Raw genomic sequence first — 72,089 nt, forward strand, 5'->3', positions numbered from 1 at the left:
TTACACAAGTTTTTCAAATTGCATGATTTGATTGGAAATATTTTGTGATAAGGATACCTAAGCAAGAGAGTTTCGAGGCATAAATGGGATCAAACATGTCTAATGAATGGGATAAAGGATACCTAACCATTTATTTGTTTTGCAAATTGGATCCTAGACTTTGATGATTAATGTTTTTAGAAACTAAAAAAGTATTAATTATTGAAGATTAAATATTGAAAATACTAAATGAATTTTGTTAAAATTTTGTAGTTAAATAATCCATTCTCATTATCATGAATTGTCATTTTATTTAATGACATAATGAAACAATAACATTCACCAGATACAACTTCAATAAATGGGTTTATGTCTTAAGGTCAGTCTCATGGGAGATATGAAATTGTATACACTTAAAGGTCCTAGTTCTAAACTATTTGCTTTGAGTAATGAGCCTGAACATGATACCTAGTAAAGGCATCACTGTGATGCTAAAGATGTCTCTAACATCAAAGTATGAAAGGTACAAGTCCAAAAGGAATCACCTTGTGTGATCCATGAGGCCCATGTTTTATGTACTGAACACCTTTAAGCCCAAGAAATCTATTAAAGCCCACATATATGGATCTTGTTTCTTTTGTGGAGAAACTGGACATTGGAAGAGGATATGCTCCTCTTATCTAGAAAGAAAGTATGGAAGAGACTAGTACTTCGGGTATCTACTAGATAGAACTCATACTTTTCATATAAAACTTAGGTACTTGGTACTTAATTGTTAATCTAATATTTGTAAATGGTTTGAAGATATTTACTGAAGAGTAACCAACTGACCACAACCAAGTTAGAACTACACTCTCGGAGCTTAGTTCATTATTTATGCTTAGAACATAAAGTAATTGTAATTTAAAACAATATTTGTTTTGGAACAATGTATGTTTTAATTTAGCATGTCTAAATTTGTCTTAATCATTTTATTCAATGTTTAATCATTTACTAAATCGTTTTTCATAACGATAATATTCATATTCTGAAATGATTAACTTTTGTTTATGAGACTAGATCTCTTAATAGAATTAAAAAGTAAATATCAACATCTTATAAAAAAATTAAGTTCTATATGCAAGCACTCTTGACTTAAACTTGCTTTAAATCAAACTCATCCTTGACATTGTTATCTTTATTATATAAATGACATTTACATATTCCAACTTCAAGAAAAGGATCTTTGAAGGCAAATAATGTAGTTTATTTGACATATGTAAATCTTATTTATATATACAGGGTTCCTAATGATATTTTCACTAAAGTGTAGAGAAAATAAGTATTAAGGAATTACACACTTTGGTGTATGACTTCCTTTCTAATGAATGTTTGAGATTAAGCACAAGATACAAGCCGGTAAGAACTATCTAAGGCCTTAATGATAATAAAGGATGAATTAAATCTTACATGGTATGATTTACTTTCTAATCGGTAGAAATATCCTCCTTTTATTTCCTTGGTATAACACATATAACACTATTAATTATACCTTGAGTACAAATACCAACTAATAAGTAGATTAAACACTTTATAAGACTTAGTATGGAAAGGCTCCATCCTCATCTTACTTAATGTTTTTTTGGATTTGAAGCCGACGATAGACTAAAACTTCTAAACCCAAAATCTACTAAATACATATTTGTATATTGCTCTAAATGTGGCTTAGATTGTTATATGCAAACCCACCAAGAATAGGTTATCTTATTCTTATGAAAGCTAAGTTAGTAGAAAGAAAGCTTCTATTGACAAAGCAAGTGGGAGGTACATGGAACTTGAAGCAGCTCAAGAATCATAACCTTATGTAGTAATAGCTGGCACTAGTTTTAACAAGGATTGTTAAACTTGAATAATAGCTATTCACAAACACAAATTGTTCGCATTAATGGTAAAAATCATCTATGACTTGAGAAATGTGGAATCTCTCATTGATGAGCTTTTATTGATGGTTTCTGGAAAATCCATCAAATACAAACATGCTATGTCAGATCTCGAATCTGATAAATGACTTAGAGTCATGAACATGAGATGTAATCCATGTATGAGAATCAAGTTTGGGCTTGATAAAAATTTATTGTTATAGAAAGGCTAGAAGGAGTAAATGATTCTTCTAGAAATAATAAATTAGATGGATAACCATACACATTTAAAGCAAGACTTGTAGTAAAGGGATTTTCTCATACTCATGTCATTGACTATGGTACTCATCATACTCATGACATTGACTGTGATCAAACCTTTTTCACAAGTAGCTATGATTAGATCAACAAGGATATTATTTACTATAAATTCATATTGTTAATATGAGATATAGCAAATAGATTTCAAGAAAGACCGCTTTTCTTAATAGACATATACTAGAAGATATCTGTATAGCTTAGCCTGGAGGTTTTCTTAATCCATTTTATCCTAACAAAATGTGTAGAGCTTGAGATCCACTTGTAGATATAAAGCAAACATCTAAATATTATAATCATCATTTTATATAAAACCACAAGGTATGTTTGTTATATCAAAACGAATATAACATGTGTGTTTACTAAGAACTAATGGGAATGTATTGAAATTCCTAATCTTGTATGAATGAGACATACTTAATCATTTGAAATCACATTCTAACTAAGCAAGGTCGTTTTCACCTTGACTCGAAAAGTGTTTCTAAAATGAAAGACTTAGGAAGGAGAAGATACATTCTTGGAATGTAAAATCTATAATAGATAGATAAAATGAATGTTAAAAGCTCCATTTCCTTATACATATATTGACAATATCTTGAAAGGGATCAAGACATAAGATTCTTTTGGAGAATTCTTGACATTTTCATATGACACCATTTTGAGCTAGCCTCAAAAGTACATATCTCATAGGCTTGAACTAGAAGAAATGATTTATATTCTATTTGCTTGGCAAATGAATTCATCATTTACGCCATATTATGCATAGGACATTGTATTTGATCATGCTATAAGCATGTCATAGGATACTAACTGAATACATGGTTAAGTCACTGGATAACTAAGAGAGCCTTATAAGAGTACTTTAGAAGAACTAAGAGAATGTATATGAGACAATTAGTTTAGAAAGAATCTTTATTGAAAGAGCTACACAAGATGTTAATTTCTAAACATATATAAATAATTATGAATTATAGTTGGATTTTGACTTCATTATGGAATGAAGGGTAAGTCTTGTTGGAATGAGGTCCAAGCAAAACATAATGACACAATCAACTCCAAAATAATAATACACTACTTTAGAAGTTGAATTCAAATATGATTGGATGAATGGGGTCATTGAAAAACTATGTTTATTTCTGCCATTCAAGGATCACATAGAAATCTTTGTGACTTCGAGAGTATACTTAATCAAGCTAAGAGACTCTATGTCATGAAAGAACAACAATCATATTCTCCAAGATATTTAACTATACTTAGAGTAAAGTGAAGTATAGAGATGATAGCATTCACATAATTCACAAAAATTAAATTTTGTCAGATCCATTGATAAAGTCATTCTTTTGAGATAGTCACACTTCAGCTGAAAGACTTTATTCTTCTAGAAATGGAATTTTGATTTGGATTTAGTATTTGGATGTTGGAACATTATAACAACAACTATTAGATAATGTTATGATATATTAGGATATAGTCATCACATTAATACTTGTTGTGTTCTATATTAACATGTTTAATCCATGAATAATGTTATTATTCTAAAAGTTCATAGTCGGTTATAATTGTGGGAGCAATTATAAAGTAAGACTAATATGAATTGGATTGGTTGACTCTCACTAGATGAAAGTAGGCAAGTGGTTGTAACCAAGTTTCATAGGTACTTGTCAAAGAACTAGTATTGAACTGACCCGCATCAAGTTCATCTCATGGATCGCTATCATGAATGATACTTGATTAAAAGGTACTATCTTTGTATCCTTAAAACCTGAGATACACAGTGGGACTTAAGTGTAGGGAGTACTCTGCTCTGATATGGTTAAATATTGTTCCTTAACCGAGCAGTTATAAAAGCCATTTTCAGTTATAGTGTGAACTATGCAAGAGGCTTATGTAGTCAAGATGGTATTTGTTCCTCTTATGTGTTGAGAGTTAGACATCTAAGGGGCCTTACCAAAATTTGAGCAACTAATGAGATTGATCGCGATGCGTATCTCATGTTCAACATGATGTCTGTAGCAAAGGTATAATTGATAAATTTACCTTATACACCAATTGTAGCCTTAGACTTCAGGGAATTGGGCGTTGATAGAATGGCACAAAAGTCGTATGTTGATGGGGGCAGTGAAATGTTGCTAGATATTCACCACTGTCTATATCAGTCTAATATGAATCTTATGCAAGTGAGATATTGAAAGATCTAGTATGCTCAAGAATCTTATTAAAGTGGTATTGCTAATTAACATATGATATTGATGGGTCACACCAAAAACAACTTGATATAATTTATTATTTGTTAGAAATTGATTTTAATAAATATTCAATAAACTCTTATAATTAAATTGGAAATTATTTATTTCTAGGAAATAATAATTTTCATTAGCAAGTAACATTATATATAATTCATATGGTATGAATTAATAAGTCATGCACAACATTTTGGACTGGATAAATTCTTTTGTCTTTTACCAAAAAGTTAAAGTTTATATTTTATAAACTTGGTTTATAAAATATAAAGATTATGTATTCTTCCTTTTATTATTATTATTTTTTTAAATAAGAGTCAAAAGACAAGAGTATGACTTTCATGTTAATTTATTCAAAAGTAATAGGTATGGGAGAAAGCATGGGGGGACAAGCTTGTCTAAAGGGATTAATGGTTAAGGACCTTTAGATTAAGTCTTCACTTTAACTAGCTGAGTGGCTTTCATGTTGTGTGTCCCTTTTTACATGAAAATTTCGAAATTCCTAAGTTCTCCCTGATTATCTCTTGTTTTTTTAAGAACACTTGAAGATTACTTGCATTTATACTCACTTGAAGTTCATACTTCGGTTATAAACTTCAAGCTTAAGAGTGTAAGATTTTATGGACTAGCATCTACATCAAGATGGCTTCATGTTGGTGTATCAAAGGTTCCACATTCTTCATCAACTTCTAAGTCTTTTAAGAGGACCCAAAGAACAACAAATATGGTTATTTCTTCATCCTTTTCTTTGGTTGGTGTTTAAATCTTTCTATAACTTGTAAGAAGATCCATGGTGGGTATAAACTATTTATGTTATTTCGAAAATCATAAGTCTTCTGTTTGCCATATTTTTCTAGTTTATGAAACTATTTTTGAACTAAAACCTAACAGTACATTGACCAGGTGAATGCTACGGGCCACCCCACAGTCTTACAACACTTCTACCACTACCTGCCAACCTAGTGAATGCTACAACCACTCCCACATTCTTATAACAATTATATACTACCATGGTACCAACCCATGGTCTTACCATTCATCTACCATACCAACCATATTCATCATGAGTTGAACCCGCATCTGACTATACCCCAACTAGGTGTTTGGGTTATGCTTCAAACCCTAAAGCCTTAATCAGACAAGAACATGAAGAGATGCTCTAACACAATCCTCGACCTGAACCTAAATATATATCTGTCATGCTCCACTGCTGTTGCACAAGGTAACCTGAATCCTCATTCCTTGAGCAAACCTCAGTCCATATCGCGGCAAAAACTAGCTCTCATCTTGTCTAGGGTATGAAACTCCTCCTTGTTTCACATCTGAAATCATTCCCATTAATCCAAACGGTTCTCCCCCACTTGCATTCGACTATGCCCTACTGACCATGAAATCGATGGTTTTCCAGACCATCCCGCCACATTACTACCCGAAACTGACAACAACCTGAGCTTTTAAGAATTAGCATTCCATTACTAGTCAATCCTAGAGAATACACACCTTCCAAAATTGGATAAATTGTCCCCGAAATCTCAAGGAGCTCAATATTCCCAAGCACTTTCCACCAAGTGAATGCTACAACCACTCCCACATTCTTATAACAATTATATACTACCATGGTACCAACCCATGGTCTTACCATTCATCTACCATACCAACCATATTCATCATGAGTTGAACCCGCATCTGACTATACCCCAACTAGGTGTTTGGGTTATGCTTCAAACCCTAAAGCCTTAATCAGACAAGAACATGAAGAGATGCTCTAACACAATCCTCGACCTGAACCTAAATATATATCTGCCATGCTCCACTGATGTTGCACAAGGTAACCTGAATCCTCATTCCTTGAGCAAACCTCAGTCCATATCGCGGCAAAAACTAGCTCTCATCTTGTCTAGGGTATGAAACTCCTCCTTGTTTCACATCTGAAATCATTCCCATTAATCCAAACGGTTCTCCCCAACTTGCATTCGACTATGCCCTACTGACCATGAAATCGATGGTTTTCCAGACCATCCCGCCACATTACTACCCGAAACTGACAACAACCTGAGCTTTTAAGAATTAGCATTCCATTACTAGTCAATCCTAGAGAATACACACCTTCCAAAATTGGATAAATTGTCCCCGAAATCTCAAGGAGCTCAATATTCCCAAGCACTTTCCACCAAATCCACTATAAATAATCGACGACTTTATTGGATGACGAAGAAAAAAATCTCAACTATCGAAATGGGTACCCAACCAATTCAATGACCTACTTACACTAGAGCAATTCACATGTGAACCTGCAACTAACCGCACTTTGAAGGTATGAACTTGACAACTACCGATATTACACCCACGATCAAACCAATTCCTCACTGTCTCGTAACCTCAAAAGATCCCTACAATTACTCCATTAAAATATGGCATGCCCGCTCTGTGGATTCCATGAGTTCCTTGTTGATACCACCAAAAATCGAACCAGATGTTGGTCTTCTCCCACTTAAAGCTTGTTTTGACGATGGTAGATGCTTCCCTCATCGTAATCCAAAACTGGATTATCCGAATATCCTCTAAGCACGACTCTCGGTATGTAAAATGGCATATGAAGATTCTCAAAATACAACGTCTAGACCATCATGAAGAAAGCTCAAATTTCTAGGTGGAGACTTAAATAAACCGTACATAGCGTCTTACACACAAACATACAATCAAAAACAAAATTAATAAGAGCATGAAGGAATTGAATACAACAGATAACTGCGACTTCCACTGGTGGAAGACTCCTCACCACATGAATCTCCACTCTGCCCTCGTGACCATCAGTAATCCTCAGAGTGGCTGGAGCAGGTGCCCTCACTGCTCCCCTCATCAACTCTGGACAGTCGACCTTCTTGTGGCCCACTTGGTTGCAGTGGAAACATAATGGACTCGTTCCATGGGGAAAATCTTTGCTGACATGACCAATCATGCCACACTTATAGCAACCCGAACCCCTAGATCGACAAAATCCATCGTGTTGCTTCCCGCACGTGCTATACTGACCTCGCCCCTACTGGCCTCTCACTCATTGATCAGAAGTCTTGGGTCTCTTTGTAGGAACCACAATTGTCTACACCTGATCTGGATTCCTCTTCCCAAGGCGCTCCAAATCAATCCCCCTCTCGGGCTCTATCTATCATGTCCTCCCATGTCTAACAAGATGAAAAGCTAACAAACTCCATGATATCGTCCCACAACATATCATGGTACCGAGTCTTCTTTATCTCCTCATATGCAGCATACTGTGGAACCAAAAGATCCCTCTCCTTAAACTTGGCGATGATCACCACGGTCTCAGTCGTCTGGAAAAGGTCCTAAAACTCTCTCGCCAACTGTTGCACCTCGATAACTAGTGCAACCTCCGCCCTAAACCAGGTCACAAACTCATCCCAAGTCATCGTCTCAATGGCCTCGTCTCCTACAGTGAAGTTTACCTCCTCCCACCAATATCGCGCTCTGTCTTTCAGAAGATAGGAAGCAAATCTGACCTTCGACCCCTCGAGGCAGAAGCTCATTTGAAAAACCTTCACCATATTCGCTAACCACCTCCTACAAGAAATGGGTTCATTCTCCCCAAAGAACTCAGGAGCTCGACAAGCACGTAACTCATGGAAGGAAAGAGTGAGAGCTCCCACAATAGCCATGATCTTAATGTGGAACATGCCCAGGAACTCGTCCAACATCTCCATGATCCCTCCTTGACCGAACCTAAGATCATAAGAGTCTGCTCCAAAATGTTATGGTTGATCTCTGACGATATGAACTCCTGTATCCGCTCATCAATCGGATCAGTACCTGCACCTGAGCTTGAACCAGAACCTAAACCTCCTCCATGTGTGCTTAGCACCATTCTGCGGAGCACTCATACAAATGATTAGAACATACCCAAGGAATCCTCATCCTACAGGCTTCCTAGATTCTCTGTGACCCTTCTCGATTCGAGTATGGATCATGTGCATCCTCATCCTACAGGCTTCCTAGATTCTCCGTGACCCTTCTCGATTCGAGTATGGATCATGTGCTTTTAGTAGTACGGTCTCAATGCTACCTTCCACACATATCCATACTTTCTTCAAGAATTATCCTGAATCCTCTAAGTCACCTTCTCAAACCGGTACTCCAAGTACATGCTAAACAGCGCAACCAAACTCACTAATGTACTTCCTACGTTCTCGTAGGTTCCCGACCTCACCCTGCCATCAATTGTGGAAGAACTCCCACTAATGTCAACTAACTACTTCATGAATACAATCACATGCCATAAAGCTTAGATAATCCTTCGAGTAAAAGGCTCAAGCCTACAAAGGTTAGACTCAAACGAGAGCTACGCAATAAGGTCAAATGAATCACTTTGAGATTATTTAACCTCTGCAACATGCAACTTAACATATTCATGAAATAATTAACTCACATCATTTTGAATCCCACAAAGCACAAAGTAAGCAACATTTGGGCAGTAACACTCCAATACACAAATCAATCAAAGGACTTCTCATAATGCTTACTTGCTACTACCATTCTAGGAATGTATACTCTCATTGTCGGTTGCCTTGTGCATGCAAATTATACACAATACATGATCGAATAGACTTTCGAATAAAAGACTCTACCCTAGGACCACAACTAAACGAGGAATAGGAAATAAGGCTAAATCGGTCATTCTAGAGCTATATGATCCTAATCGAATACAATTTTCAAAGAAAACACTTAGCAATTACTGCTACCAATACATATTCTCAATCTAGCATAAAATCCAATGCTTCCTAGGCTACAAGGCATCACATATCAGGCCAATCTATCATGCAATTCCTGAAATTATCCCTAGCCTTATCCTAGCATGCAAACATCCATATCATATAACATATCAACATGTATGGGTATTCTGGGAATCATTTATTTGAGCTCGGCTGATTGCACGCATCATACCCCCTTTTTCTTTACAAAAGTCTTTTTAGAAATATGTTTTCTTTTAAAAGATTACCAACTCCTCAGTTTGAGTTCAGTAACACCTGAGAATATGCTCGAATCCCTCAAACCAAGGCTCTGATACCAACTTGTATTGTCTCAAAATCAAAGGTAAAGTTTTCATTTTTAAATAATTTATATGACAAATTGTTCTCAACACCATTCAAGATAAAAATAGCATTTAAACATCAGAGTAAAAATTATCAATGTAGAATTAAACTTTGGGGGATGTTGTGCAATCACAAAGGGCCCTTCCCTTTTGAACTGGAAGTACTTGAAACCATAAACATAAACCGTAAGCAGAAAGCTTAGTGGGTTCCTCAAAATACCACATACAATACACATACACATATAGCATCACGTGGTTGTGTCAGGTCCGTATCAACCCCATATGTCAACATGTAGTTATGTTGGGTCTGTATCAACCCCTGGGTTCGTATCAACCCATATGACAACAAGTAGCTATGGCGGGTCCGTATCAACCCCGAGTCCATAGTGACTCTATATAACAGTATGTAGTTGTGTCGAGTTCGTATCAACCCCACATACATAAAACATATAGTCATATCAACAAGAGTCATAAAGACAACAAGCACATACAGACATATCAACGAGTGTCACAATGACAACTATTATCCTACAACATAATCCAGTGGGTCGACATTTGTGCCTTCGAACCACGAGTACAGTGAAGAGACTCACCTAAATCACGATGCTGACTAAAACCTCGTGCAAAGTCACACCGATCACAACCAACAACTCTCATAGCCAAAAGATAGGTGCAAAACACCTTCTGACAATCCACATAAGGCAAACCCTAAGTCTTCCTTCTAAAAATAGAGACTAGCCAAAAATTTAACGCATGCCAAAAGTCAACGACTAACGTTGACTTTAGTCAACCGCCACGTCGTGGCCACCTATGGCCATTTCGTGACCCTCCAGCAACAATCCTTCACGATATTCCTTATCGCCACGTTGTGGCGACCTAGTGCCATGTCATGGGCACTAAGTCTTCAGCAACTTAATGGATTAAGCTGCCTTCCTCGATCCTAAGGGATCCAAAGTTCAGATTTGGTCCATACTATTGTCTAAATGGATAAAGTTTCCAACTTTATCCATTAATACACCCAAGGAGATCAAGATCTTAAAACCTAGTTCAAAATAAAGCCAAGATCCATGATGTCTTATTCATTAAACTCTTAATCCGAAAAAGTCCTTAACCCAACCACTCCAGAAGGATTTATAACGCCAAACCTATAATAAAGGTGGAAGCTTTATAGACATGTATGTCCAATACATGTCTAAGATCCATTTTAGGTCAAATTTGAGATCTAAAGACCCAAACTTAAGAAAGTTCCAAGAACTTCTACCAAAGGCTAGATCCACAATATATGATGCCTTTGGGACTCAGGAGAGTCATAAAGTTGCCAACTTTATGAGTCCCTTCCTTCCAAAATTGCTCAAACATGAGGAACATGGAATAATATTCAAGACCCAACCACCAAAATTCATAAAGCAAGGAGCTTGGACACTTACAAAGATCCAGAGACAATGAGAGATGTTGATGATGTTGCTTCCTTGCAAGATCCAACAATAGAGCACATTGATCTCGTTCTTCTCCTTTTCTCCAAGCTAAGAAAGCTCCAAAAAGCTCAAGAATCAAACAAGGGATGGAGGCTAGGGTTTTTTGAGGTGAAAGAGAGCTTGGAGGGTGATAATGAGCCCTAAAATGGGCTTAGAGAGGTTTAAATATGAAAGGAGCCCTAAAAGAATAATGGGCTTGGGCCATAACAGCTGCCACGCCGTGGCAACTCTTGGCCATGCCATGGATGCTCAATAAAATTACACGTGCCATTTATTTAATGCCACGTTGTGGGAATCCTTGTTCCATCTTTAGCCTTGAGAATAAAAGCTAAACCATACTAGAACACGGGTGTTACAATACTCATGCTTGTATGATGTTTTATTCACTTCAAACTGATATTCTTGTGTAGCTTCATGATAGATGTCGTTGAATATCAACGATTAATCAAGAACGTTGATGCCACTATTGCATATGGAAACATCAAATAATGCATGTCAAATCCATAGAGCTTGCGAAACCATTGCTTCTAGAATTACTGCCAAGTGTTCATGATCACCTCACATGTATTGACCCCGCCATGCATTAGAGCAATTTTCTTAGGGCCAATAGAGATAGTAATTGTTTTCTGGCATTTTAGGAAAGTCGTGTGTGTTTGCATACGTTGCAAATAATCTCCGTATGTATTGAACGTAGACTTATGTAATATCGTAGACCGTAAAACCTAATGACACCTTTATAAAAGTTATAAATACTTTCCTGTATGGTCTATATATACATTTTTAAATTCTCATCCTATAAATCAGATGCGGACCCGTATCCTAATTAACGAATTGTGGTTGTGTATTTTTTAGGGGAGTAAAACTCTTTTACCTCTTGCATCAAATTTTAATTGGAAAAAACAGAATCCCCAAATCAAAATCATCAACTATACGTATGAATAAATGTTTGTGCATTCGAAACCTACGTTTGAAATTGATAAACATACGATTCATAGATGACATCCTCAACAAAGTAGCCATGGACGAGAAGAGAAGAGTGTAATTCTTTTTATTGGGGGAAGGGATGTGTTCACCACAATCACATCAAGGTGGAAGTCACCACTCCCGCACCCCAAAACCTTATAAAAAATTCTTTCATTAATGTGTGATAAATGATAATGAAGTTGGAAATTGGAAAGAAACTCGTCAAATTGAAATAAGGATATCATTGTGCGTATGAAGTTTCATTTGTTGCATTTGATATATTTTGTAGTTTACTTTGATTTATAGTAATATACATCTATTAATCTCGATATTCCATTTTTTATATTCGAAACTTTTTAACTATATGTAGAAACAACTCATGTTTTGAAGTTATTACTTCACTAGCTTTAATAATTTTAATTTGCATTCAACATCACTATCACATTCAACCAATGGTGCAAGTATCGCCGATGATAATAAAAGGTTTTTTTATACTACCATGACATTTAATATAAAAATATATATATTTAAATTCCTAAATCATATAAAGTTGACTTCTCCTTTGTTTCTTTTACATTACTGTTAAATCTCATCAAATTGTCTTGTTTATATATTAAATAATTATTCTCTTGTCGTTAACGGTGGACAAATTAGCATGCTTTTAGATCCCTTTATTTTTAAATTAGTTTTACTTAATGTCTTGCACGATTTAGTATTATGTAAGTGTTTTCTTATCATAAATCAAGTCAAAAAGACGTTAGCATTTTGTTGATTAATATATAATGCATCATTTGGTAAAAGAACAATTAGGTCAAATCATGACTTTTTTGCTACCTTGTATTCATATGCAGGCTTCAAATTTAGACGAGTTCAATAAATAAAAACTAATTTCATCTTATGATAATATTTATAACCAAGGTATAAGCATCACATGTCTTTAGAAAAATATAGGTGAAATAGGATCTATTATTGATCAAATTATTTTAGGGTTTAAGTGTATATATATATATATATATATATATATATATATATATATATATATATATATATATATATATATAGAGAGAGAGAGAGAGAGAGAGAGAGAGAGAGAGAGAGAGTGTTAGGTTCAAATGTTTTCACTATCTATTGTGTGCATGTATGACTGATTTTGGACCAATCATTTTAGTTATTTTAAGAAAGTAATTAATATCCATTATATCTTCAACATGTAATATGCATTAATTACTTTATTAAAATAACTAAAATGATTGGTCCAGAATCAATCATACATGCACACAATAGATAGTGAAAGCAAAATAACCTAACCCTATATATATATATATATATATATATATATATATATATATATATAGATAGATAGTGAAAGCAAAATAACCTAACCCTATATATATATATATATATATATATATATATATATATATATATATATATATATATATATATATATATATATATATGGTGAGGTTCAATAGAGAACCATAATTAACCAAGGACCAACGAAAAATCTTTTTTTCAACTTTTAGAACTTAATTTTTATTAAAAAAAAAATACATGAATTCATTACTTTTTATCATTTTCCAATGATATAAAATTCGATTTTTTTTACGTCAAATTCACAATGTGAATCTTTGAAAATTTACAACGTGAATCCGGATTCACACGGTGAATCCGAAAAATATTTTTCACATTCACAATGTTAATATATGAATTTAGATATTTTTAGATTTTTTTTCGATAAAGAATAAGTTCTAGAAATTGAAAAAAAGATTTGATTCCTTGAAGAACTGATAATTATGGTTCTCTATTGAACTTATATATATATATATATATATATATATATATATATATATATATATATATATAGACACACACAGAGAGAGAGAGAGAGAGAGAGATAAATTGAGAAAATAAATGATGTTGAGAATGAGGGAATCATTCTCATCCACTCATTTATTTTTGCCTCAAAAACTTTCATCGTACCGGCGGAAATGGGAAAAAAAATACACATTTGTTTTCCAACAAAACATATTTCCTTAAACTATGTTAATCATTACCTTAATATATGCAAAAACATAGTTTTTTTTTTTTTGTTTTTTAAATTTTTAAGGAGCTATTTTTATCAAAAAATGATTTTAAATATATCAAAATTCATAATTTTTTTTCTCTATAAATAGACATCCATATTGCTATAGTTTTTAGATAAATTTAAAATTTTATTATTTTTTATAATTTTTGCTATGGTTATTCATAAGTGAATAAAAATGCATCAGATTTGTACTACATTACATTCGTTATTCACTTATGAATAAAAAAAATATGATTAATTTATTTTTACAGTTTAAGTATCATTTATACTACTTATTCATATACAAATAGCAAATTAATTGTAACAAAAATCTGATAAATGTTTTATTCATATATGAATATAAAATATGACAACAACTAATATACGTTTTATTCTTATATAAATATAATATATGACGAAAGATGATGTAAAAAATATATTTTAAGTAAGAATATTTTATTACGTGTTATATTTATATATGAACGATACTCAAACTATAAACAAAGTTAAACATACGTTTTATTAATAAGCGAATAACGAATTTATTGTAATAAAGATATGATGAATTTTTATTCATTTATGAATAACGAGAGTTGAAAGTCTAAAAAAAATAAATTTTTTATTTTGTCTTAAAACTATATCAATATGGATGTCTATTTATAGAAAATTAAAAATTATGAATTTTGATATATTTAAAATAATTTTTCGATAAAAATAGCTTTCTAAAAATAAAAATAAAAACAAAAACAAAATATGTTTTCGTGTATATTAAGATAATGATTAGTATAGTTTAAGGAAACATGTTTGGTTGGAAACACATGTGTATCCGTTATCAATTTCCGTCGGTACGCCTAATTGTTTTGCGGCAAAAAAATGTATGGCTGAGAATGATTCATCTCTGTGTGTGTGTGTGTGTGTGTGTGTGTGTGTGTGTGTGTGTGTGTGTGTGTATATATATACTAGTTTAGAGTCTTAGGTATTAAACAAGTTGACAACTTAGAAAATCAAACTACATTGATAAAATATAATATATATATATATATATATATATATATATATATAATAATAATAATAATAATAATACAATACTAAAATATGATAAAAATAGAAATATAGTTTATTTCAAATCAATTACCATGTACCATATTTCAAACTTTAAATTTTAAATCCAATACACATCTTGATTTATTTGAATTTTAAAATGTAACGCCAAGTTTTGAGTATGTTCTTTTTTAAGTAATTTTAATAAATTAAAGTAAGATTTCTGGTGGCCATGGGGTGGTGATGGAATCCCACAGCGTAGCCAAGGAAAGAGTTCTCATGACCCTTAAGTTGGCGCCACGACGTGGCATATATCGCCACAGTGTGGCCGTTGTTTAATGACAAACCCTAATCTGGGGTTTGAGCCCCTATTTAAGAGAATGTTATGGCTAGGGTTGCCCACCCTCAACCTCATTCACTCTCCCTCAATCTCTAAAAAGGAAGCCCTAACCTTCATTGCTAATCTTTAAGTTCTTCTGTGTTTTAGTGATATTTTGAAGAAGAATAAGACATCTTTAAGCTTGGTTCCAGCAAGCAAATCTTCTCACCAACCTTGAGCACGTTTCTTGACCATTATAAGTCCCCAAGATCCAACCTTTATGTTATTTATCTTTACATCTAGCAGTTTTGTCCCTAAATCTTCATGGTGTGAGAATTTAGATGGTTGGATCTCATAAAGTTGGCAACTTTATGTATCCATGGGATTATTCTAGTGTCATATGTTTGAGATCTAAGGATCTATGTAGTTTTTGGTTCCATGCTCAAGTTTAAGCCTTTATTTCCATGTTTTGACCTAAAATAGAAGGGACATGCATGTCCATTATGCAACGATTCCTAGGGCTTATTAGGAATAAGAAATCATTCTGGAATAATTTGATGTGAAACTATATGGATTGGGTGCTTAATGAGTGTCTTGATGTATTTAGCCATCCTTAAGGAATTAAGGTTTGGGATCTTGGTTAGTAGAGGTGTCTTGATGGATAAATTTGGAAACTTTATCCATCAAAAGCATGAGAAGGGACATATATGGGCTTTGGAGCTCTTCGAGTCATAGGAAAATGGCTTAATGGATTAATTTGCCTAGACCAGTCCCCCAGAACGTGGCGACTAGGTAGAAACCCGTCAGTTTTGTCGTTTAGCAGCCACAGTGTGGCGACCGGCTAAAGTTGACTTTTGACTTTTGACCATTGACCGTTAACTTTGACCAAGTTTGACTTTAGGTCATTTGGGATATTTTGAGTAGTAGATTAAGGCTTGGTCCATGTATGTTGTACAAGTGACTATAGAGCCAGTACTTAGAGCATCATTCAAATCAGCTGTCTTTCGGATATTGAGATGAGTTTTCCTCACTATACTTGTGGGTCGAAGACACCAATGCCGACCCACTAGGTTATGTATCATAGTATATAGGATGTTGTTGTGTTGTGGTGATATGTTAGATTTGCATGATTATTTTATTTACTGTTATATGTTTTATCTGTTCTATAACATCCATAAAAATCATGTCAAATTCGAACTTTTTAAAACATTTCAAAACCAATGATTATTACAAAACTTGTTTTCAAAATAGTATAGTGTCAGAGTATCACATAATCAAATCATGAAAAACATAAAGAGGTGTACGATCACGCCTTCACCTTCCCTCGATCATCAGAAGTACGTGAAACAAAATCAACAATTGTAAGCTCGAATCTTAGTGAGTTCCCCCAAAATACCAACGTCATACAATCATAATCACATCATATAAACAAACAGTATGCATAATGAGCCTTCAGCCTGACTAGACCGCCTTGCAGGGCCTTCAGCCTATTTGGACCACTCTTCAAGCCTTCAGCACGTCTGGATCGCCTCGTAGGGCCTTCAGCCTATCCGGACTGCTCGTCGGGCCTTCGGCCTGACTAGTATGCCCTCCCGGGCCTGTAGTCTATCCGGTCTGCCCTAGGTATGTTGGCCTTCAGCACAAAGCAGGACCGCCTCAACCCAACCCCCAAATCAAACCATCACGTGCACATAAATATCATACGCTAGCATATATAACATTCAAATCGATTTAACATATCACTAACCATAACAACATCCAATAACCAGGATATAGACCTAACCGGTCACTAACATAGCATTATCTTATATATCAGGATACCGACCTAACCAGGTCACTAAACATATCACCACCCTAACTACCATGATGTAAATCAATAAGCATATCATGCAATAAACCCGGATACAAATTCTAAAAGGGTCGGCGTTGGTTCCTTCGATCCTGTTAGTATAGTGAGGAGAACTCACCTCACAAATAGCTCGTAATGATAATGTCAAACTCCTCCAAATACCGTTCTAACTCCAACACCTACATCCACCAAGAACAACTTCCATAAATTCCCAAATTACTAAAATAACCCCAGAAGTCAAACTGGTCAACCCTTGGCCAAAGTTAAAGTCGGCGGTCAAGGTCAACTGTCCATGTTGACCCGACTTGTCGAGTCCTTCTTGAACTCAAGAAATCGTGAAAACCCTAGTTGACTCGCCGAATTTCCAGACAACCCGTCGAGTCCATGCATGTCCAAAAGTCGAGAAAACCCTAACTGACTCGTCGAGTCGTCTCACTGACTCGTCGAGTCCATGCAAAAACCAACAACGGCCAATCTTCATCGGACTCGTCAAGTTGAGCATGCAACTCGTCAAGTCCCTTCAGTCCATTTCCCATTTAGACGTTTTTAAGCTACCCCGAAGCTCCAAATTGTAGATCTAGCTTCCTAAGGCATAGATTCCACGTAAAGTTGCACACTTTACGTACATGCATGGTCCTAAGTGCCAAAACCAAGCTAAGGGAAAGGTTTAACCCAAAGAGAAGGGACAATGCTTGCTACATCTGATAACTTTATGACAATAGGGACCAAGAGGAGTCCAGATTTGAAGTTACAACTTCAGATCATGCCTAATACCTGAAATGACTCACAAATATGCTACAAATGGATCTAAACCAACGCATAAATAGATCTAGCTAAAGATAAGCCAATGTAATGACTTGTTACCTTCTAGATGATGCCAAGACGAAATAGAGTCAGATCCACGAGCTCCTCTTTGCTCCAAGCTCCTTAGATTTCAAGCCTCCTTCACAAAATGCACCGAGAGCACTCTTTAAGTCTTACAAACACTCAAGAACAAAGCTTAGACTAATTAGGGTTCCTTCTGGCCATCAAAAGTGGTAAGGGTGGCTGGTCTAACATCCTGTTTGTTAAATAAATAAATAGATAGAATTGGTGAATAAATTGTAGCCCTAAAATCCATAATATTTATCAGGGTGTTGGTTTCGGGGAGTCAAATGACATGATTTAGAGTTTCGGGGGTTAAAGTGTAATTTTGGGACTTATTTTGTAAAGATTTTCAGTACTCAGGGGGTGTTTGGTATCATTTGGACTAAATATGAAAGGATTTTGGATGGTTGGGGCTAAAAGAGTAAATTATGTACCTAAGTTGAAAAGAATTTGTCAAGCAGGGGCTGCATGGTAATTTTTAGGACTTAAGTTGAAAAGATTTCTTATGTAGAGGGACCAAACGTGTAATATATGCAAATGTTTGAAGATGGACACGGGTTGAACCCGTCACCCTCATTAGCCTCCACACACACACACACACACACACACATATATATATATATATATATATATATATATATATATATATATATATATATACACACACATCATAACCCACATGCATCCCTAACCTTAACCCTAATATCATACACCAACCACCACCTTTATGCCTCCCTCCCTCCGGCGCCGCCAACCTTGTATCTCCCATCACCGGCCGCCGCCGCCTAGTCGAGTTCGAGCACCACCACTACAACCTTGTTATCGGATGTCGTGGATAAATGGAAGATCACCAATGAAGCTGGAAACCCGAAGTCGACTTTGCACATTGTTGTATTGCTGACGTGAGTTAGCTGTGAAGATTGGAGGTGCAGGGTTGCTTATAATGTTGTTGTTCGCCAAGGTTCCTGTTCGTTCCCTTCTCCCATATCTCATGTTGATGCGTCCTAATGTTAACTTTCGCCGATAGCCCCTGCTGCTGCCAGCCATTCGCTGTCACTCAGCCGTCGCCAACCGCCATGAATCAGTTGCAGCAACTCAGTGTGTTCTGATCGTGCGTGTGTACGTGTTGTGGTTGTTGTTCGACTGTGGAAGCTTGTTTGGCCAGAAAAAAACCCGTAAAGAACCACCATGGTGGCTGCCACCGTCAACTCCACTGTTGTCTGCTCTTCCGTGCCACTGCCGCCGTCGTACACCACCAGGTGGGTGGCAAGACTCATTTACAAATAGAAGAGTGTTGGTGTGTGATGCATGACCGGAAATCGCAAGAGATCCACCACCACCACCGTGAGGTGGTGGCTAGCACCTCCGACCACCGCTTGCCACCATAGGGCGGATGTATGTGTGTCTCTGTGTGTTATTTTATGTGTGTGTTTTATTCGGATATTGCGATGTAAAATGAATTATACGACCGGAATAATCAAGGAAAACCCCATAACCACCACCGTGAGGTGATGGTTGCCGCCCTCTGCCGCCACTAGCCGTCGTGTTGGGTGGCGGTGTGCGTTGTATGTTTGGATTGTTAGTTTAGATGTTTGGACACATTTAGCCTAAAATCATAACAACCACCACGAAGCGGTGGCTGTCGCCGTTGACCGACACTACCCGAGGTGGTAGTGGTTGGTGCCCGACTTATTTAACCCTAATTGACCTAATGAATCCCTAATTGACCTTAAAACCTAACCATTTGACTAATCGACACGCGATTGGGTTGGAAACCCTAATTAGGGTTTAGAAAAACCTAATTTTTGAATTTGTTAATTTGGAATTGTCGGAACCCGCAAGTTTTGACCATTGGATTGAAATCATGAATTAATCTCGACCGTGTTGTATGTTTGACCTAGTAGAGTGATGGACTTAATGGATTAAATCCTTAATGGGTTAAGTAAGAAACACTTAACCCTAATCGTCATTTTATGTGAAAACCCTAATTTTGCTTGGGCCTTGACTTGGGCCTTTCTATTGGGATTTGGTGATTGGGCTATCCAAGAACAAGTAAATGGACTAAAAATATTTGGATGGGCTTTAGGGTAAGGCCCATGTAAGGAACTTGAGGCCAATTTGGAAAATTAGGCCATAAATGGGCCATAATTGGGCCTTGATGAGTATGAGATATTGGACCATTGGAATGCCAAGTGTTTGGACCAGAATAGATGGTTGGTCCTTAAGGTAAGGCCCATGTGAACGGTTTGGGACCAATTTGGAAAATTGGGCCATATGTTGGGCTTTGGTCCATTAATTGACTTTTAGGCCTTTGGAGTGGGAGTTTGGGCCTTTTGCTTGAATCAAGATAGGGTGGGGATAAAGTATTCTTTTACCCCAAGCATGGACTTATAGTTATGTGTTGGAACCCAATTATTAATTGGGTGTTATTTTGATGTTGACAGTTCGGGAATCTGTCATCTAACAGCTAGGGTTTTGTCTGCGGGACTTCAGCAGTGTTAGGTGAGTTCTTTTCACTATATCAATAGGGTCTAAGGCACCAAGGCCGACCCTTTTATGACTTGTATCCTGGTTATAGGATGGTTGTTGTGCTAGTGATCTGTTAGATCGGTATCCTGGTTTATATGATTATGCTATGTTAGTGATCTATTAGATCAGTATCCTGGTTATAGGATTATGCTATGTTAGTTATCTGTTAGATCAATATCCTGGTTATAGGATGATTGTTATGTTAATAATCGGTTAGATTTGTACCCTGGTTATAGGATGGTTTCCATGTTAGTGATTTGCTAGATCTATATGACTATCTGTACTTTCTAGCTAGCATATGATATTTATGTTCACATGATTGTTGGTTTGAGGGATTAGGTTGAGGTAGGTCCTGCTTTGTGTTGTAGGCCAAGATACCCAGGGCGGACCGGATAGAATGCAGACCCGATTAAGGCATACTAGTCAGGCCGAAGTCCCGGTGAGCGGTCTGGATAGGCTGAAGGCCTTGAGAGGCGGTCCAGACGTGTCGATGGCTTGGAGAGCGGTCCCGATAGACTGATGGCCTGTGGGGCGGTCCATTTAGACTGATGGCTCATTATGCATGTTTTAGTTTTTTATATGATATGGTTTTATCTGTATGTCGTTGGTATTTTGGGGGGACTCACTAAGCTTTGGGCTTACAGTTGTTGATTTTGTTTAAGGTACTTTGATGATCACGAGAAGGCGAAGGCGTGATCGTATACCTCCTTATGTTTCATGATTTGATTATGGGATAATCTGACACTAAACTATTTTGAAAACAAGTTTTGTAATAATTATTGGTTTTGAAATGTTTTAAAAAGTTTAAATTTGGTTTGATTTTTATGGATGTTACATGTTGGTATCAGAGCCTTGGTTTGAGTGGATTTGAGTAAAAACTCGTGTGTCTCCAGTCTCAAACTAAGGACAAAATTTTAAAATGATTTTTCAAATGGTTTTAAAATGTAAAGGAGGATGTAAGTGTACGATCAGCCAGAACTTGCGAATAGACCCCAAAATACCTTACGGATTATTTGATTTTGTGATATGTTAGAACAGCATGCTAGTACTAGGCTAGGGATCTTCAGGAGTTGCATGATAGAATTTCCTGATTATATGTGATAGCCTAGGGTTTTCCTTACATGAAATTGACATAATTATTGTAGTTGCTTAGTGTATGCATAATAGTTGTACATAACTAAGATTCTATAACCTAAGAATATTTGGTTTAGCTTTATTTCCTGTTCCTTGTCTGGTTTTGGGCTTAGAGTAGGACCGGGTATTCGACTGTCTATAGGATCCAGTGTTATGTATGACTAGCATACACGAGTGCTGCAGGGTTGGTAAAAGTTTCATGGGTGGGTTGTGCGAGGCTGGTAGGCCAGTTATGAGATATTTAGCATTCCTCTAGGAGTGAGGATTGAGTGCTCGCTTTGTTTATGTATATTATTAGGGCGTGGTGATGATACTTGAGACAAATATAGGTAGGTGTGGAAGGCAATATGGGCCCGTACTACTAAAAGCACATGACCCATACGCGTAGCAAGGAAGTCATAACCCCTAGGGTATAGTTGGGAAATTGGTTCCCTGTTATTATATGGATTATCCGAGATCTCTCTGGTGTATTATCAGAATGGTGGTTACGAGACGTCTTGAGACCGGATCCGGGTCAGGATTGGGAGCAGGCAGCCAGGATAAGCCAGTATTGTCAGAGGATTGTGTCAGGGAGATTGCCTGGGGTCAGATTCCAGAGATGTTTAGGTCTATTAAGGTTGTCATGGTTGAGTACTTTGACGAGCGCTATGTAGCCATTCTTGAGACGGTTGCCGCAACAGCTTCAACAACTGTAACGGTGGCAGGGGGAGGAGCTGGTCGAGCTTTCTAGTATCGGGACTTGTTACTGGGACATATTCTGATGAGCGGAGGGATGCAATTACTTGGGATTAGGGAGACGTTCCTTACTTCTTACATTCTGTGGGTTGAGCGGGAGAGGCTGGCATAAGAGTTCTGGATTTGTGGCTTGGGGTTTTTGTTCGAGGTTGAGGTGCGAGTCGTGGGGATCAGGAAGGGAGTGATGATTATGATCAGCTTGAGTTTTGCAGCTGGAAGTAGAAGGGTTGATTGATGGATTGGAATCTTGTTTTCGAGGGCAAGGGTTGTGCCCTTTCAGTTTTCTAAGTTCAAAGGAGTAAGCAGGCTTATGACCCCTAGGTTAGGTTGTATTTTCAGCTCGGGTCAGTTGGTCGCAGGGGTTGACGATAGTATTTCAGTGTTGGTGAGCACGGGTGGGTAAATGTGACATGAGTATCTTGCAAGGCGTAAGCGATTACCGTCCCTACCCATAAGAGCTAAGATCCAATTCGCCTTGGATCTCTTGTATCGGGAGGTCGGGATGGATTGAGCGATCTATTGTGCTTTCGGGATTGGAGACTATGTATTGGGAGTAGTTTGTAGCCCGGTTTAGGGCAAAGGTTGCTTCAGCTACTGCAGTTCAGTTGTGGATGACTGAGTTGGTGAGTGAGTCAGGGTGCGAGACTCTGAATGATATGATTTCTAGATCCCGAGAGTGGGAGATTTGTTTGGATCACATTGGGAAGAGGGGTATTATGTGGGAGGTCTATGGACAGGGTCCCACAGGATGGTTATTCAGCATTGTCAGGATTCATTGGTTTTAGTAACCGTTATTGATTGGCGGATGAAAGCGCCAATGGGAAGTAGCTCGTTGCTGAGGTATTAGTCGGACTATCTATCTTTAGGTTTGCGAGGTTTGAGTGTGGGATCATTCAGGCATTAGGGACTGCCGGTTTCACTGGGATTCAGGAAGTGTTCGTCTAGTTCTTAGAAGTGTGTGATCATTTGTGATTGGCTAGTAAGGGAGCACTAGTCGGAAAGAGTTGGTGGTCATCAGAAGGATCGTTGAAAAGTGAAAAGGAATGGGAATTCTCCAATTTTCATGTATTGTGAAGACTTGGTCGAATCTGTGTGGGGGAGAATTATCCCAGGATACAGAAGAATGAGCAGTTTGAAACTAGGATAAGTTTCGCATCCCCATCAGGGAGAAAGGAGGCCCAAGTGGCTGTTTGGTTTGAGGGTTGTGTGAGTTTGGATTTCGGTAAAATTTCCCAGCATGTGAATTGCATCTGCTTGGCACTTGATAGCAGAATTTGGGGAATCAAGATGGGGTTCTATTCATGAATTGAGTTCGGTTCGGGTCTTCGATCGAGTGTGTGATTGACTTTGCGGGTTTTTGGATTGATAGATTGAGGGTAAGGTATCAGACTACGTTTGTGTTATGACGAACATGTTGTAAGACTGCGGGGGTAACCGTAGCATTCACGAATTCCTTCAGATGATTAGGTTAGGGTGGGCTAGTTCGCAAGATTGTGGGTAGACCACAACATGATTGGAATCAGGAAACGGAAGGTCGTTGGAGACCGGGCATGATGTAAGACTATTGTTATTTTGGTAGCATTCAACTTTCGCATTAGATTCGGTGGTGAAAGGTTTCCAAACTATTACGGTTGGATGGACCGGTAGGATTGATGGAGCCATGAGTGGCGATATAGCTAGGGCAATTATTGCTAGTCGAAGCTTCCTTCGGGAATCGCGTGGAGCGACTGTAAGATCGCTCGTTGGTTCAGCAACCGGGCAGGAATTCAGTATCCCGGATGAGTTTTCTGCCAAATATAAGTGTACTGCAGGGAAATTTGGTTTGTGACTCTGTCTTCTAGTAAGAACCTCAAGTTATCAGAAGTTGAGTAGCCAGTTGGGAGTTAAGAGAAATAAATTCGGCAATGATTCAGTATCGACGGTCTGTCAGGGAGCCATACAATCTCGAGAGTGCAGATTTAGGATTTAGAATATGTGATAAGATTGCAAGGAATTCATTTATCTTCAGGTTTTAGAACCCTGTGAGGCTTGGTTTTGATTGCCTTGGGAAGGCTGGGATTGCACGGGATTGCACGGGATTATGGCCATGTCGTTCAAGCCATCGGTCGTGTAAGGGATGGTAAGGAATGATTTCGAGGACGAAATCTAATTTAAGTAGGGGAGAGTTGTAACATCCTGTTTGTTAAATAAATAAACAGATAAAATTAGTGAATGAATTGTAGCCCTAAAATCCATAATATTTATCTGGGTGTTGGTTTCGGGGAGTCAAATAACATGATTTAGAGTTTCGGGGGTTAAAAAGTGTAACTTTAGGACTTATTTTTTAAAGATTCTCAGTAGTCAGGGGGTGTTTGCTATCATTTGAACTTAATATGAAAGGATTTTGGATAAATCGGGCTAAAAGGGCAAATTATGTACCTAATTTGAAAAGAATTTGTTAAGCAGGGGCTGCATGGTAATTTTTAGGACTTAAGTTGAAAAGATTTCTTATGTAGAGGGACCAAACGTGTAATATATGCAAATGTTTGAAGATGGACACGTTTTGAACCCATCACCCTCATTAGCCTCCATATATATACATCATAACCCACATGCATCCCTAACCCTAATATCATACACCAACCGCCACCCTTATACCTCCCTCCCTCCGGCGCCACCAACCTTGTATCCCCCATCACTGGACGCCACTGCCTAGTCGAGTTTGAGCACCACCACTACAACCTTGTTTCCAGATGTCGTGGGTAAACGGAAGATCGCCGACGTAGCTGGAAACTCGAAGTCGAGTTTGCACGCTGCTGTACTGCCGACGTGAGTAAGCCGGGAAGATCGGAGGTGCGGGGTTGCTTATGACGTTGTTGTTCGCCATGCTTCCTGTTCGTTCCCTTCTCCAATCTCTCATATTGATGCGTCCCAACGTCAACTGCCACCGATAGCCGCTGCTGCTGCCCACCATTCGTCGTTACTCCGTCGTCGCCCACTGCCATGAATCAATTATAGCAGCTCGTTGTGTTCTGATCGTGTGTATTGTGGTTGGTGTTCGACTGTGGAAGCTCGTTTGGCCAGAAAAACCCCGTGAAGAACCACCATGGCGGCCAACCATGGTGGCTGCCGTCGTCAACTCCGTTGCTGCCCGCTCTTCCGTGTCGTTGCCACCGCCGTACGCCACCAAGTGGGTGGATGGACTCATTTAAGAATAGAAGTGTGTGGGTGTGTGATGCATGACCATAAATTCCAAGAGAGCCACCACCACCACCTTAAGGTGGTGGCTAGCACCTTCGACCACCGCCTACCGCTATAGAGCGGTTGTGTGTGTGTGTTATTTTACGTGTGTGTGTATTATTCGGATATTGCAATGTAAAATGTATTATACGGCCAAAATAATCAAGGAAAAACCCATAACCACCACCATGAGGTGGTGGCTGCTGTCACCAGCCGCCATGTTGGGTGGCGGTGTGCATTGTGTGTTTGGATTGTTAGTTTAGATGCTTGGACACATTTATCCTAAAATCATAACAACCACCACGAAGTAGTGGCCGCCGCCGCGAGCCGCCGTTGAGCGCCACTACCCGGGGTGGTAATGGGTGGTACCAAACTTATTTAACCCTAATTGACCTAATGAAGCATAATTGACGTAAAAACCTGACCATTTGACTAATGGGCACGCGATTGGGTTGGAAACCCTAATTAGGGTTTAGATAACCCTAATTTGGAGTTTGTTAATTTGGAATTGTCGGGACCCGCAAGTTTGGACCATTGGCTTGGAATCATGAATTAATCCCGACCACGTTGTATGTTTGACCTAGTATAGTGATGAAATTAATGGATTAAGTCCTTAATGGGTTAAGTAAGAAACACTTAACCCTAGTTGTCATTTTATGTGAAAACCCTAATTTTGCTTGGGCCTTGAGTTGGGCCTTTCTATTGGGCTTTGGTGATTGGGCTATTGATGGACTATCCAATAACAAGTAAATGGACAAAAATATTTGGATGGGCTTTACGCTAAGGCCTATGTGAGGGACCTGGGCCTTGATGATTATGAGATATTGGACCATTGGAATGCCAAGTGTTTGGACCGAAATAGATGGTTGGGCCTTAAGGTAAGGCCCATGTGAAGGGTTTGGGCCCAATTTGGAAAATTGGGCCATATGTTGGGCTTTGGTCCATTGATTGACTTTTGGGCCATTGGAGTATGATTTTGGGCATTGGGCTTGAATCAAGCTAGGTTGGGGGTAAAGTAGTCTTTTACCCCAAGCATGGACTTATGGTTATGTATTGGAGCCCAATTATTAATTGGGTGTTGTTTTGATGTTGACAGTTCGGGAATCTATCATCCAATAGCTAGGGTTTTGTCTGCGGGACTTTAGTAGTGTGAGGTGAGTTCTTCTCACTATATCAACAAGGTCTAAGGCACCAACGCCAGACCTTTATGACTTGTATCCTGGTTATAGGATGGTTGCTATGCTAGTGATCTGTTAGATCGGTATCCTGTTTATATGATTATGCTATGTTAGTGATCTGTTAGATCGGTATCCTGGTTATAGGATTATGATATGTTAGTGATCTGTTAGATCAGTATCCTGGTTATAGGATGGTTGATAAGTTAATAATCGGTTAGATATGTACCTTGGTTATAGGATGGTTGCCATGTTAGTGATCTGCTAGATCTATATGACTATCTGTACTTGCTAGCTAGCATATGATATTTATGTGCACATGATTGTTGGTTTGAGGGATTAGGTTGAGGCAGGTTCTGCTTTGTGCTGTAGGCCAAGATACCCAGGGCGGACCAGATAGACTGCAGACCTGGTTAGGGCATACTAGTCAGGTCAAAGGCCCGACGAGCGGTTTGGATAGACTGAAGGCCTTGAGAGGTGGTCCAGACGTGTCGATGGCTCGGAGAGCGGTCCAGATAGACTAATGGCCTGTGAGGCGATCCAGTCAGACTGATGGCTCATTATGCATGTTGTGTTTGTTTATATGATATGGTTATATATGTATGGTGTTGGTATTTTGGGGGAACTCACTAAGTTTCGGGCTTACAGTTGTTGATTTTGTTATAGGTACTTCTGATGATCGCGTGAAGGCGAAGTCGTGATCGTACACCTCCTTATGTTTCATGATTTATTTTTGGGATACTCTGACACTAAACTATTTTGAAAACAAGTTTTGTAATAATTATTGGTTTTGAAATGTTTTAAAAAGTTTAAATTTGGCTTGATTTTTATGGATGTTACAACTGGAGGAAAGGACTTAAGGTCCTTTAAATATGGTGCAAACCCTAAAAATTAGGGTTTCCATGCACAACCCCTACTCGTCGATTCGGGGTCCTCCGACTCGCCGAGTAGGAGTCATAAACCACACGTGCCAACAGGGTTCGACACGACGAGTTGGGTCCTCCAACTCGTCGAGTTCCCTCAGTAAAAAGAATATAAAGCTTTTGAAAATTATATCTTGGATTCGGGGTGTTACATGTTGCATATGTCGACATAGTGCGGTTTGAGTCGAGGCTTTATTGCTATGTGCGTAAGCCAACAGACCAGGGCATTCTAGTCCAATGACTGATTGGTCCAAGGCAATCCAGTCCGATGACTGTGGGCCAAAGGGTAATACAGTATGAGGACTGTGGACGCGAGGGTAATCAAGTCCGATGATTGTGGACCCAACATGCATGATTGTATATGTTCTGTTGTGTGGGGTATTTTGGGGAAACTCACTACGCTTTGTCTTACATTTTGATTGCTATAGTTTTAAGTGCTTAAGAGGATAAGGGCAAACCAAAAACTTGATCGTGCACATGATCCTGGATTTTTGAGATTAAGATTTTGGAAATATTCTTGTTTTATAACTTCTGCAAAAGTATGATTTTGTGCTATATTGTGGTTTTTGGATTGGTTTAAAATGAAAAATTTTCCTTGATTTTGGGATGTTATATAAAAACTGAATTATTAGAAAAAATTTTGTGAGACTGCCGCATGTCAACCTGAGAATAAAGGACAAAAATTTTAACTGATAATCTAAAAAAATGACATGTGGCATAAGTTTTTTATTTATTTATTAGGTAGTATATATATATATATATATATATATATATATATATATATATATATATATTGTAATTCTCATTATATAGGTGAAATACGAAGTAATATTGATCAAATTAGTTGATAATTGGGTAGGGTTAGGGTTTAGACATAAAACCCTTAGGCCCTGTTTGGTGGGGAGAACAAAATGGAATAGAACAAAACTATAATTTTTTAGAAGTCGTTTGGCGCAAGTAGAACCGGAACAACTTTATTTTTTACCAAGTCCAATGGGACTATTCATATAAAAATTAGTCCCACCCAAATGGGGTTAGCTACTGTATCCGAGGAAATCCAAAAAATGACTAGGGCTATTACATCTTCAACGAATGACCTCACAGAGTTAAAAACTATACATAAAGAGTTGAAGACCATGAAGTTGTCTTCTTCAATCATACGAGTTTGTTTGAAGTTTACAAAAACCCTGAATTTGTTACCGATGTGGAATAGCTTGGTAATGTTCCTCGGGTTACCATAGGGGTTACGGGGTTTCCTCCTCGATTCTTCCGCTCACATTATCTTCCTTAGCTATCTACCCTTTTCGTCCCTATCCTCTTCTGCTTCATCGGCTGCGAATAAACCGACCGCCGTTATCTTACTTCCACATCTTCTCTACTCCGATCGGTGGCTTCCAATGAAACATCGTCGTCTCAGTTTGCTCCATATCTTCTCTACTCCGATCGGTGGCTTCCAACGAAACATCGTCGTCTTAGGTTTTGCTCCATCTAACTTTCAACGACTCTCCTACCACTTATCTACATCTTCTACTCCCACCCACCGACTCATCGGTCTTCAACATCAGACTGGTCACAGTTAAGACCCAAAAACCTCTCACCACTACCGCCCTATACGCCGCTGCTCACAATCAGACTGGTCTTGATCCATCTAACTTTCACCGCCTCTCACTTCTCCCTGCTTCGCACCCTCCGTCGCGTTATCTTCCCTCCCGCTCCAATGTCTTTACTAACGCTCACCCCTGCCACTTCGCCACCGTCTCCATCGAGCCAACTCGGAGACTGCTCCACAGTTATCAATGTCGGCTTCCAGGTATGTTCTCTCTACTCTACTTTATCTCCTCAGCCATTTCTCATCTCTCGCTTCCCATCTATTTCTGTTCTTTGTAACACTATCTTAGAACCCAGATTCCTTCAAACCATTCTCTTATCAATTCCCCTTTCTGGATTCCGATAAACCGAAGAGGTAGACGCCTATTATCATCTTCACACTCACCGCTTCCAACTCCTACACAGCACCGATGTCTTCACGCATTCGAGCCCTAGATAGGACCCACGTCTACAATCGGTTCATGTAATGAACTTCAACCCTATTTTCGTTTCTTTCTATGCCATTACCTTCATATTCAGTTTTAATTTTAGATGATCAGATGAATTTTCCGTCCATTTATTGCACAATTGGTTAGATTTTGTCTATCGCCTTTGACTTCCCATCGATCCGCAACCAGCGATTTAGGGATTATTGCTCCAGGTACGTAACTGATTTGAACTATCTTTGCCACGCCCTACATCTCTACCAAGTAAATTTCCAACTCTTCTGACAATTCTGCATTTGCTTACGTAAATAACTTCATTTTGATCCCTAAGATTCGTTCGAATTTTGAAGACAGCTGATATGGTTGAGCGATACCGAGAGGACAAAAGGCTACGCTATTGATTTCTTGTCGGTGTCTCTTCATGCGGTGTCTAGGGATCCTGAGGCATTTACATCTCCCTGCATATATACACAGGTATTACACCTCTAAGACAACTGTACTTATATTGTTTTGGCGTGTATTTTATCTCGATGTGAAATGTATTATGCTTAGATTGCACTAAATGACTAAAGTATTCAGTATTTAATTGAAATGTATTGTGTTGTGTTTTAGAGTATTTGGAGATGAAGTTTATCTTTGTTGTTACAACTGTTTTGATATGAATGAAGGTTCTTTGATTCATTATTATATTAGATTAATATAGGTGATGAAGATGATGATGAATCAGAAAATCAGATTCAGAATCTAATGAGACATTTGATTTATCAAAGATCACCAAAATGAGACTAGTGCCTTCAGACCCTAATCAATGTATACTTCCAAAATCTAACTTCAGTACATACAGAATATCAAAATTCAGTTTCCATCTTCAGAATCTCAATACATGATGATGCAAAAGGTTTGTAGGTTGTAGGAGTGTGATTTATAAACTTGTATATATTAAAGATGACCATCTTTATGAATAGTGTCGGTTTATGCTATATCAAACTGGATAAATTGACACATATATATTAATACAGTCAATATATTAGATTTAACCAGGACCGGACCATTTTAAGCTTGAATTGTAAGCTTTTTTTCATAGTTACTAAAGGGTTTTATTGTTTTTCCACGACAAATGCTATATCAAACTGGATAAATTGACAGCTGTTGTGAAGTTTATGAAACAAAATTGCTTCTGCAAGGTGTTTGATGTTATGCCTGAATATGATAATTCAGATCAACATGTGTTATGGACATATTGGGGCAGAAGAAATTGTAGTTTTTTTTTTATCTTAGATACCCTATTAATCAACAGGAAATTGCAACTTAGGGATATCACAGTAATTTTTTTTGTTTATATAACTATTAAGTTGATTAGTTGATTCATTATTTTGCAATTGAGAGACCTTTAGAGAGGAGTTGATGTACTTGTGGGTACACCTGGAAGTTTATCGATTCAAGAAAAAAGCCTTGAGGGTTGGCTTGCTTTTCTCTTTCCCTTTATTTTCTTTTCGTAACAAACACACATATATTAATACAGTTAATGGGCCTGTGTTTTTTATGCTTTTTGATATACATGTGATTTTTTATTTCTTATCCAATGATGCGGTTGAAGACATCAAAGAAATGTTCAAAAAGATTGACATTGATGAAAATGACATTGTTACAATTGAAGAATTAAAAACTGTATTGCAAAAGCTGAACATACAACTTGTAGATTCGGAAATACAGTTGCTTATTGAAGTTGTGAGTCCTTAACTTTTTTGAAATGTGATTCATGTTTTTCAGGTATCAGTACATAAGTCAAAAAAATCTGTATAGTATTTTTAACGAATTTCTTATGTTTATGAAAACATCAACAAATTTTGATATGTGATTCATGTTTTTCAAGTTGCGGAGGTACTGCTAGGAACAAATTTCGTATGTCACTTGGTTTGTCAGTGGCTGCCACTGTCAATTGCGCCGAGAACACTGGTTCCACGAACCTGTACATCTGAGGGATGTGCACTCTCAAGGGAGCAGCTTGAACTACTATGCTAGGGGCCAATTTTCAATTAACAACTTCCCCCTCCCCCCCCTTTTTTTTTTTAAATATGTTCTATAATTAAATTAAAAACTAGGCATTATTATAATTAAAAATTATTGTTTTTCATTGATAATCAATTGGAAAATAAGACATGTGATCTATATTTGACACTTATATGACATTAAACTTTTCCATATTTAGTTTGTAAATGTGGTAAATAGCAACGTACTATGAAGTTACAAAGTTTTTTCCTTTTTTTTTTTAATTTCTTCTGATATTTCTTTTCCAAAAACCTAACTACATTGGCATTAGGTGCATTTTCCATTTTTAGGAGTAATATGCTCTAAATAACAATGAACTTTTCATTTATACATTTATAATTGCAAGGTTGGAACATTTTTTTATTTTTTTCTAAATTTTAAACTAATACTATCATTTTGTTTGTTATCTGCCTCCAATTACAACTACTCATTTTTTATAATTGTTTGCTTTTATATTGCATGTGACAAGGACACATTTGTATAATTGTAGTAAATAGCAACGTACTTTGACTTTTCATGTTTTTCTTCTATTTTTTTCCATTTTCTTTTGATTCTTTTTTCCAAAAACCTAACTACATTGCCATTAAGTACATTTTTTATTTTTGGTACTAAAATGCCCTAAATAACAATGTACTTTGAAGTTGTACCTATTTTTCTTTTTCTGTTTTTTGCATTGTCATTTTGATGAGTTTTCCATTTTTAGGTTATACATTCAGTGAATAGCATTGTACTTCAAATTTAAAAAATCCTTCCTATTTTGATTGAAATTTTTTGCCGTAAAACTTTTGATCGTAATAATAGGTTTTATTAAAAGATGTGCAACCTGTTTTATTAAACCAAAGCATTATTTTATTTTATGACTTTATTAATGAAGCTGCTTAAGGGATATTTTATGCATTTTTTCATAATAATAGGCTGCTATGGTCAGATGGAAAGCTGCGGCTTAAATTTTGATTATTTTGAAATCTAATTTTTTTAGTATTTTGGTCAGAAAAAATCGATTTATGTGTTCTTGATTACAGGGTATTTGGGAATTGTGTGTTTATCAATAGTTGATCAAATGACATTTATAAAAAATAAACAATGGAAAAAATTGTCGCATCCGACCCCCGCAACGCGGGGGTCCCCACCTAGTTTGGTATTAGAGCTTGTTTTAATGAGAATTTTAAATAATTTTTTTACAAAAAATGTTTATTTTGAAGTTGTGTAGGTTAAATGGAGTTATTATGAATATTTTTTTGCATAAGGGTAGAATGGTTATTTTTACATCTTGTTATGTCCAGTTCTATTGTTACCAAACAGTTTCAGATAACTTGTTCAGTTCTGTCATGTCTTACCAAAAGCCATACAAATTATTTGTCTTGTCCTATCAAGTTCTGTTCCACCCGGTTCTTCTGCCAAAAGGTACCTTAAAGTTTATGTATTCTCTTTATATTTATGTATTTATAATTCTCATTTGACAGATAAGCACATTATAATATAACATGATATCAGAACGTTAGGTTAAACCTTCTGCTGCTACTACTGACCACAATCTTTTGTTGTCAACCTCCACTTCTGACGACCTTCTTTAGTAGTCGCCAAAGATGCCTTTCATGTCCAATTGTTTTCCTTCTCAATTTTTTTTCCTTTCTCCTCCCAAATAAAATCTCTCTAATAAAATGATGTCGGAGTTTTGAATCTTGTTGGAAACCCAGCTACTTCCGATTTTAAATTTGTTGGAACCTGGCATCGTTGAAAAGCTATATCGTCCTCGTTGAAGCACCAGTTCTTGCCTCGCGACGCTAATCAATATCTAGTTGTCGCTATTGCAGTTGTCGCCACCGCATACAGATGTAGCGCCACTATCGCCACTGCCACTGCATCTGCCTCCGGATATAGCCACCGTAACATGTAAATCTAGCATTGTTGTCACACTGTTGCTGCCTCTGGACTCTGCATCTCTGATTGCCAACATGTACTTTTGTATTCTTTGAGTTTACTATATATTTATTTTTATCCGTGTCAGCTTAATAATTTAGTAGTTTTCTCTGGTCTCTTTATCTTTATCCGGGTATATTAACATGTAGGGTTAAAGTGTAGGTCGAAGGCTTTAGGATTTATAAATTCATTTTCTATAAAATTTATTTGATTATACGTGTGGGTTTACACAAATAATTTGATTGGATAATCCAATGGTTATCACGTTAGGCACAAGAACGTAAACAAATCATTGTTTTGTAGGATTGTTCGAATTATTATGAATACCAAAATATGGTGTATTGTACATATGTATACTTATATTGTCCGTACGATTATAAAACTACCATTAAATTGTTTATCAAATTCCTTTAGGCTAATAAAAAAACTTTAAGATGCTAGTTTTACTAATTCATTAATTTGGTGCGTTATAACTAGCAGATAAGCTAATTTATTTTTTGAGTTTTTTTTTAAGTTGTTATGCGTGACAATCTAAAAAGTAGTTTTTAAACTAATTTTTTTAAAAACTACTTAGACTAGCTTTTTAAAAGTTTTTTTAAACTTTTCCAAATATACCCATAAATTAATTATAGAAACATATTATTTTAAATATTTTTTATATCATTTAGTTAATTAGTTGACCAAACATTATTTTTTATCAGCTAGCTTTTCAGTTATAAGTTAACTTTTTATTTAACTGTTAGTTTTTCAGCTAACAACTAATTTTTCAGCTAGTATATCAAATATAATCTAAGTATTTTGTGATAATTTAATGTAACAAACTTGTCATATTTTATCATTTTATGTAAATCTCGAAAAACTAAATAAAATTATATATTTACTATTAAATATTTAAAAAGAATAACCGGCTAAGTTTAGGCTTTATGGTCTCATGGATTTTATGGTCCCCGATCACAACTTTTTAAGTATTTCTTGGGATATCTCCAAAAAAGTCCTAATATTTTGGGGAAATTTTTAATAAATTCCTAAATTTTATTTTTTGAATAAAAAAGTTCTGATTTTTTCATATTTTGAATAGAAAAACCCAAGAAATCGGCTAATTTATTCACTTTAGTCTTTTTTGACCTGTTCAGTAGGTCATGGGACCAAATTGTTAATTTTTCGAAAATAATGAGATTTTTTTTTTGCAGATTTTGTCAAAAAATTTATATAATGTATAAACATATTTTTTACATATCTATATCTACTTTTACGTATTTGTGTATTTTTTTTTATGTTTTTATATGTATATATTTACGTATTTTTATGTATTTTAAATGTATAAACGCATTTTTTTTACTTATTTATATGTATTTTTAACCATTTTACGTATTTTTTTTATGTATTTTTATGTGTTATTTTTTATGTATTATGTATTCATATGCATTTCTATGTATTTTTACATATTTATGTATTTTCTAAAGCTTTTTATATATATGTTTATGTATTTTAAATGTATAAACGTATTTTTTAAATATTTATATCTATTTTTAAGTATTTTACATATTTTTTTATGTATTACGTATTTATGCATTTTTTAAAATTGTTTTATATAGATGTTTTTGTATATTTATGTATTTTAAATGTATAGACGTATTGTTTTACGTATTTATATGTATTTTTTAAGTATTTTACATATCTTTGTGTGTTTTTATATGTTTTTATGTATTATGTATTTATATGTACTTTTGCGTATTTATGTATTTTTTTTAATTTTCTTATATAGATGTTTATGTATTTTTATGTATAGTAAATGTTTAATTGTATTATTTTTAGGTGTTTATATATTTTTACGTAAAAATAATACAATTAAGCATTTAATATACATAAAAATAAATAAATATCTATATAAGAAAACTAAAACTTACATAAATATGCAAAAATATATATATAAATACATAATACATAAAAAAATACATAAAAACACACAAAAAATATGTAAAATACTTAAAAAAATACATATAAATACGTAAAACAATACGTTTATACATTTAAAATACATAAAGATACAAAAACATCTATATAAAAAACTTTAAAAAATATATAAATATGTAATACATAAAAAATTTGTAAAATACTTAAAATAGATATAAATACGTGAAAAATACGTTTATACACTTAAAATACATAAAACATCTATATAAAAAGCTTTAAAAAAAATACATAAATACATAAAAATATATAAAATACATATAAATACATAAAAAAATAACACATAAAAATACATAAAAAAATGTAAATAGGTTAAAAATACATATAAATAAGTAAAAAATACGTTTATACATTTAAAATACATAAAAATATGTAAATATATACATATAAAAACATAAAAATTACAAAATACATAGAAATAGATATAGATATGTAAAAAATAAGTATATACATTATATAAAAATTTTGACAAAATTTGCAAAAAAGTCCCATTATTTTCGAAAAATTAACAATTTGGTCTAATGACCTGGTGAACAGGTCAAAAAGGGATAAAGTGAATAAATTAGCCGGTTTCTTGGGTTTTTCTATTCAAAAGGTGAAAAATTAAGGACTTTTTTATTCAACAAAATTGCAAAAGTAGTCCCTATGGTTAGCAAATTTATGTGCTTTTGGTCCAAATCAAAACGTTGGTGCACCATTGGTCCAAAATTGGATCTTTCTACCGTTTTTGGTCCCTATCTACTTAAAAAGACCATTATGCCCTTATAGTTTGTTTTTTCATTTTTTTATTTATATTAATGTGTTTAACTAAATACAAAAACGCCCTCTCTCTCTCTCTCTCTCTCGTGTGAACTGATCAGTATTCTCGTTGGTAGAAAGGAGATTAATGGGAGGAAATTCAAACAAATAAGCTCAAGAAAAGGATGTATCTGTCAACGTCCCCAAGATCAACGCCTCACCTCCGACCACTACTTCACCCCTCACCCGCCTCACATCCAACCACTACTACACCTCTCACCCCGACCGCTGATTAATGTTCTTTGAAGGCTTCACCTACAGAACTGGAATCACAATGTCCATTGCAAAATCCATCGTCGGATGCAGCCAAGAGTCGTCACCATGCTCGCCGACTTCGTATATGTTCAGCTCTGTAGCTCGATTTTTAGATATATTCATATCTATGGCTCGAGGATCTATCACCTATCTTTCTTTTCCAGTTTCCCCATTTTCCCTGGCGTCGCTGCCCTCAGATCTTGAACGAAACAGATTGATGGTTGTGGCGGGGCTAGGAGATCAAAAAATGCTTAAAAAGGTGTTGGTGGCGATTGAAAACCCTCATCACTGAAAGATGAAGGACAAGGACTAAAAACCCAAAAGCTACATCAAGCTCCACCATCCTTTAACATGGCGCAAATCCAATTTTCTGACTTTCCATTGCAAATCTCGTTTTTCCTGCGGTGACGTAGGTGGTTTGGTTTAGTAACGATTTTCGATGGTGGTGGTTTAATGACGATCGTTGTATGGCAGATGGCGGGTCCAATGACAGTGGTGGCTTGGTAGGTGTTCGTATGTGATATAGGTGGCTGTTGGTAGCGGTATAAGGGTGGTTTATGGAGGTTACTGTAAATGTATTATATTGGGTGTCAAAGGAGAACAGTGGTGTTCCGATGAGGAGGAGGGCAATCCGTCGGTGGTGGTGACCAGATGGTGGTGGTTCTAAATATTAAAAAGAAATTAGGAGGGTGGGTGGGTAATTGACATTTTTTTCTTGGTTTTTAATTGAAATAATAAGAAATTAATAGAAAGAAATTTAAAAAAGAATAAATTAAGCAATTTTTGTCATTTCAGGTAGGGTATGGATCAAAACCACACAATAATGTCAACCATAAGGACCAAAAACGATAGAAATATCCAATTTTGGACCAGTGGTGAACCAACGTTTCGTTTTGGACCAAAAACACATAAATTTGTCAACCATAGGGACCATTTTTGCAATTTTGTCTTTTTATTCAAAAAATAAAATTTAAGACTTTATTAAAAATTTGACCAAAATATTGAGATTTTTTTGGAGATATCCCTTTTTTTATAAATTTTAAGTTTTAATCAGTTATATTAATCAATTGTTTTGTTCAAATATATTTTTTTATAAAAACAAACTAATTAAAAAAACACATTTGATTTTTTAATTTTTTTAAATTTGAGTCTTTCTAACAACAATTTTTTTGTCATACTAAAATTAGTAAATAATAATATAATAATTAAATAATAAAGTTAATGAAATAATTTAATTATATTAAAATAATAACAAAAGTTACTTAACTAACTAGAACAATAGAACAAATTATAGACTATTAAATGGAATGTACAAATACAATAATAATAACAACATTTAAATAAAATTATTTAATAGGGCCAAAAACACAAAATCGTTTTACATAGTTTGTTACCTTTAACAGAAAAAGTTAAAGGTATTTGTTAAAGTGAAAACATGAAAACCATTGAATAGCTTTGGGACCATTTATGAAGTTTTCAAAAGTACCTAGAGAACTGTTCATCGCCGTTTAACGGGCAGTTCCGACAACCGCGAGGGCGGAGCGCGATGGGGAGAACCTTCAGTGACGCCGCCTCCACAGTGCCGCTGTTGAAGAGAGAGGACTGTAAGCGCACCAAACATGATTCTGCTTTCTCGCAATGGAAGGTAATCTTCTCGTTCTATTAGTTTTCTTTAGATCTGGATTACGAGCAACAATTATGAAACTGTTTTTTACTTTGAATTTCAATTTCGGATTGTAATTATTCACAATCTCAGATTGTTCTCAGCTCCGATTTAGTTTAATTCTTCAATTACTCACTTTTTTTTGTTGATTGTGGATATGAATGAACAATGGTACAGTGATTGGCATCATCGATTCTCCTACATTTGATTTCTATAATTCTCTCACTATATACTTCCATATTTATAATTTGCTTTCGAAGAAGATCGAATAACGTGCACCAATTAGGAAACTTTTTTACTTTGATTTCAATTTTTAAATTGAGTTATCCATCAGCAAACGTAGTTCTCAGCTCCATATATATGTGTGATTTTTGATACGAAGAACATGGTGTAAGTGTAACGATCTGAGTTCTAGAATTCCTGAATGAACTTTGAATTCCAATTTTGGCATACTTCCAAAACAATTTTATCATACTTATGTATTTTAATTTCCAGATCCTAATTGGGCCTCGTGATTGGGAAGATTATTTGTTGAGCAAAGAAGGCGCAGAGAGATACAGGACTCACAATCTTCCAAATTGTTCTTCTTGTCCAGGGGTTTATGAGCTTGGGATAGCTGTTTCACTCCCACAAACAGAATCAAAAACTAGTAGCCAACTTAGCTCCAAAAGGATAATTCCTGTTTATCTCGGACAAGCTGATAATGTTAGAACTAGACTTCAACAGTATGGCCGTGATGGTGCTCATTTGGAGAATGGCTGGTCAAACGGAGAGCAAACTGACCGGAAACTCCTTGGATTGTTCTCCGACATATTCTCTTACGGCTTTGCAATTGCATTTCGATGGGCTCCTGTAAATAACATCTTTTCATTCTTAATTTCCTTTTTCTTATTGTTTGATGGAGAATGTTACGTTGGCTCAATTTTTTTGTATCTTATGCATAATCATTAAAAGAAAATTTCCATGTTTGATTTGGATTTTACAGATGGATAATAAGAAGGATGCTGAGAAAACAGAAACCCAGCTTTTAAAAACCTTCGATTACGCATGGAACCGAGGGATGAATGGGGAACGCCGCCCTGTTGACATCCATCAAAAGCTTAAAACCGCTTCCAACACTAAAAGGGTTCCCATATCCCGGGTTTTCAAAAAGCTTCATCTCATTCCTCCAAAAAAGGTGGGTCTTAATATCAAACATTGCGACCCACCCGTTTTGGAAAACGGATCTAACTTCTACACCAAGCAGAATGACACAAATATCCTCACAAGAATCTTCAAATTCACCCGATCACGCCCTTCTCTAGTAGCCAACAATCATGATACAAACAACAACAGTGATGATGACCGAATATGTGGTGTGGCATTGGGTCACGGATCTATATGTACTCGGCCTCCAGTTGAGGGAAGAAAGAGGTGCGTTGACCATAAAGGGATGAAAGTCAACGCATCTGTAAAAGTAAAATCCCGTTTATTTACTGGTACTAATACAGACACAGAGGTGTGTTGTGGGGTCACCCTTGATGATGATGGTTCTATATGTACAAGAATGCCTGTTGCAGGGAGGAAACGTTGTGAGGAACACAAAGGAATGAGAATAAAAATGCAAAAGAGTTATGAAGGACACAAGGGCATAATGGTCAATGGAAAAATTGGTGTGGATTCGTTGACTTGTGTAGGGGTTACAGTGAGTGGTTCGTTTTGTAGAAGGAAAGCAGGTGAAAATAGTAAGTTTTGCTGGCAACATGATCAGGGCCGAAATTGATGGGTGATTCTCAATCAATGGATGTGAAGTGTGAAAGGTTGTATACATATAATTGATATGATTTGATTCTTTTTTATTAAAAATAATGTGTCAAGTGTGTTGTTTAGATATGAATATAAAAAGTAAAAACTATACATTATGAAAATGATCTGTTTCTTTTAATAAAATGTTTTTATGAGCTTGAGTGTCGTGTTTCAGTTTAGTTGAATTTTGTATGAAAACTTTAGGACTCTTAAAGTTGTAACATGACTAAAATATCATTAAACTTAGGATTAGGATTGCTGATACATCCTATGACCTATTCTCCATTTGATTTTATTGATTTATTAGTTTATCATAACTCCTTACGTTTAAGGGATTGCCTTGTTCGATCCATAGAGAAGCAATTTGGTTCGATACGTTTGTTTGAAGATTTTGAAGCTATTCGCTGCAAGCTGCCATCAAATTAGAGCTACATAAATGGGGGCCCAACCCAGAGGCAAAAGAACCCGGCCTAGGTCAAAGGCCGGTCAACAAATGACTTGAGCTATTGATAAGGCCCCATGCTTTTGTGAAAGCAGGCAATGGGCCAAAAGCCTGGTTTATCTTCGGCTTTTGTTTTTGTTTTCCGTTCATTTCAGTGTCATTTTGGTTTGGTTAAAGGCACACAATTAAGAACGATGCATCAATTTTATTATTAAAAAAGGTTACAAAATAAGAAATAGAAATATGTTTCTATTAAATTGTAAATAACTTGGGATGTAAGTAAAAAATATTAGAGTAAATTTCAAAAATGATCCAATGTGATTTTCAAAACAATATATGGATAAAATGCAAAATATATTCAACTTACCTAAGTAGTTTTTTTTTTTTTTCATTATTATTATTATTATTATTATTATATTTTGATTGTTGTCAAACATAAAAAAGACTATAATATCATTCTAATTTGTTCTTTTTTTTTGCTCTCTCTCTCTCTCTCTCTCTCTCTCTCTCTCTCTCTCTCTCTCTCTCTCTCTCTCTCTCTCTCAATTCCTTTTATCACGTCGCCCATCCTTCTCTCTTTTTTGTGTGGTGTAAACAAGATCTCAATTGTCTATATCTTCACCATGCACACCGAACCTAACCAACTTCGACGAAAAAGGTATTGTGCAAAGCTTGGGTTGGGCCTAGGATGGACCAAAAGCCCTGAGGAAAAAGGTATACGTGCAAAACATATAAATTTTGGCCCACTAAGGCCCGAAACCTAAGTTGGGTCCGCCGGGTTGCTATATAAAGCACGGGTCAGGCATGTAGGCTAGGCTCGGCCAAAAGTCCGGTCCTGTTCGTACATATTATTGTGTTTTTTATGTATGGTTCGGACCACCCTATAACCCGTTGGGTTAGAAATCATTATATTATATTAATTACCAAAATATGTGAGAACTGTTCATTCCCCGTAAGCATACTTATTTTTTTATTTTTATGTTTTCATACTTACGGTTCTTTTTACATTTTTCACCTTTTACTTTTATTTGCTTTTATATTTTATACCCTGAACTAATTTTGATATAACAATTTTTATCTTTATAGTTTTAAAATTTATATATATTTATATTCTTTCTCCTTAATTAATTTTTATTCTACAATTTTCACCTATTATAATTTTAAAATTAAATTATTAGTATTTTATACATTATAATTTGATTCATTACTATATTTTAAAGTTATAATTTGGCCCCTTATATAATTTTTTAATAATCATTTTTTTATTAATTTCTTAAAGATACACTTTCAAGTCAATTGTTTGTATTCATATTTTATTTTGATATTTTTCTGTTCCACTTTATATGATTTAATTATCTCAATGACATATATGGTGTCAAACTATATTTTTTAACATACCTGATCTTCCGCAGCAACGTACGGATGGTCTAAACCCTAGTTATGTATTACATCCTATTGATAATTAATGATCCATACCTCAATGAAAAAAAGAATATTCATTTTGAACTACAGTCCAAAAGTTTTCTCAAATAATGAGAACAAATAAAGTTTTATTCAATTTCAGAAATGGGCTATGCGGTCTGATTTTTTTTTTTTGGATGAAGTTTGAAAAAAAAAATCCAACCTATAAATTTAGTTATTTTGAGAGGGGTTTTGTCCTTATAGTTAATATGCGTTTGTTTCGGTGTACTAAAATGATCCTTCTCCTTTCTGTTAGTTATTAATTACCATTAGTACTATTAAAATAACCTTAAGACGCCACAAAAACACAATCGTCTCTTTAATCCCACTGCCGACAACTATCAACTGTTTCCTCTTCTTTTCCCCCTACCATTCCTTTTCGGCGAGACACCAGTCACACCACAATCTCTATACAACACCACCACTACCACCATCTATGCCCAAACCCTGATGTCACTTTCACACACACATACATATATATATATATATATATATATATATATATATATATATATATATATATATATATATATATAGTTAGGTTATTTTGTTTTCACTATCTATTGTGTGCATATATGATTGATTCTGGACCAATCATTTTAGTTATTTTAAGAAAGTAATTAATATATATTACATGTTGAAGATATAATGGATATTAATTACATCTTCAGCATTTAATATGCATTAATTACTTTCTTAAAATAACTAAAATGATTGTTCCATAATCAATCATACATGCACACATAGGGATGTTATTCGGGTCGGAACCGATCCGAACCGACCCGAACCCGAATAAACCGAAAACCGAATAAGAGTAATTGTATGAACCGAAAACCGAACCAAATAAGAAATACGGGTTCGGTTCGGTTCGGGTATTATTCGGTTCGGTTCGGTTCCGACCCGAATAACCCAAATAACATGTAGAAGATGATTAAGGAGCCAAATAACCCGAATAAACCGAATAACATCTACAAATAACATTTACAATGTGATTATAAGTATTGTATTTTGTATGACTTGAATGGAGTTTGATCATAGTAGAAACTAGAAAACAACGATGATGAAACGATTATTTTTTCCAGACGCAAGGGCCGACTTTTTTTCTTATCGTGAATGGACTTTGAAGTTTGAACTTTGAACCGGTGATGATCGATCAATGAGTCCAGGTTATCATAAGTCGCAAGGGCAGTAGCCGCAACTGTCGATCAAAGAGTAATGTCGCAAGGATGAGAAAACCTCAATCGATCAAAGAGTAATGTCGTCGACTCGTCGATTTGGTGTAATACGGATGATCGAATTCGATTGTGTTGATTTTTTTGGTGTATTACGTGGGTTTTGTTGGGTAACGATCGATAGAAAAAGAAGATCGAATAGGCAATCATGTTAGGAAAAAAATGTGACTTTTCATATTCGGTTCGGTCCTTTTGGACCGAATAAGCCCTTATTCGGGTAACCCGGACCGAATAACCCGAAAACCGAATAAGCCTTATATAGATACCCGAAAACCGAATCGAATTTGAACTTCTCTCTCTCTCTCTCTCTCTCTCTATATATATATATATATATATATATATATATATATATATATATTAGTTTATAATCCGTGGGAACCACAGTTTTAAAACTAATTAAATTTCCATAGTAAAAAAAATCAAAATTATTAATCAATTATTTTAATTAAATTGTTAATTAAGAAATTTTTTTAGTTATATAAAATTTAAAATGTTGATTTAAATAAATACGTGACCTTTAAATTTGTATTAATGTTTATTCTAATGTTATTAATTTAATGTAATTAGAATGAAAATTTTAAGTTTTGAAATTTGAAATGGAAAATAAATAAGTTGACAAGTGGCATGATATTAATTAGGGGACCTAATAGGATGACACATGTCAAAAGAAGAATAAACTTATTCTTTTATTAGAATATATATATATATATATATATATATATATATATATATATATATATATACCCTAATAAATAAGAATGATTTTGCCACATGTTTTTCTCTCATTCAATTTGCCACATGTTATTTTGTCATAATTTATAGATATATTTATTTTCCACTTGTCATTTATTTCATTTTCCATTTCTAATATATTATTAATTAGTTTCCATAAATTAAACCTACCATAATGATATTAATTTCAAATTTTAAATTTTAAATTTCAATTTCAATTTCTAATAAATTTACAGTTTAAACCTTTGTGTTTAACATTTTGTTATAATTAACCTATTTAGTATACGGGTTTGATAACTAAACAATAATTTTAATTTATTTATTTTTTGCATGTTTTTTTTCTCATAATTTTTAATTATTTCAAATTTCAAATTCAGATAAACTTCTCATTTAATCGTTTCTATTTAACATTTAGTTTTAATCAACTCGTATAATATACGGTTTCACAACTAGTGTATATATATATATATATATATATATATATATATATATATATATCATCAAGACATGGTAAATTTTAAAGGATAATGTGAAATATTTTAACTCTTAATCCGTTGTCATTTACTCGTTAGGACAGTCATGTCGATAATATTAAAGCAATACGATTTCAATTGTTAGATATAGAGGTCTCATTATTTTAATTAGCTGGAAATGATAATGGTTCAAAAATAAAAAGTGAAGCTAAATCATTAGTAGAAAACAAACTTTATAACTTTGAGTTTATAATGACACTCGTAATTTGGTAATTTAGTTAGCAAATAGTTGCAATCAAAATATATATGCTTATTGATATTGATATAAAAAAAATAATGAGAAGTGGTTCACAAGATTTTTTCTCCATATATATAATAATTTATATTTTATAAAGTTATACAATACAACATTTTAAATCATAGATTATTATATATAAAAAATAATTTTTGTATACGAATCAACTCTTAAAGGGATAAAAGGGTTGATTTATTTTTCTAAAGGAATATTACATGGCCGACGTTACAACTTATAAGGGTTAAATAGTACGGTCCATTCTCTTGGCCCAAATTTGTATCCATATATAATAGTACCTTAGGTTCATTTATGGCCCATATTTCGTTTTTAGGTTAATGAGTCCGACAATTCTTTTCTCGATGTCCACGGAATATCAATTATATCATATACGTCAAATAAAATCAACGATAGTTGAAGATCATAGGCGTGAAACAAATCAAATAGTCACTTGTTTTATATCCTCAATTTCGTTATAAATCATATTGTAGGTATAATTTTTGTACATAACTTTCTTATTTGACGTTGTAGTAAATCAAATAGTCACTTGTTTTAACCTGTTCAAACACCTCTAATCAAGACGGATGTTTATAATGGTCGTCGTGACGTTTATGAACATTAATTTTCAAAACAGATGTTGATTGTGGATTTGTCAAGGATTGAGTAACCATAATGAGAAAATCAACATGAATTGTCAAAAATATTTTTCGAACTGTTTTAGAGCCGCATAAAAATCTCACAAAAACTAATTTATAGAAAACATTTTTTATTTATACATGTCAATTTTATATACTAATATTTTTATCCAATACATATCAATTTATTTTCTGTCCAAATATCATCATTATCATTGAATAATATGTCGATTTAAATGAAACATACTACTAATTAAACCCATTTTTTTGTGGGTATATAGACGGCAATCTAAACCGTCCACGTGTACACTTCATTATCTCAATTTAATTGTCCAAAAATAAATCTGAAAAAATCGCCCTCTATCGTCTCTATTCCTCCGAACGCATCGTTAGGCACGATAAATTCTCAATAGATTTGCAAAAGCGACGTCGTGTTGTAATCAATGCCAGTAGGTGAATCCCGACACCCGTCGCAGTCGGATGCGGCGGATGAGGCACAGTGGGTATGGGCAGAGATCAAGGCGGAGGCCCGCCGCGACGCCGAGTCGGAACCGGCGTTGGCTAGCTACTTATATTCCACCATACTCTCTCACTCCTCCCTGGATCGCTCACTCTCTTTCCACCTAGGTAATAAGCTTTGTTCCTCCACGTTGCTGTCAACTCTGCTCTACGATCTCTTCCTCAACGCGTTCTCCGGCGACCCTGACCTCCGATCAGCTGCCGTCGCGGACTTACGCGCCGCCAGGTCCCGTGACCCTGCTTGCGTTTCGTTCTCTCATTGCCTACTCAATTACAAAGGCTTCCTTGCTTGCCAGGTTCAGTTTCTCTTGAATTTTACAATATTTGATACGAATTGCAAAAAGATAATCAAGATTGATGATTTTATGATAATCACTTGAAAAAATAACTTCCAAAGCTTATAAAAAATTGATTTTAAATTTTGGTCATTTGATTTTACTTGTAATAATCGATACAAAAAAAACAAATATAATTGCTGGCTATGGGGTTCGAACCCATGCGCACTTATGTGCAGAAGATCTTAAGTCTTCCCCCTTAACCTCTCGGGCAAACCAGCTAGATGTACGATGTTCTTAATTAAGTCTATCTAATATTTAGAAGTAGTTTTCTCCGACAAAACATACGACCAAAATAGAAATAGTTGAAAGTTTCTTTACTTATTTAAGTTTCTTGACCTTAACAAAAGTTGGGAGACTTTAGCCTTTTGTAAAGAAATTGATTAAAGTTGATTATCTTTTTATACCTTTTGCATTTTTTTTCATGAAATCCGCCATAAAGTCTCTGAATTTTTGGCTCTATTAAAAGAAAAGTCATCCTTGATTTTTTTTTCTTTTTTTTCCTTGCAATTTATCCCAAAAAATCGTAAAACACTTGCAAAAAAAAACCATTGTTCCTGACTAATACCGGTTTTCAGGGTTTTTTCTGAAAATTTTAAGGAATTTTCTGAAAATAACAATTAGAAATGTTTTTTTCGTTAATGTGTTTAAAGTTTAAGAATTTTTCTGAAAATTTTCTTTTTATATCTATTAAATTAAGACAAAACTTCAAAAATAGTCCCTGTGGTTTCTGAAAATATCAAGTTTAGTCCCTAAGTTCAAAAACCTCACAGATGATCCCTGTGGTTTCAAAACTTTTAACAAATGGTCCTTCCGCCTAACTCCGTCAGCTTTTTACCGTTAAGTGAGGGGCATTTTCGTCATTTCAATGTACAGGGACCATTTATGAGGTTTTCTCTATTTAACAAAAAAAAAATATAATTATTTAATTAATGGGCCCCACCCCCTCTCTCTCTCTCTCTCTCTCTCTCAAACAAAAAATAATTTGTAAAAAAGCAGAATATTGAATTTAAATCCATATATCAAACCACAACTGAATCTGAAATCAAGATTTCCAAATCAGGCTCAAATTAAGTGACATCAAGAACACTTTTAAACAAACCCAATAACAAGAAGCGAGATAGACCACAATCTCAGTCGATGAAATCTCAACCCTAGAATGTTGGCCACTGATATGAATTAGAGCAGATTAACTATCTATCTCTCTTGTCGATTTCCACATCCCAGCTAAAAGCTTAACACCAAATTTTCCTTAAAGATTGTAGTTCGTGGGTTTGAAAATCAAACCAAATCTAGCCACAAACCAGAAATACATTAACCAAATTGAAACATTTATCTGAAATACATTAAACGAATTGGACCAACAAATATTAGAGACATAAAGATGAGCAAATTAACATAGATGAAAGAGGGAAGGACACGGAGCCTTCGGTGGTGGGAGATCGGCTGTAAACCTAGATCCATGGAAATCAGAACCTAATTGTCCTATTCTTCGTTTTCAACCGTTGAGCTGAACCTAACAAGTATCGATGAATAGTGGTGAAGGTCGGTGAATCGGGCCGTGGAACGGTTTCTGCTTCGATTTTCTTGTGAGGATAAAAGATGAATACAATTTTAGAGGAAGATGTTGGTGGCTCCTATAAACTTCATCGCCCCATCGAAATCCAGAAATCTAGAAATTGAATATGGTTTCAAAAATTGTGCATCTTTAGATCTCGAAGCTCTTTATATTTCTCTTTTCCTTTCATCGTTGATGATTTAGATATAGGGTGAAGAACATGACCAAACATGAACAATGATATGTTTCCAGATTTGTTAAAGTGTGTTTCTTGGTTTTGAGAGAGAGAGAGAGAGAGAGAGAGAGAGAGAGAGAGAGAGAGAGAGAGAGAGAGAGAGAGAGAGAGAGAGAGAGAGAGAGGGGCCCTTTAATTAAATAATTATATTTTTTTTTTGTTAAATAGAGAAAACCTCATAAATGGTCCCTGTGCATTGAAATGACGAAAATGCCCCTCACTTAACGGTAGAAAGCTGACGGAATTAGGCGGAAGGACCATTTGTTAAAAGTTTTGAAACCACAGGGACCATCTGTGAGGTTTTTTGAACTTAGGGACTAAACTTGATATTTTCGGAAACCACATGGACCATTTTTGAAGTTTTGTCTTAAATTAATGAAGAAAACTTATATAGATAACATATTAATGATCGTAGATATTATATATAATTTAAGAAGAACGCATGAAACGTATTTTTAAACCAGATGGCGCACAAAGTTGCAGTTTATAGGCTTAATAAAAAGTTCAGATTCTAATTCTTAATCCAAATAACAGCCTACTAAATAAATTGATAAGCCCACAAAATGAAAAGAGAGATGTACTTTCGAATTAGCAATAGGTAGTGGAATTAATAGCCTGCTACATTTCATCACAAAACACATGGCAGCAAAAAGAAAGCTCGACGCCTTGGGTCTCCTCCACTATGAAACAAGTATAAATTATTTATTTTAATCATAAATGTTTTACTATTTAAGTTTAATTTAATAGTTCAAATTGAAAACCTAAAGCTAAGGGATGAAATCGTATTTTTTTTTATAACTAATGCAATAATGGAATTGTATTTTGGTGTGAAACTGTCAGAAAAACCTCAATATTTTCGGAAAAGTTTCACTTTAATTCCAAATTTCTTTTTTTGAACAAAAAAAGTCACGATTATTTCATTTTGGCTCAAACTAATATTTTTTTTAACAGCAAATGACATATTATCGTGTAAAATCAAATCATCGAGACTTTTCTGTTAAAAAAAATAGGATTAAAGTGAAACTTTTCCGAAAATATTGAGACTTTTCTGACAATTTCCCTATTTTGGTGAAAGTGACAATGAAAATGTTTAAAGCTTTTATAACTAATGAAATCTTAATTTAAAAAAGTTTATCTTATAATCTTTTATCGAAATTTTTTGATATCCCTTGCAAAGGCTTGTGGTTCCACCACTCATGCTAACTATATATCATTTTTAGCTTGTGTTTTTATAACTATTGTAGCTCTTGTAACGTTCTTTGCAACCATTTAACCATGTTGTCATTTAAGTTATGTATTGTAGAACAACTTCAACTTAATTTGATAACGTTTAAAAAAGTAGAAACTCTCTCGATTGTCATTCTTTACACAAAGTCACTTATTTTTCAAATCCAAGACATGAATATTCAATAATGAAGGTAGCATGTCGCCTCGAAACACGCTTCATAGACAAATCAACAAAGTCATTTTAAATTATATATTATAACTACAATAAATAAGATACCATTTATATACTATATAATTTAAGAAGACTTTGTTGATTTGTCGTATGAAGTGCGTTTCTAGGACACATGTTATCTTTATTTTTGAATTTTCAGGTCGTAAGTGTAAATAAAGTGACTTGTTGAATTTTCTAAGACACATGTTACATTTATTGTTATAAAAACATATGTTTAAAATGATATATAATTATGATTTTAGTTATAATATTTATTGAAGAAATGACAAAAAAAACCCAAAAAATGATATATATAAATTATCATTATTATCTTTTTTAATAAATAAAAATGATTTTTTATTGAAAATGATGTAGATGATATTTTTTTTAGTTTTTTAATGAATACATATGAGTTTTCTTCATTAATTTAGTAGATATAAAAAGAAAATTTTTCAGAAAGTCTTTAAACTTTAACCTTATTAACGAAAAAACCATATCTAATTCTTTATTTTCCGACTAGTCTTTAAAATTTTCAGAAAAGCCTTCAAAACCAGCATTGTAAAAGTTTCCGACTAGTCTTTAAAACAATGATTTTTTTGCAAGTGTTTATCGGTTTTTTGGGCTAAATTGCAACAAAAAAAATTTAGAGATGGCTTTTCGTTAATAGAGCCAAACTTGAAGTACTTTATTGCAGATTTACTTTTTTTTTTTTTTGTATTGTAAAAGTTCAATTAGAGTACACTTGAAAAGATTATGAATTTATGATTAGTTATATAGGGTTAATAGCAAAGAACAGAAATCAACTTTTGCTTTCAGATTGTGATTATTTAAGTGAAGCACTTTCATTTTTGTGGTTTACTATCGTTGCATTAAATTAAAATATGTGTATGACGATTCAAAAGTAACAAATTCGTTTACAGATTACTCGTTTATGTGTAGAGAAGTATTCAGAAATATACTACATTCTAAAAGAAAAAAAAAGATATTTTTCCAGTAACCTTTTAGCCGACCACAACAGTTTGCAATGACATTATCCCTTGACTAATTTTGACCTCCAGGTCCGGGATACATTGCAATTTGCAACCACTTTTTGTTAATAAATAGTTTTTCTCATGTGATTAGGCTCAGCGGGTGTCTCATAAACTATGGACTCAATCCCGAAAACCACTCGCCCTAGCCCTCCAATCCCGGATCTCCGATGTCTTTGCAATTGACATCCACCCGGGTGCTAAGCTCGGGAAGGGAATATTGTTCGACCACGCGACAGGTGTCGTTGTGGGTGAGACCGCAGTTATTGGCGACAATGTTTCAATGCTCCACCACGTGACTCTTGGTGGGACCGGAAAAGCAGGCGGCGACCGCCATCCGAAGATCGGAGACGGGGTGTTGATTGGTGCCGGAGCGACAATTTTAGGGAACGTGAAGATTGGCGCCGGAGCAAAGATTGGTGCGGGGTCGGTGGTTCTGATTGAAGTGCCGCCACGAGCCACTGCGGTTGGGAATCCGGCGAGGGTGGTGGAAGGGAAGGAGGCATCGAAGCTTGATGAATGCCCGGGGATGTCTATGGATCATACTTCGTTTATATCAGATTGGTCTGATTACACTATCTGAATATGTCTTAATGGTTTGTGGACTTGTCTGAATTGTTTTTGGGTGGTGCTAAAGTATTGGTTAATAAGGTTCAAAATGTTTGTTGATACATGATGTGTATCATGCATATAGAAATTAGAATGTCTAATAATTATTTTTTGGTTAGAATTTACATAACTATTTGGATGGTTGCTAGGTTGCTAGCCAAATGTATAAACATTATGAGGATGCTTGGACATATGGTTATCCAAAGTGATGATTGGGGCTTTTACTATTAGGGTATCTTTGGTAATAGCAAATAGTTGTAAGCTATGTAGTTTTTATTTATATAAACTAGGTTATAACCCGTAGATACTACAGATGAGAAAACAAAAAATATATATATATAAATAAATCATTATATAATGATAAGAAAAAATTTATTAATCTATAAAGATATATATACTTCAAACTACAACACACTGGTTTGGATCCGCTCGACAGTTTATAATTGTAGATATTTCATAAAATTTGAATTTTATACAACCTTCAACAAAAAACCATCACATGTTTTGATTCAATTAAGCCATTAAAGTTATATCTCAGTAAGTAAATAAAAATTTACAAAAATCAATGGTTAAATGATATTGCACCATCAAGTTTCATTTTCAAAGAGATCAAAAAGTAACCTATCTGAATATGAACATAGTTTACAGACTTTTCAACATTTTTTTAAATACATATTAAGTACACAAATCATTTCACGTAATATATTGTAAGCAACATATAACAAATACCTATAAGCAAATACATTGAGGATCCAATAATCCATTTAGGAAACGAATGCGCTCCACATTTGTATTTATGTTCCCAGAAGATATTTTCAACCAATATGAGTTATCAACTTATAAACCAAATAAATTGGAATTAATCTTTAAATGTTAATCTTTGTTTGGTAAAATTAGCTTTAGGATTTTGAAATTTGTAAATTGAATCTAGTTTTTATTTGTGTAAAATTGTTTAGTAAAATTAGCTTTTAGTATTTTAAAATCTGTAAAATTGCACAAATACTAAAACAAAAGTTACTAGTTATCTGACCTATAAGTTTTTTTTTTTTAAACTAAAAGTTTTTTTTTGTTTAAACTAAAAGTTTTGAACTAAACCATAATTCAAATTTTTTTCTTCAAAGATAAAAATTGAAAAATTGAAAGTTCTCAAAATTTTGTGGTTGAACATATTTAAAACCATTTAATGGAATAGCCAGCCGATAAAGTTATAGATAGTTGAATAAACTTATACTATATTAATACTTGTTATTTACAACTATCGATTATATGTTTTTTCAAACCTGATCATCTTATAAAAAATAGTAATTAAGAATCAAATTCGGTTTCAATGAATAGTATATATATATATATATATATATATATATATATATATATATATATATATATATATATATATATATATATATATATATATATAAAAAGTACTTTTTACAATTTGAAGTTACAATAATCACTTTAAATGGACACTCAAATAAAACCTAATACAAAGTTCAAAATTTTTCTTTGATGATTTAGGTTTCAATGAAATTGATTAAACAAGAAATTCATTTTCAGAAATTAATTCTGGTTTTATGTATATAAGTTTTTTATTTAACAATAAGTTGGTAAATGTTAGTTTATGAATATAAAACAACTAAAACGATTGGCCACCCCTCATGTACAAAAAACATATGTATAAAACGACAGCGTACCTGTAGATATTTTCTTCCTCCTTTATCATCTATCTGGTTTAATGGTCTAACCAGAGCTCGTGCTCTCCAATGGCGTCATCTCTCTCTTCTATCGAATTCAAATTTGGCATACCAAAACAGCCCAACCTCAAATTTCCATTTCACCTTCCAAATCCTACTCCCAAATCCCTCTGCACCGCATCCCGAAACGATGCCACCACACGCACCACCAATCGCCGCCTCAACACATCCACAAAACCACCACCTCTTCCCAAAAACAACTCAAAACAAAAACACACCGCCCCATCTCCGCCACCGGATGTGGATTTAATGAAGCTATGCAAAAATGGCTCGATTAAAGAAACGATTGAATTTATGTCTCAAGGTGTGCCAGCAGGTTCCGATGTTTTCGAGCTTGTTTTGGATTCATGTGACGATCTTGAACTGGGGAAGAAGGTCCAGCAGCTTCTTATTCGATCTCCATACTACGGTTTTGTGAATTTGAACTCTAAATTGATAGGTCTATACATAAAATGCAACAGCATGAGGGATGCACGCAGGGTGTTCGACAGAATGCGTGAACGAGATGACTTAAACTTATGGCATTCAATGATAAAGGGCTACACAGATACCGGGGAACCCAATGCAGGTTTGTTGTTATACGACCAGATGAAAGAGCTGGGGTTAACTCCAAACAAGGAGACTTTCCTATTACTTTTATCAGCATGTGCCGGTGTTAATTCAATTCAAGAATGCTTCAAACACTTCAAATCAATGAAGAACGACTACAATCTAGATCCAGAAATTGATCATTATTTAGGGGTAATCGATGCTTTGGGGAAATCCGGGCATCTAAACGAAGCTTTTGAGTTCATTGAAAATATTCCTATTAAACCTACATACAAAATATGGGAATCATTGATGAATTCTGCTCAAATCCATGGTGATATTGATCTTGAAGATCGAGCCATGGCATTCCTTCAACCATCAATTGTGTTACACCAAATTCCTTTACTTAATCAATCTGCAACTAATATGCTTGAAGGGAAGAAAAACAAAGTCTATGAATACCGAAATCCAGATCCTTACAAAGAAGATTCAAACGAAAAACTAAACGGTTTAAATGGTCAAATGAGAGATGCAGGGTATGTTCCGGATACCCGTTACGTGCTTCATGACATTGATCAAGAAGCTAAAGAACAAGCCTTGATGCACCACAGTGAAAGGTTAGCAATTGCATATGGTTTAATTAGTACTCCAGCAAGAACAACTCTTAGGATCATCAAGAATTTAAGGATATGTGGTGATTGTCATAATGCTATCAAGATCATGTCCAAGATTGTTGGGAGGGAGCTCATTGTAAGAGACAACAAAAGGTTTCATCATTTTAAGGATGGTATGTGCTCTTGTGGAGATTATTGGTAAATCTTTTATATGCACATTGTTTGGATGTTGACATGTAACATAGTTAACTATCTTGAAATATAAATATCAAATATGGATGTTACATATACAATTACAAATCTTTATTTGTATGTACATTGTTTGGATATTGACATGTAACATATATATATATATATATATATATATATATATATATATATATATATATATATATATATATATATATATATATCCCTGGATTATTCTCAATCTAAGGGATTATTAGCTCACCCTCAAATCATTGCAGAGAGGGGATAGGATAGTTTTGCCTATACATTGGAATAGAACCTAGGCTAGATTACAAAAGAATCAAATATACAATTTTCAATTACCTTAAAACTAATTAGAAAAAAGAATACCAGGTTAAAATTGTAATTATTGTGATGAGGGCAAGGTTGTTGTTTGTGTCTCTCTTTTGTTTGTGGCCATTTCAACAATGACTTTTTCTCGTGGTGGGACCTTTAAATATACTTTCATGGTGTCATAGACTGTAAATCCAATTGCAACTGAAGGCACCACCTGAAAAAAAAAAATAAATAAATAAATAAATTTCCTTGTTAAGTCCTAACTTTTTACAAATTCGCCCTTTTGGGTAATTAACAATCTCACCTTGAGATAGTTGATGCTCAATCCTGAAAATAAATGTTTCCATCCTTCTTTTTGGACAATCATAACAAGCGTTCCCGTTGTTCCTTTCAGTTGTGAGCTTGAGCCTTGTAGACGTTGAACCTACAATACTCAAACAACATGCATCTTGATTCTTGATAATCTCATACTTTGATTATATACATACATATACATATACATATACATATACTAGATTTAAACAATTACCTGCATTTGGCGTCTGACAACATCCAAAGGGTAAGTGAAAGTTTGACCAAGCAAACCAGCAACGGACCCACAAGCAAGTTTGACCATCATGTTCTTTCTGTAATCACCGGGGACATGGCTTTTCATTTTCTCATAGAAGTAAAACTTTAAACCCGAGTAAGGAAAGATCCCATAGAGTGATGGAGCTACCAAAAAAAAATCAATTTCTATAAAAAAATAAAAACTTATTTTGTATGAGAAATTAAAAAAATTCATACCAACACCACGATACAACCCTCTAATCCCAGCATCTCTATAAGTTCTTGAAAAACAATCCCTAATTCCTCTGAATGCATGTTCGCTACTCATGGCTTCTTTTATGTTCAATTTGGGAGTATCCACAACCTGTACTATCAGATAAAAATGATTGGGCTAGTTAGACACTCAAACTATGGCTAATTGGATATTAAAAAAGTATGTAGCTATTTTTTTTTTTAAAATAAAGTTGTGGGAATTATGATTGTATACCTGGTAAGCCAATTTGGTTCTAACTAAATCAAGTGGATAAGTAAAAAGAACAGCAGTTCCTCCAGATAATGATCCTGCTAACAGATCAACAACTGGACCACTTCCCATTCCAGGAAAGTTAAAGTCAATATGTCTTCTATATTGTTCATATGCCATATAATGTAAGGCTGCATAAGGAACAATTCTCGCAACACTAGCTCCATTTCCTCTGAGCATATAATAAATAAATAAATATATATATATATATATATATATATATATATATATATATATATATATATATTATTAGATTAAATAGAAAAAGAAAAAGTTTTTGGAGTTCAAATTGGTCGATAGAAATTTGTTCTCCAACCTGTAAAACCCGAAAAGGCCTTCTGTCTTTGCAATCCTTCTAAAAGACGCTAATAATCCTATATTGTGAAAGTCGCTTCTAGTCTGTAATATTGTAATATAAGAGTAAAAAAAAGATTCTGTTACTAAATGAAAGAAACAAGAATGTGGTTTCATTTATTTGTGTCTTGTAGCATCTTAATTTCATCTTTCTATTACAACATTGTTTTTTTTTAAATTATGATTAGGGTATTGTACTTCAAACGTATCATAGCAATGAAAATTGCTTTGTATGTTAATGACATTGCTAGAAATTTGTAGACCAAGTAATTTTGATGGGAAACCTTTAAAATGCTGTGATCATTTATTAATGGAGGTGGAAGTGTTCGTTATTTAATGAATAGGTGTGGAGGTGATATAAGTGCAATTTGTCTTCACAAAAGGGGATTTTCTGTTTCTGTTTATCGCATTGTCAAAATTGGCAATCAAAAGTATGAAATTACTATTAATCCGCAAATTCATCATCACAGCCTGGGTCTAAATAAATTAGAATCAAAATTTCGCCCAAATTTATGAACAATTAGATAGTAGCATAATAAAAAATGAAATTGAACACATCAGATATTAACAAAACTGTGAATTGTCACCGACAACGATCTGCAATTATGAAGCATAATTGATGGCGAAAAGCATACCTGAAACAAGATCTTGACGCGCTCAAGAGGAGCAACAATTGTTTTCGCGACTCCTCCGGCGACACCACCGGCGATCAGCTCTTTAGCAAACAAAGGCATACCCTCTACGACTCCTTCCCGGGGCGTCGTATTCGTATCGTACGATACGCCATCTTTATCATTCTGTACCTTCTCCCCCATGGCGCACACCTTTCTCTCTCTAGATTCTAGAGAGAGAAAGAAAGGAAGATTCCTTTCCTATTATAGAACACTGCGTAGACAGGAAAGAGGCGAGGAGACGTTTCTTGTTTTTTTGGAGATTGGAGAGGGGAAGGAGATGGGGATGACGTAGGCCGTAACCGTAGGTGGTAAATTGTTGGCATAGGTGCACAACGAGTAATTGGCTATATACGTGGTAAATTATTAAGAAGTAAGAATGTTTGAGTTTATAAGATTTGAAATTTTAATATCTTGAATTTGGGTTTGAATTTTTAACTTAATTGGTTGAAACCTATGAATTTTTATGTTAAATTAGAAAAATGACCGTTTTACCATTTTGTCTTTGTTTTTGCTGAATAGTTATAAAAACCCTATAAAATCCAAATTTACATAAATCAAAATTTTATCTCCAATAAATTATAATGATTTTTTGAGATACATTTACAAAAAATAACATCATTTTTATATTCGAAGGATTTCAAAGTTAAAAAACAACATATTTGATATTGAATGTTGAGACATAAATAACAACGAACTTCGGAACTGTTGATGATCGATTTGCACTCATTCTCCATCATTACATCAAACACGATAGCCCCTCAAAATTTTCTTTCAAACATTTCAACCTGTAAATCCAAATTCAACAAGGAAACAAATAAGCTCAACGGAAAGTTATATAATCATTAACGTAAAATTGAAAGTATGATCTTTACATAAGTAGGCTTGGGTTGAAATTCAAGTCTTTCCAAAAAACCACTTTAAACATATATATAGAAATTGCATACAAAATCCATCATAACTTTTCAAAGTATGTTCCTAGAACCAATAATTTGTAAAATCTCTAATTGTTATAACTTGTATAAACTTCTTTCACTTCACACAAAGTTCATGCATAATTGCTAGATAATGGTGCATCATCACTTATGTATCAAACTCCATATGATATGAATAATATCCCTAGCTCAAAGTTTGAAAAAAAATTCCTTAAATAGCAACATATTTTTCAAACTTGATTTTTTAAAGTTCAAAGTTCAAATATATAGTTTCATTCACCAAACATATGTATCTTTGTGGTCTATTTCAGATTCAACATCAAAATCGAGCATATAATATAAAAAATTCAACATCAACATTTCATCATATCCATTGAACACATTCAGATTCGAGCATTTAACATCAAAATCGAGCATAACATCAAAAACTAATTTCGATTGAACAAATAAAAAAACTAATAGCATAACATCAAGACCTGATTTTGATTTTTGATTTTCGAGTTTGGGGGAAAGAAGGAAGAAACAGAAGAAGATAAACGAACACATTCTGATTTCGATTTTCGATTTTCAGAGGAAGAGAAACGAACCTTTTTTAGGGAACAATCCGAAAAAACGAGTTGGAGAAGGAGCGAGTTGGGGACTAGGCGTCGTCGTCAGATATTTGGTGGTGAAGGGAAGCATACGCGAAGGGAATCAGACGCACACAAAAGAGAACAAGAGAACATGAGGCGTGTTTTGTTCGATCGTGGTTTAGGGCAAAATAGGAAACACATCCTTTTTTAAAAACTCAGACTTTGTTCAATATCTGAAAAATTAAGAGGCATTTATAATTTTAAGAGATAAAAAAGAAGATGCAAACAAATGATCTGAATCTGAATTTTTAAGACATTGCCTCTTAATTTTGCAATTAAGAGATAAACAAACAGTGCCTAAATTTCTTATTTAACCAACTTGACCAAAATGGTGTTTTCAAAAAAATATTTATCATATAGTTATAGTTTTAAAAGTATTTACCAGTGGTTTCAAATTTTTATACTTATCTAAAACTTTTAGTGCGATCAATATGGGCACATAAGTGTTCGTTATAGCCGACGTGGACACGCCTTAACGACGCCGTAACGGAGGGAATACCGCACCCCCTTCTTGTTTCTTCTCGTTGTGGGGCATCTTGTGCTCGTTACCACCGGGTGAAACGTGTAAAAATCATACAGTTTCAATTTAAACCGTATGAATAAGATCAAATTAATTAAAAAATAACTTTAAAATTAATTATTATTTTCCTATATAAATACCTACTACCTATACAATTTTTTCCACACAATTTCTCTTTCTCAGAGATGAACAATCGCACGTTAATGTTGGCTGGTTGGAACCCTAAAACCACACCAAACCCTGCATCTCTCTGAAACAATATGCCATACATAAATAATAATGTGTTTGATTGAACGGGATGGTGATTTAATTTGTATCTTCTAGTAACCTAATATTATGAGAACATAATTGCAGGATATATAAAAGGAAAACTTAAAAAATCTGTGAACTTTGATCTTATTAATGAAAAAATTATATTTTGTTTTTCATTTTGTAATTAAACACAAAAAAATCGGAAAATATTTGCAAAATGACCCTAGTACTACTTATAATGGTCTTTTTGAAAACGTTTACTGATATTATGTTCTTAATTGTAAAAAAATAATGGATGACTGCTCTATTATTAAGGCCAAAATTTAGGGATTTTTTTGATCTCTCTATATAAATAAATATCATAGTGGTGGTGGCATCCTATATCTATACATTTTTATTAACTTATCTTTTAGAATAAATAAATAAATAAATAAAATTAAAAAACATCAATTGGTGACAACAAAACCTACTTATCGGAAGTAAACAAACTTTTAAGAAAATCTAAATTTCTAATAGAAGATTTGCCAAGTTTTTTAAAAAACATAAAGCTATGTCAGACGAATAAGTAATAACAACGTCACAACGTTTAGTACTAATTAGCATTATGTTATGAAGTGTATATCATTTCTCATAAGAGTGGAATTAATCATGTAAGGAACAACAAAACGTTATTTGTGTATACTAGGCCGATGAATATTGCATTACTTCATGTGTAGTTACAAATTATAAAGTTTCTTCTGTTTTAAATTTAGTTAGCTAGTAAAGCATTTAAAAGTAGTTCATGAATATATCATGTAGGACATGTTTTACGAAAATTTGTATAGTACAACCCATGATATGTTATACAAAATTTTGCGACCTGCTTAACGGATTTAAAAATTTGAAGTAGGTGATAACCCCTATGGGTAGTAACTATAGTTATACACTTATACTTGTCGTTAGGTCACACACTAACACAAATATAATTTGCATCCGCATAAGATATTTGTGAAGCCTCAAATATTAAAACTACTCATGCTTGAACATAGTGTACATGTGGAATGTTATAATTTGTAATATTTGATTATCATATAAAAAATTATGAAATTAATTGAACCATACATCACTTTTTCCTATATACTTTAAACTCCAACACACAATGATTTATCTCATAAGTCTACAATCAAATATAAAATTTGATTACTTACGATTCATAGAACAATAACTTTCTATAGTTAGATACCACATTTTATTATGAACTTATAATATTTACAAACGTAATCTTAAAAAAATATGTTTGCAATATGTAACTTCCTATTATTACTTGTTTGCAACTTTTAAATACGATTCACTTTTTGTTTTAAGTAAACGCTAAATAGAATGTTTTTATCTTTATGTGCATTATTTCCTTTTACAAATAATGCAATACTATATGATAATCTATTTCGTTTTGGTAGCAACCTCTAACAAGACTATGGGTGGTGTTTATATATACGTTTTTAAAGTAATTTATGCAATTTCTTAGTTATTAATGGTTTATATGCAACATATATTTATTTACGTTCGTGTAACCTAAAATATTTGATTATATAAAAAATATAAATAAATATATTTTCTATTGTTTTAAAAGAGAGGGGAAGTAACAGAAATTTAATGGCGTACACCTATATAACCACAAATTTCTTCATAGACTTTATTTCAATTCACAAAATGGCTTCTACTGTCCTTGTCATTCTCCCTCTCCTTGCAACTCTCATTTTCTCTAGCAACCTCCAAGCAACTGCAGCAGGCCGCCTCTTGCCACCAGTCCCTCCACTTATGCTATCAAATGGCTTCCCCGACGCCCCATCATCTCTTCCAATGCCCTCGATGCCATCGTCGATGTTGCCTCCCTCAACTCTATCAATGTCATTGCCTCCGCTAATTCCATTGCCTCCATTGCCTCCTCTAACTCCATTGACGCCATTGACTCCTTTAATTCCATTGCCACCACTGCCTCTACTAATTCCATCAATGCCATTGCCTCCTTTAAATCCATTGCCACCATTGCCACCTCTAATTCCATCAGTGCCATTGTCGCCTCTGATTCCATCAGTTCCATTGCCTCCAATCCCCTCTTATTCCCTTATTTCCCAAAGGCACATCACCCCCACCACCGGTCACTAAAACTTTCACTCCTCTGGTCGCGTGAACCATCATCCTTAAAGTTGGCAGCCAACACTTACCACCATCTACTACATTAAGATGTAATTTTATCAAGTGAAATATGTTTATTAGTAATAAAGAGTTGGAATTCCTACAAAATTGTATCTTTTAAGAACGTGCAATTTATGTCTGCGGTTCTTTACATATAAGTAACAAACATGGTTAATGTTTAAAGTATAAAGAGAGAAATGAGAGGATATTAGCCCACACGGGTTTATATACTTCAAATCCATATGCAAAAAAAATATGTGAGGAATGTTATTAATTTATTCAAACTCAATATTGGATAAATATGACATAGTGATATACAACATGGATCATACTATTCAGACTAAATTACTGAAATTAATATTAACCGGCTCATGTTTATTAATTTTGTTAAAACTCAAGATTGAATGAATATGACATAGTTATATAAAAGAGGGATCATGCTATTTTTTAGAGAATTGAATGGATATTAACCGTCTCGGGTTTATAAACTTTAAATCTTTACGAAAAAGAATCTATGTGAGAACTGATATTAATTTATCCAAACTAAACTAGTGGTATTTAACGGCGGAAGAGGTAGTGTTTGATGGCGGAGGAGGTGGTGGTGGTGTGAGTTGGTTCATTTAGTGGTGATGGTTCTCGATTCATTTAGTGGTGGTGGCCTCCTATATCTATACATTTTTATTAACTTATTTTTTAGAATAAATAAATAAATAAATAAATAAATAAAAGAAATTAAAAAACTTAAAAAAGAAAAAGAAAAAAGAAATATAAAGGGAAATAGAGTATTTTTTATGTTTGTGAGGTTTAAAAACGTAATAAAATCAAACCATAAGGATTGTCCGTAAGTAAAAACAAATTAGGGACCAAACATGTAATTCTAATCAAACCATAAGCATGATTTTAGTAATATACTCTACTTTATAAGAAAGCAAGTTTCTTGAGAAGTTAAAGGATAATATTGGACTAATTCAAGCTACCAGATTGTGAAAACAAAACCTACTTATCGGAAGTAAACAAACTTTTAAGAAAATCAAAATTTCTAATATAAGACCGGCCAAGTTTTAAAAAAAAACATAAAGCTATGTCAGACGAATAACAACGTCACAATGTTTAGTACTAGTTAGCATTATGTTATGATGTGTATATCATTTTTCATAAGAGTTGTATTCATCATGCAAGGAACCACAAAACGCTATTCGTGTATAATTAGCCGATGAATATTGCATTACTTCATGTGTAGTTACAAATTATAAAGTTTCTTCTTTTTTAAATTTAGTTAGCTAGTAAAGCATTTAAAAGTAGTTCGTGAAGATATCTTGTAGGACATGTTTTACGAAAATTTATATAGTAACAACCCATGATATGTTATAAAAAACTTTTACGACCTACTTACCAGATTTAAAAATGTGAAGCAGGTAACAACCCCCATGGGTAGTAACTATACTTATACTTGTCGTTAGGCCACACACTAACACAAATATAATTTGCATCCGAATAAGATATTTGTGAAGCCTCCAATATTAAAACTACTCATGGTTGAACATAGTGTACATCTGGAATGTTATAATTTGTAATACTTGATTATAATTTGTAATACTTGATTATAATTTGTAATACTTGATTATCATATATAGAATTATGAACTTAATTGAACCATACATCACCTGTTTCCTATATACTTTAAAGTCCAACACACAATGATTTATCTCATAAGTCTACAATCAACTATATAAAATTTGATTACTTATGATTCATAGAACAATAACTTTCTATAGTAAGATACCGCATTTTATAATGAACTTATAACATTTATTAACTCAATCTTCAAAAAAAAAATGTTGGCAACATGTAACTTCCTATTATTACTTGTTTGCTACTTTTGAAAACAATTCATTTTTTGTCTTAAGTAAAGCTAAATAAAATGTTTTTATCTTTATGTGTTTTATTTCCTTTTACAGATAATTCAATACTATATGATAATCGATTTCGTTTTGGTAGCAACCGCTAACAAGACTATGGGTGGTGTTTATATATACATTTTTAAAGTAATTAATACAATTTCTTAGTTATTAACGGTTTATATGCAACGTATATTTATTTACGTTCGTGTAACCTAAAATCTTTGATTATATAAAAAATATTAACAAATATATTTTCTAATGTTTTAAAAGAGAGGGGAAGTAACATAATGGCTTTTACTGCCCTCGTCATTCTCTCTCTCTTTGCAACTCTCATTTTCTCTAGCAACCTCCAAGCAACCGCAGCAGGACGCCTCTAGCAACCTCCAAGCAACCGCAGCAGGCCGCCTCTTGCCACCGGTCCCTCCACTTATGCTATCAAATGGCTTCCCCGACGCCCCATCATCTCTTCCAACGCCCTCAATGTCATCGCCGATGTTGCCTCCCTTAATTCCATCAGTGTCATAGCCTCCTCTAATTACATTACCTCCTCTCAATCCATTGCCGCCATTGACTCCTATAATTCCATTGCCACCATTGTCTCCACTAATTCCATCAGTGTCATTGCCTCCTCTAAATCCATTGCCACCATTGCTGCCTCTAATTCCATCAGTGCCATTGCCGCCTCTAATTCCATCAGTTCCATTGCCTCCACTCCCTCCTCTTATTCCCTTATTTCCCAAAGGCACATCACCCCCACCACCCGTCACTGCAACTTTCACTCCTCCGGTCGCGGGAACCATCGGTCCCTAAAGTTGGCAGCCAATACTTACCACCATCTACTGCATTAAGATGTAGTTTTATCAAGTGAAATATGTTTATTAGTAATAAAGAGTTGGAATTCCTACGAAATTGTATCTTTTAAGAACATGCAATTTATGTCTGCGGTTCTTTACATATAAGTAACAAACATGGTTAATGTTTAAAGTATAGAGAGAGAAATGAGTGGATATTAACCCAGACGGGTTTATATACTTCAAATCTATATGGAAAAAAATATATGTGAGGACTGTTATTAATTTATTCAAACACAATATTGAATAAATATGACATACTGATATACAACATGGATCATATTATTCATACTAAATTACTGAAATTAATATTAACTCGCTCGTGTTTATTAATTTATTCAAACTCAAGATTGAATGAATATGACATAGTTATATAAAAGAGGGATCATACTATTTAGAGAACTGATATTAACCGACTCGGGTTTATAAACTTTAAATCTTTATGCAAAAAAAATTATGTGAGAACTGATATTAATTTATTCAAACTCAACTAGTGGTGTTTGACGGTGGAAGAGGTTGTGTATGACGGTGGAAGAGGTGGTGTATGACGGTGGAGGTGGTGGTGGTGGTGTTCGTTGGTTGTTTTAGTGGTGATGGTTCTCGGTTCTTTTTAGTGTTGGTGGCATCTTATATCTATACATTTTTATTAACTTATTTTTCAGAATAAATAAATAAATAAACAAAAGAAATTAAAAAAAACTTATAAAAGAAAAAGAAAAAAGAAAAATAGAGGGAAAGGTAGAATTTTTTTATGTTTGTGAGGGATTAAAAACGCAATAAAATCATACCATAAGGATGCTCCGTAAGTAAAAAACAAATTAGGGACCAAACATCTAATTCTAATCAAACCATAGGGATGATTGTTAGTAATTTACTCTACTTATAAGAAAGCAAATGAATTTTATTTCTTGAAAAGTTAAAGGACAATATTGGACTAATTCAAAAGATTGTGAAAACAAAACCTACTTACCGGAAGTAAACAAACTTTTATAAAATCTAAATTTCTAATATAAGATTTGCCAAGTTTTTTAGAAAAACATAAAACTATGTCAGAGGAATAACAATGTCACAATGTTTAGTACTAATTAACATTATGTTATGAAGCGTATATCATTTTTCATAAGAGTTGTATTAATCATGCAAGGAACAACAAAACGTTATTTGTGTATACTAAGCCGATGAATATTGCATTACTTCATGTGTAGTTACAAATTATAAAGTTTCTTCTTTTTTAAATTTAGTTAGCTAGTAAAGCATTTAAAAGTAGTTCGTGCATATCATGTAGGACATGTTTTACGAAAATTTGTATAGTAACAACCCATGATATGTTATACAAAATTTTGCGACCTACTTACCAGATTTAAAAATTTGAAGCAGGTAACATCCCCTATGGGTAGTAACTTTAGTTATACATTGTCGTTAGGCCACACACTAACACAAATATAATTTGCATCCGCATAAGATATTTGTGAAGTCTCAAATATTAAAACTACTCTTACTTGAACATAGTATACATCTGGAATGTTATAATTTGTAATACTTGATTATCATATATAAAACTATGAACTTAATTGAACCATACATCATTTTTTTCCTATATACTTTAAACTCCGACACACAATGATTTTTTTCATAAGTCTACAACCAAATATAAAATTTGATTACTTACGATTAATAGAACAGTAACTTTCTATAGTTAGATATCGCATTTTATTATGACTTTATAACATTTATTAACTCAATCTTAAAAAAAAATATGTTTGCAATATGTAACTTCCTATTATTACTTGTTTGCTACTTTTGAATACGATTCACTTTTTGTCTTAAGTAAACGCTAAATAGAATGTTTTTATCTTTACGTGCATTATTTCCTTTTACAGATAATGCAATACTATATGATAATCTATTTTGCTTTGGTAGCAACCGCTAACAAGACTATGGGTGGTGTTCATATATACGTTTTAAAAGTAATTATGACAATTTCTTAGTTTTTAATGGTTTATATGCAACGTATATTTATTTACGTTCGTGCAACCTAAAATATTTGATTATATAAAAAATATAAAGAAATATATTTTCTATTGTTTTAAAAGAGAGGGGAAGTAACAGAAATTTAATGGCATACACCTATATAACCACTAATTTCTTCAGAGACTTCATTCCAATTCACAAAATGGCTTCTACTTCCCTCGTCATTCTCCCTCTCCTTGCAACACTCATTTTCTCCGGCAACCTCCAAGCAACCGCAACAGGCCGCCTCTTGCCACCAGTCCCTCCACTTATGCTATCAAATGGCTTCCCCGACGCCCCATCATCTCTTCCAACGCCCTCAATGCCATCACGGACGTTGCCTCCCATAACTCCATCAGTGTCATTGCCTCCGCTAATTCCATTGCTTCCATTACCTCCTCTCAATCCATTGCCGCCATTGACTCCTTTAATTCCATTGCCACCATTGTCTCCACTAATTTCATCAGTGACATTGCCTCCTCTAAATCCATTGCCATCATTGCCGCCACTAATTCCATCAGTGCCATTGCTGCCTCTAATTCCATCAGTTCCATTGCCTCCAATCCTTCCTCTTATTCCCTTATTTCCCAAAGGCACATCACCCCCACCACTAGTCACTACAACGTTCACTCCTCCGGTCGCGGGAACTATCAGTCCCTAAAGTTGACAGCCAACACTTACCGCCATCTACTGCATTAAGATGTAATTTTATCAAGTGAAATATGTTTATTAGTAATAAAGAGTTGAATTTCCTAAGAAATTGTATCTTTGAAGAACATGCAATTTATGTGTGCGATTTTTTACATATAAGTAACAAACATGGTTAATGTTTAAAGTATATATATATATATATATATATATATATATATATATATATATATATATATATATATATATATAGAGAGAGAGAGAGAGAGAGAGAGAGAGAGAGAAATGAGTGGATATTAACCCACACGGGTTTATATACTTCAAATCTATATGCAATATATATATATATATATATATATATATATATATATATATATATATATATATAAGGATTGTTATTAATTTATTCAAACTCAATATTGAATTAATATGACATAGTGATATACAACATGGATCATACTATTCAGACTAAATTACTGAAATTAATATTAACTGGCTCGTGTTTATTAATTTATTCAAACTCAAGATTGAATGAATATGACATAGTTATATAAAAGAGAGATCATGCTAATAAGAGAACTGAATGGATATTAACCGACTCGGGTTTATAAACTTTAAATCTTTATTCAAAAAAATAATAATGCGAGAACTGATATTAATTTATTCAAACTCAACTAGTGGTGTTTGACGGCGGAAGAGGTGGTGTATGACGGCGGAGGCGGTGGTGGTGTTGTTCGTTGGTTTTTTTAGTGGTGATGGTTCTCGGTTCTTTTAGTGGTGGTGGCGTCTTATATCTATACATTTTTATTTACTTATTTTTTTAGAATTAATAAATAAAAGAAATTAAAAAACTTAAAAAAGAAAAAGAAAAAAGAAAAATAGAGGGACATATAGTATTTTTTATGTTTGTAAAGGATTAAAAACACAATAAAATCATGCCATAAGGATGGTCTGTAAGTAAAAACAAATTAGGGACCAAACATGTAATTCTAATCAAACCATAACGATGATTTTTAGTAATTTAGTCTACTTTATAAGAAAGCAAGTGAATTTTATTTCTTGAGAAGTTAAAGGACAATAATGGACTAATTCAAGCTACCAGATTGTGAAAACAAAAACTACTTATCGAAGTAAACAAACTTTTAAAAAATCTAAATTTCTAATATAAGATTTGCCAAGTTTTTTAAAAAACATAAAGCTATGTCGGACGAATAACAACGTCACAATGTTTAATACTAATTAGCATTATGTTATGAAGCGTATATAATTTTTCATAAGAGTTGTATTAATCATGCAAGGAACAACAAAACGTTATTTGTGTATACTAAGTCGATGAATATTGCATTACTTCATGTATAGTTACAAATTATAAAGTTTCTTCTTTTTTAAATTTAGTTAGCTAGTAAAGCATTTAAAAGTAGTTCGTGCATATCATGTAGGAAATTTTTACAAAAAATTGTATAGTAACAACCCATGATATATTATACAAAATTTTGCGAATTACTTACAGGATTTAAAAATTTGAAGTAGGTGACATCCCCTATGGGTAGTAACTTTAGTTATACTTGTCGTTAGGCCACACACTAACACAAATATAATTTGCATCCGCATAATATATTTGTGAAGTCTAAAATATTAAAACTACTCTTGCTTGAACATAGTATACATGTGGAATGTTATAATTTGTAATACTTGATTATCATATATAAAATTATGAACTTAATTGAACCAGACATCACTTTTTTCCTATATACTTTAAACTCCAACACACAATGATTTATCTCATAAGTCTACAATCAAATATAAAATTTGATTACTTACGATTAATAGAACAGTAATTTTCTATAGTTAGATACCGCATTTTATTATGAACTTATAACATTTATTAACTCAATCTACAAAAAACACATGTTTGCAATATGTAACTTCCTATTATTACTTGTCTGCTACTTTTGAATACGATTCACTTTTTGTCTTAAGTAAACGCTAAATAGAATGCTTTTATCCTTACGTGCATTATTTTCTTTTACAGATAATGCAATACTATATGATAATCTATTTCGTTTTGGTAGCAACCGCTAACAAGACTATGGGTGGTGTTTATATATACATTTTTAAAGTAATTAATACAATTTCTTAGTTATTAATGGTTTATATGCAACGTATATTTATTTACGTTCGTGTAACCTAAAATATTTGATTATATAAAAAATATAAAGAAATATATTTTCTATTGTTTTAAAAGAGAGGGGAAGTAACAGAAATTTAATGGCCTACACCTATATAACCACAAATTTCTTCAGACTTCATTCCAATTCACAAAATGGCTTCTACTGCCCTTGTCATTCTCCCTCTCCTTGCAACTCTCATTTTCTCCAGCAAACTCCAAGCAACCGTAGCAAGTCGCCTCTTGCCACCAGTCCCTCCACTTATGCTATCAAATGGCTTCCCCGATGCCCCATCATCTCTTCTAACGCCCTCAATGCCATCGCCAACGTTGCCTCCCTTAACTCCATCAGTGTCATTGCCTCCACTAATTCCATTGCCTCCATTACCTCCTCTCAATCCGTTGCCGCCATTGACTCCTTTAATTCCATTGCCACCATTGTCTCCACTAATTCCATCAGTGCCATTGCCTCCTCTAAATCCATTGCCACCATTGCCGCCACTAATTCCATGAGTGCCATTTCCGCCTCTAATTCCATTAGTTCCATTGCCTCCACTCCCTCCTCTTATTCCCTTATTTCCCAAAGGCACATCACCCCCACCACCAGTCACTACAACTTTCACTCCTCCGGCCGTGGGAACTATCAGTCCCTAAAGTTGGCAGCCAACACTTACCACCATCTACTACATTAAGATGTAATTTTATCAAATGAAATATGTTTATTAGTAATAAAGAGTTGAATTTCCTACGAAATTGTATCTTTGAAGAACATGTAATTTATGTCTGCAGTTCTTTACATATAAGTAACAAACATGGTTAATGTTTAAAGTATATATATATATATATATATATATATATATATATATATATATATATATATATATATATATATATATATATAGAGAGAGAGAGAGAGAGAAATGAGTGGATATTAACCCACGGGTTTATATACTTAAAAAAATATATGTGAGGACTGTTATTAATTTATTCAAACTCAATATTGAATAAATATGACATAGTGATATACAACATGGATCATACTATTCAGACTAAATTACTGAAATTAATATTAATTGGCTCGTGTTTATTAATTTATTCAAACTCAAGATTGAATGAATTGACATAGTTATATAAAAGAGGGATCATGCTATTTAGAGAATTGAATGGATATTAACCGTCTCGGGTTTATAAACTTTAAATCTTTATGCAAAAAAATATATGTGAGAAGTGATATTAATTTGTTCAAACTCAACTAGTTGTATTTGTGTCTGACGGCGGAGGAGGTGGTGGTGGTGTGAGTTGGTTCTTGTAGTGGTGATGGTTCTCGGTTCTTTTTGTGGTGGTGGCATCCTATATCTTTACATTTTTATTAACTTATTTTTGTAGAATAAATAAATAAATAAAAGAAATTAAAAACAGAAAAAAAGATAAAAAGATAAAAGTAATATAAAGGGAAAGATAGTATTTTTATGTTTGTGAGGGATTAAAAACACAATAAAATCATACCATAAGGATTGTCCGTAAGTAAAAACACATTAGGGACCAAACATGTAATTCTAATCAAACCATAAGAATGATTTTAGTAATTTACTCTACTTTATAAGAAAGCAAGTGAATTTTTTTTCTTAAGAAGTTAAAGGACAATATTGGACTAATTCAAGCTACCAAATTGTCAAAACTAAACCTACTAAGCCGATGAATATTGTATTACTTCATGTGTAGTTACAAATTATAAAGTTTCTTTTTAAAAAAACAAATTGTTAGCTAGTAAAGCATTGAAAAGTAGTAAAGTTCGTGGATATATCATGTAGGATATTTTTTTTTAAAAATTTATATACTAACAACCCATGATATGGTATACAAAATTTTGTGACCTATTTACTAGATTTAAAAATTTGAAGCAGGTGACGACCCCCATGGGTAGTAACTATAGGTATACTTGTCGTTAGGCCACACACTAATACAAATATAATTTACATCCGCATAAGATATTTGTTAAGTCTTAAATATTTAAACTTCTCATGCGCTAACATAGTCTACATGTGGAATGTTATAATTTGTAATACTTGATTATCATATATAAAATTATGAACTTAATTGAACCATACATCACTTTTTTCCTATATACTTAAACTCCAACACACAATGATTTATGTCATAAGTCTAGATTCAAATATAATATTTGATTACTTATGATTCATAGAACAGTAATTGCATGCATGTACTTTGTATAGTACCAGAACAGAAATGTCCGAATCAAGACGACGGAAACGTCTCAGGGCGGATGACGTCATTGTATAGTAGCACAACAATTGAATATGAATGAAACATAACAACCAAATATCATACATTAAGATAACACACTTACATTGTTTACATGTTGTATATGTCCATGAAATTACACAAAATGACATTATGTATGAAGTTTGAAAAGCGTCAACATAGAATATTGGTGAGTTCATAAGCATTTTTGTAAGAAAAAGGGTCGGTAACATCTTTGTTTGTAAAAAAATTTTGTAAGGCTCCAGAAAATCCGATATTTTCTGTGAAAAATGGTTTGTAAGTCTCGTTCTAAAACTGTGAATAATTGCATGCATGTACTTTGTTTTCTTTTTGTTTGTAGTTGTAAAGTGTAGGTCCCCAGAAAATCCCATATTTTCTATTGTATGAAAAGCTGTAGTCTTAAACCCTAAGACCGGAGTGGTGGTAATAGTGTACTGAAAAATGAAGCGTATTTTTGTATTTTATAAAACCAGTAAAGTGTATACTTTTTGTAAATCCACAATAATGTTGTTAATCCCTATGTGATTCGTTACAACTATGCTTGATGTGACTAATATGCATGTCATGACGTTCTTCAGGCGTCGGTTTCGGTAAGATATTTGTCACCCTAGACTGGCCCCGTCTAGCTGTAGTGAACAACTCAAGTGTAGGGGTGTCAACCCCGTATAGATCTATACACAATTACCTCGTTCTCCCTCCAGGAGACTCTAGTTATAACTACAGGACTTACGATGTATGCTATGTAGGTATAGTGAAGGAAAGTCTCACAAGAACCTTAACAGATTTACGCGAACTCTAACTCCCATTATTGAATAATGACAATGACATTACTGTTGGATTAGGTGTCAAAGATCATAACTATAATTGGGATGTACTTGACCCGATAGTAGCATGGTCCTTT

General features: G+C 34.0%; 3 protein-coding genes, 2 long non-coding RNA genes, 1 other non-coding gene and 1 pseudogene across 11 annotated transcripts; 4 read left to right on the plus strand and 3 right to left on the minus strand.

Annotated features, from left to right (window-relative positions):
- The first annotated feature begins 28,892 nt into the window (after nucleotides 1–28,892).
- LOC145054686 (uncharacterized) lies at nucleotides 28,893–34,054 on the plus strand. 6 transcript variants are annotated; one of them, XR_013684882.1, is made up of 3 exons: nucleotides 28,941–30,343; nucleotides 31,743–33,322; nucleotides 33,733–34,054. It is a non-coding gene; the product is annotated as an uncharacterized LOC145054686 (long non-coding RNA). The 6 variants fall into 6 exon arrangements; XR_013684880.1 differs by adding an exon at nucleotides 31,467–31,639 and having other exon boundaries at nucleotides 28,959–30,343; nucleotides 31,743–34,054; XR_013684881.1 differs by adding an exon at nucleotides 31,467–31,597 and having other exon boundaries at nucleotides 28,960–30,343; nucleotides 31,743–34,054.
- Nucleotides 34,055–38,189: 4,135 nt separating this feature from the next.
- LOC145054688 (uncharacterized) lies at nucleotides 38,190–39,649 on the minus strand. Its single transcript, XR_013684885.1, has 2 exons — nucleotides 39,509–39,649; nucleotides 38,190–39,375 (listed from the first exon to the last, which is right to left on the minus strand). It is a non-coding gene; the product is annotated as an uncharacterized LOC145054688 (long non-coding RNA).
- On the plus strand, nucleotides 38,375–40,471 carry LOC145054687 (protein EFFECTOR OF TRANSCRIPTION 2-like). Its single transcript, XM_079002939.1, has 3 exons — nucleotides 38,375–38,507; nucleotides 39,021–39,377; nucleotides 39,511–40,471. The coding sequence occupies exons 1-3, from the start codon at nucleotides 38,409–38,411 to the stop codon at nucleotides 40,285–40,287; spliced, it is 1,233 nt and encodes a 410-aa protein (XP_078859065.1). The 5' UTR covers nucleotides 38,375–38,408; the 3' UTR covers nucleotides 40,288–40,471.
- A 5,455-nt stretch (nucleotides 40,472–45,926) lies between these two features.
- LOC145054689 (serine acetyltransferase 5-like) lies at nucleotides 45,927–51,523 on the plus strand. Its single transcript, XM_079002940.1, has 2 exons — nucleotides 45,927–46,392; nucleotides 50,785–51,523. The coding sequence occupies exons 1-2, from the start codon at nucleotides 46,021–46,023 to the stop codon at nucleotides 51,271–51,273; spliced, it is 861 nt and encodes a 286-aa protein (XP_078859066.1). The 5' UTR covers nucleotides 45,927–46,020; the 3' UTR covers nucleotides 51,274–51,523.
- TRNAL-UAA (transfer RNA leucine (anticodon UAA)) lies at nucleotides 46,570–46,652 on the minus strand. The gene has a single exon. It is a non-coding gene; the product is annotated as a tRNA-Leu (tRNA).
- A 1,466-nt stretch (nucleotides 51,524–52,989) lies between the features above and the next one.
- Nucleotides 52,990–54,492, plus strand: LOC145054690 (pentatricopeptide repeat-containing protein At2g15690, mitochondrial pseudogene; annotated as a pseudogene).
- On the minus strand, nucleotides 54,455–57,097 carry LOC145054691 (Mitochondrial substrate carrier family protein). The gene is made up of 7 exons (XM_079002941.1): nucleotides 56,779–57,097; nucleotides 56,106–56,188; nucleotides 55,754–55,961; nucleotides 55,504–55,630; nucleotides 55,247–55,431; nucleotides 55,022–55,141; nucleotides 54,455–54,931 (listed from the first exon to the last, which is right to left on the minus strand). The coding sequence occupies exons 1-7, from the start codon at nucleotides 56,956–56,958 to the stop codon at nucleotides 54,788–54,790; spliced, it is 1,047 nt and encodes a 348-aa protein (XP_078859067.1). The 5' UTR covers nucleotides 56,959–57,097; the 3' UTR covers nucleotides 54,455–54,787.
- Between the last annotated feature and the right edge of the window lie 14,992 nt (nucleotides 57,098–72,089).

The sequence above is a fragment of the Lactuca serriola genome, chromosome 5 (genome assembly GCF_051521515.1).
Source record: "Lactuca serriola cultivar US96UC23 chromosome 5, Lser_US96UC23_V15, whole genome shotgun sequence".
NCBI lineage: Eukaryota > Viridiplantae > Streptophyta > Magnoliopsida > Asterales > Asteraceae > Lactuca > Lactuca serriola.

Coding starts and splice junctions, on each gene's coding strand:
- LOC145054687 (XM_079002939.1), top strand. CDS start 38,409: ATGGGGAGAACCTTCAGTGACGCCGCCTCCACAGTGCCGCTGTTGAAG. Junction 38,508..39,020: donor CTGCTTTCTCGCAATGGAAG/GTAATCTTCTCG, acceptor TTTAATTTCCAG/ATCCTAATTGGGCCTCGTGA. Junction 39,378..39,510: donor TTGCATTTCGATGGGCTCCT/GTAAATAACATC, acceptor TGGATTTTACAG/ATGGATAATAAGAAGGATGC.
- LOC145054691 (XM_079002941.1), bottom strand. CDS start 56,958: ATGGGGGAGAAGGTACAGAATGATAAAGATGGCGTATCGTACGATACG. Junction 55,962..56,105: donor GGCCTTTTCGGGTTTTACAG/GTTGGAGAACAA, acceptor TTATATGCTCAG/AGGAAATGGAGCTAGTGTTG. Junction 55,432..55,503: donor AGGGTTGTATCGTGGTGTTG/GTATGAATTTTT, acceptor TTTTTTTGGTAG/CTCCATCACTCTATGGGATC.
- LOC145054689 (XM_079002940.1), top strand. CDS start 46,021: ATGCCAGTAGGTGAATCCCGACACCCGTCGCAGTCGGATGCGGCGGAT. Junction 46,393..50,784: donor AAGGCTTCCTTGCTTGCCAG/GTTCAGTTTCTC, acceptor TCATGTGATTAG/GCTCAGCGGGTGTCTCATAA.